This window comes from Tympanuchus pallidicinctus, unplaced genomic scaffold, assembly GCF_026119805.1.
Source record: "Tympanuchus pallidicinctus isolate F22 unplaced genomic scaffold, pur_lepc_1.0 scaffold5, whole genome shotgun sequence".
Lineage (NCBI taxonomy): Eukaryota > Metazoa > Chordata > Aves > Galliformes > Phasianidae > Tympanuchus > Tympanuchus pallidicinctus.
The window spans coordinates 45,038,828-45,110,916 of NW_026294769.1; the positions used below are offsets into that span (position 1 = coordinate 45,038,828).

Genomic DNA, 72,089 nt, shown 5'->3' on the forward strand with positions numbered 1-72,089 from the left:
CCTGCAGGCATGAATAGGCTTCAATAAGCACCGTGCTGCACAGATCCTTTGGGCCCCTCTCCTACTCAACAGGACACTGGAGGAAGCAGGCAGTCCTTAGCCATCATAACAGCTTCTAAGTGACTTCACCTTCTCCTACTGGCTAGAAGCAAACAGGAAAAGCAAACGGCGACACTTCTTTTTTTTTTTTTTTTTTTGCAGCAGTTGTTCTAGTCTGCAGCTGTGTTTAATTAATTACTTGGGGAACTGAGATGGATAGAAGAGCTTTGAAAGCTGTTGAGAACAGAGCTGTCTGCAAGCTAATTATACTGTTACAATAGTCCCATGGGATTCTTGGACTTTTCATCCTCTGACTGAAAAATACATAGCAAATCATCCAAGGATCCCCTATATTTTTGAACAAACAGCAGAGAAGAGTGCTAAAAAAAACCAGGATCCAATCAGGAAAGCTGATAGTTCTTTCAGCTTCTTAGCAGACAAATCATGAAAGATAAAGTCTCAAGAAAATATACAGAGAATCTTCAAAGGTTTTTTTTTCCTTCACCCAAATGTTTATTTAGGTTTGATTTTTGTGCTTTAGGTAGCTGACATGGTTCATTTTAACAAAAATACTTACTACTGATCAAAACCACTTGGGAAAGTTCTTTATAATGAACAGAGTTGCCAAGGAAGGAAAAACAACCAGAATGTCACTTAATACTTTTGCTCATTTGGGGATGAAGAATGTATATGTTAATACAGAAACATTACTGCCTCAGAGCCAAATGAAAGATTTTTTGAGGAGCTCACAGAGTGTACTTTTTTTGTCAGACCAAACTTTTACTGTAGGACATGCCAAGTTACACCTGAGAAACTACACTGAGAGGCAGAAGGGAAATGCTGTCTGAGTACCTGATGAATTGGGAGGACTGGTAACAACGCATAGTTCTTTCATAAAAAGCAGTGAGACAGGTCTCTTGCTTTGTGTGCAGAACTACATGCTGCAAGCTACTCATGCAGTCAAAACAATGCATGAATCACACTGAGAAAAGTAAAGATTAAAAATGAAAAATATCTTCCAGTCTATGCCCCCAAAGTGTTTTTTTTTTTCTTTTTTCTTTTTAATTCTATTTATCTCTGCATAAGCCTCAAAGATCTTTCAGCACTTAACTCATTCTTCAGTGCAGAGGATTTGCCATCTGCTAAGATACACACATCTGCAAATCTATCAGAAATTAAAAAGCACACACACAAGGTGAGTAAAACTGTGTTAGCCAGTGCCTAATGATAACCATCAGAGCCACTGGTGGTAAAGGTCTACTGAATTTCTATTCAAACAGAGAAGTGAGATAAGAGATGGCTACTTAATATCAAGCTATATCTCTGTTAAAGCACCATCACTTTCAATCTTAATATATAAAAAATGTGCCAGCTCAGCGTGTTCTCTGGAGCATAACTGGTCTAAATATTAATGGATGCATTAAATAAGACGTTGAGACTCAAACTATATTTGTTAAAACTAACACCTGATCTGTTTTGTCTTCAAGTCACCTTTTTAAACACAAAAGTTATTCCATATTAGCAACAAGAATGCAGTGATACAATGATAGTTTCAATGAACATATCTGAAGCTCCTTTATTTTTAGCTTTAATATGGTTAGCCCCACTAATGTAGATGCAATAGCCATTTCACTAGCCATTCACTAGCAACAAGTATTTTCAGAGCTGACTGTGAGGCAGCCACAATAGCAGCAGTTGCTGACACTGTGGGCAGACAGTGGAAATGAATTGTGGAATAAATCAGTTGTATGGGCAATAGAGGGGAGCAGGGGAGTAGTTAGTGTAATGTACTGGCTGCCATCACAGAGACAACCTATTTGGCTGATGTATGGAGAGACTTTTCTGCAGTATTTCAGGTATCTAGAAAAGACAACATTTTTTTAAGCTAAAGTTATGCCTGACACATTCATTTAGGTCATGTCATTAATAATTGGGCCAAGAGGAAATATCCCAACACACAGAGTCAACAGAAAGGTTCTTAAAGCAGCTGCTGCAATGCAATGACTTCAAAGTCCAGTTGGCAATTTTCTCATGTCTTGATAAAACCTTTGTGGGGGAGTGTGAACTTGGCAGTATTTCTCTTCCCTCTCCACCCCTCAGTTTTCTTGCAAAGGAGAAAGAGTGCTTTGAGTTTGGGATATATTGTGAAAGATACCATCAGCAGCTGAAGACTGGAGATGTCGCCCCCTGCCCTCGAATTTGCTCCAGGTATGATTCCATGATGTCCTCTGAAGGTGACTTTTTTCTGAAGTGCATAAATGGAGGTATTCCCTTTGCCTGGACAGATATGGACTTTCAGAGCTGCTTCCATCTCTTAATCCCTTTTGGGTGTTATGAAATGGGTTGGAAAAGGAGGTGAAATGTTGAATCTGTGCTCAGTGATGGCTTGTGTATTTTTCTGATATTTCCTCTGGCATTTTATTTCTCAGTTTATAGCTTTGTATCTCAATCTTCTCAAATGAAAAGACAATCAAGGAGGTCCTCACCTGGAATTAAGTATTTGTCACGAAAACAGACCTGTATCCTAGGTGGGACCAGTTCTCCATGGATGCATGACCAGCTCTCTTTAGTTTGTGTATCATGAGGAAAGCTGGCTGAGCTAAGTTTAGTAATTCAATAGTAACGATACAGCTTTAGTTTCTGTGTCATCTTCTTCAGAGTGATTCTTTCAGAGTTTGCAGTAGCCTCTATCTGTGCAATTCCCGGACAGGATAGCAGAGCAAACACAGAGACATGTACAAAATAGCATGGTTTAGTGGGCACTGCAGTGATGGTTTGATGGTTGGACTAGATGGCCTTTGTGATCTTTTCCAACCTTAATGATTCTAAGATTCAATGAAAATGAAAACTTTTCTTCTGTCTTCTGGCTAGGAATATTTGCTATTTTCACTCAGGGTACTGATTAGTCTTATTGAGCATTTGAATGATCAGTTTCCCACTTAAAGTCTTAAATTTCACTGGATCAACTGTCAATCTGCTTATTTCTACTGCTTTCTGTAGATTACTGAGTATAAGAAAGACAAAGTCACCATATCAGGTGCTGAGTACAATCACAGAAGTAACATGAGCAAAGACAAAGCACCCAACCTCATCTAAGGTTTAATAATGTGGAATTTCCTTTGGAGATTTCCACTGCTAGTTACAGCTGTATTAGCCAAGCACTATTTCTGAGAATTTTTTTTACAGGACATGTCAAGATACACACTGAAAAGTGGATTCCCCAGTGCTGCTGGGAATAAATATAAAAAGTGGTATCTGGTAGACTATCTCACATGGGATTTTCACACTGAGTGCATTTCAGAGTGCTCACACTAAAGGTGAGGAAAAAATAAGGCACAGTGAAAATCATACAAAAGGGAGACTGGAAAAGACAACACTAGCTATTTCTGTAGCTAAAGATGTATAGTACTTTATGATCTCCAAAAGATGTGGAATATTGTATTTTCTGTTGATTCTCTAAGATAAATCCTCTTTCAATGAAATATCCCAATGTTAGAGACATTTCTGCCACGTACTCTGTCATGGTGCTTCCATGGCTCTGGCACACAGTGCAGACGAACAAGAAATGGGTGAACCAGAAGGTAACACTGGTATCTCTGCCATTTGGTCTTGAGATATCTCCTTCAAAGATAAAGCTACAAAGCAATCACCAAAATGGATGATACAGCATGTATGAAAGTGGAAACTGCATTTCCCCTAATAGCTCTACCAGTGCTAATCATGCATGACATTTATTAATGAACTGTATATAATATAGTAAAACTCTTTTGGTTTGATATGTAACCAGGGGATTTCAGGTTTTCTGTCTTACCAGCATATTTCATGGATCACTTCCTTTTCCACTACTGATTGCACAGCATTCCTGGTGCAACAATGAGTGCTTACAGGGTAAGCTGATATTGGGGCAACATTTGTTTATATACATATATAAACATAGCTTTATAGAATAACATAGCTTTCTTTTAGCAGAAATATCAGATGGAAAAAAGGATAGGATTCAGCAGTGTGTGGCCAGCAAGCCCACTGCAGGTCAGGGTTGCCATTTGACAGCTCCTACCCTGTACTATCCACTATGTGGAGAATCTGCTGCATTGCGACGTCCACAGTCAGATAATTTGCCAGTCATTTTGATGTGTGGTGTTATTGAAATTACTCTGTGTTTGTTACTGAAATCTACTGGGGAAAAAAAATTGCAACAACAGTATAATGTTTATATCAATCTCAGGTAATTGAAATGTTTTTTAAAGGCAGTCACCTTATACTTCATATCTTACGTACTGGAATGATTTAATGTCAAAAAAGTGCAATTTATTCTAATCAAATTTTCTTTAGAAATGAAACTTAGGTTCTAATGGGACTTCATAGATTACACACATTTCAGAACTTGAATCATGGATTTTTTTAAGTTGGAACTGAGCAATGACAAATCCTACAGTGTTATTAGTTCAATTTCTCTATTTTTTGCCAAAATCAAACTACTTTTTGAAATGCTTTCCCAAGAGCTTCGTCTAATGTATTTTTAAGTGACTCATATGATACAACTTCTGGCATGCCCCTTCGGTGAATATTCCCAAATCTAATCAACTGATTAATATATTTTCTCTTCTATTTGAATTGCATTTGCTTCCAATAAATATTTTCTCTTAACTTTCATTTCAACATTTATATGTAATATCGTATAGAAATGAAAAATATTACTATTAATAAATATGATGTATTGGTATACACATAGCATTTTAAAAAGCCATTTGACTTTTCTTAATTTCATAGAATCACCAAGGTTGGAGAAGATCTACAAGATCATCCAATCCAATTTACATTCTAGTCCCTTTGTTGGTGATGCAGGTAACATTGCAGTAGCTGTGTCCAAGTTGAAGGAGCTGTGTCCAAGTTGAAGGAGGAAAGATTTAGGTTGGATGTTAGGGGGAAGTTCTTCACAAGGAGAGTAGTTAGGCCCTGGAACGGGCTGCCCAGGGAGGTTGTGGATGCCCCGTCCTTGGACGTGTTCAAGGCCAGGTTGGACGGGGTCCTGGGCAACCTGATCTGAATGTGTACGTTTGGTGGCCCTGATAGGCAGGGGGGTTGGAACTACATGATCCTTGAGGTCCCTTCCAACCCAGGTGATTCTGTGATTCTGTGATTCTGTGTCCTCCATTCAGAAGAATCTGATCCAATTTTCAATCACATCCTGGTGGACAATGGCACCTGTGTGGTATGACCACTGACAAGAAGGTTAGCATCCTGTCAAAGCCAGATCAATTCAGGGTGAAATGAGTAATGAGTGACAGGCCCTAACCACACTGCAGTGTATCTGATCGGCTGTGCAAGATCTCTTTATCTTCTAAGTCCTTCCAGTTTCCCCTACCCTGCAAGGTCAGGCACTCGGAGGAGCAATTTATAAACTCACAGCTCATATTCTGGTTGCAGTTCCAGAACTGACACAAAATTAAATCAGTCTTGAGTGCAGTAGGATACAAAAATTACCTTCCCAGCCTACTGAGCCCTTCAAGACTTCCAATAAATCTCTTGAAGGCAGCATTCCTGTGCTGGTTGCCTATCTTTCTTTCCTTACAAAAAGACCTTGAAATGGAAACAGAAGGGTTTTCTTTGAAGTCATATTTCATAGCACAAAAAGACATGCACAGAAGCAGCTGACTTAAGAGTTTTCCCCTCTTGTTCAAAGTATTTTATGAAAAGCTTAAAATGGGACTTATTACTTAATCCTCAGAATTCCTAATTGTTCCAGACACACTACATATGGAATCAGGATCTGATGTCAACAGAAGTTCTTCTTTGAAAAAAATAAAGACAAAGCTCTGTAAAAATATACTGGCTAGCAAAAACATTGTTGGGCTTCATCTAATAGCATTCCTTCTCTGAAAATTTTAGCTCTCTTCCCTGTAAGATATTAAGCTTAGAATTGGCACTTCATGTAGACGAAACATATCCCTACCTAATTATGAAATTGAGCAACACATAGTTGTCCCTAGTTGATTCTCTGGACTTCAATAGAGATGTAGTTAAGTTAAAATCTTCTCTGTCAGAGTAACTCATTTACAGCTTGGGAAGAAACAAGGCTCTGGCTTGGGTCAGCCCAGAGCCCATTTTGTTGGTGTGTGGCCTGACACAGGCTCACTGTGCTGCTTGTGTGTTGCATTCATCTGGGAGAGAAAAGACTCAGCTTAAAAGCTTGTTTCTTTCTCAAGGCCTTGAGGAGCTGGCCTCTCACCTACTCATCAACTCTGTCCCTCAAGGTGAGGGACCCAAGGGATGTATCCATACTGACAATTTCATGGAGGTGATTCCTGTAGGGTGAGGAAAAGTCCCCAGCACAGAGCAGGTGGCTGCAGAGCACAGATGATTCTGGACTCCTCTGTCAGAGGTCAACCTACCATTTCACAAAGGTTTACTTGGATTCTTTTTGTGTCTATTCAAGCTGAAGCAGCATGAATACTGTGCAAAGGACATGGACTTTCACCCTGACACCTCCCAAACTTTGATCCCAATGCTGATCTAAACTTTGGCCTAGCGCCCACCTCCATTTTATGTGCAGAGCCTCCTTAATCTGTTTGTCTTTGTAGAAGCGAGCTCCGAAGGGAACTCCCACGTGAAGGACTTGTGAAGACTTCATTTTGTTTTAGGCTGCCTAGAGTGTTATTGGAAAATTCTGTAAGGCAGCTCATGTGAGTGAAAATGATTTGCTTAGGATGAATGTAACCACCAGTGCATTACTTCACATAATCTAAACAGAGTTTCAGGCACACTTCATCTATCACTTCTTGAAAGAGAGCGGCTGAGTTAACGGTCTCTGACAAATATTATGTTTCTCAGGCAGCCCTGGTGCTGTCTTCTGCATTTCCTGGCCCACTTTGATTAGATATATAAACAGCACGAGTGAAACACGGGTTGAGTTTTGCTGTTAGAAATGCAAGATAAGGACTCCACAACGATTCATCAACACCCCAGCACACTCTGTGTGAGAGACGGCGCACTCAGGAGATCTGAGATTCCTTCTTGGTGCTGTAAGATGAGTCAGCTGGCTAATAACCATGATTTATAGCTGTGTTTTAATAGCTCCCTGGGCTCTCTAAGGGTAGGGTGTCACACTTCGGGGTGGCTGCCTCCAGAGTGGGAGGAAGGGGAAAGAGTAACCTTGCTCCAATCAGAGATGTGGTGCCCGTTGTTGTGCAGATGTGAGAAAGCATCAAGTGAAGTGGGAAGGAGGGCATCCAAAGGAAAGAGAGGAACATATGAAAAGCAGAACAACCAATGAGCTCCTAATGATGGGTTTGAATCACAGAATTGCAGTATGGCCTGAGTTGGAAGTGACCTTAAATATAATCTTATTTCAGCTCCCTGCTGCAGGCAAGGTTGCTGCCCACCAGACCAGGTTGCCCAGAGCACCATCCAAACTGGCCTTGAATGCCTCCAGGGACGGCACATCCAGAGCTTCTCTGGGCAGCTTTGTTTGTTTGTTGTTTTTTTGTTGTTGTTGTTTTATTATTTTATTTTTGCCTGATTTTTGCTAACACCAGCTTTTGCCTCTATGTCAAAAATCAGTGGCAGAGCAGATCTTGGACAAGGTGAAGAATAAGTAATGGTGCATCTCTTGTATATTGTCATTGCTACAAATGTGTGTGACCACTGATCCATTGTGTGACCATCACCACTATTTATGTAGTGAATGATAGGTTAAATTTGTCTTAAAAACACCCAAAGCCTTAAATGTATTTACTAATCAGCTACAAGTGGGCTCACAGCCACATCTCTGGGCAAGTGTACAAAAAAGCAATCGCAAGAAAATTGGAACATTTTTTTTTCCAAACATGAAAATCTCCCACATCCCTCAAATTACAATTCCCCAAAAGTCAGTCCTCGCTTTCCCAGAAAGCTGCATTATAGAGCATCTTACAAGTCAGCAAACAACATACAAAACATACATATCCACTGTATACCTAATCCAGAGGGCTTGGAAGTTAACTGGGAGCTGGCAGGAGGAATAAAAAGTTTACTCTCTAATTTCCCTGATACCGTTATGCTAAAACATTTGCTGGAGGCAAAAAGGCTTGAGACAGATCTCCAGAAAGTTGGGCTTGTGCCCTGTCTTCAGATCTTCTTGCATTGGTTTGAACAGGAGAATATAAACTGTGTTTCTCCACCTTCCCCAGGCTGCCCAGAGAGGCTGCTAGTGATGGGCAGTAATATCAGGGTTTTCAAATATTTGTGTCCTAGATGAGGCAGCACCCAGAAAAGTTCTCCAGTTAAAGCTGATTTACTCATTATGACACTCTGCAGGTTTAAAAACAAGATTTCACAGGCCAAATAAAGACAGCAAATTAAAAATCTCAAACAACAACAACAAAAAAAATCCAGAAATCTGATGGCTAATTTTAAAGAAAATAAAACAATGCTGTAATGAAGTCTGATCCCTACTTCCAATCATTGTGGTATATTTTCAATATTTTTCTTTTTATGTATACGGTAAACTCAGTTGTCAAAAGTAAGATCAGTAAAATTAGCAGCACCTTCTGACTGAAAAAATATCAAAAATAAGATGCTTTCAAAATTTATCTTTTTTTGAAACGTTTATTTTCTTGTGTGTGATCAATATTTTTATGAGGCAGTGTTTTCAGGTGAAAAAACATTTTGTAGAAAACATTTTTAAACAATACAACAAGTATGTGCTAATCTTTTCTTGCTTGTGTCAAGTTTTTAAAAGCAGTCACCACATGAAGATGCCATAAAGTGTTCATGAAGCCCCTTAGTCCCTTAGTTTCCTGGGTGGGAAAAAAAATCGAAGGAGAAGGAGAGAGAAGAAGGAGAGGAGAAAAGAAAAAGGGAAAAAAGAAAGGAAAAGGAAGGAAGAGGAAGAGAAAAGGGAGGGGAGGGGAGCAGCAGCCAGCACAGAGGAGGCCAATTAAAAGGGCCAGAATAGTAGAGGAAGAAATCAAAGCTGTCAGTACTAACATCTGAATTAATTTACGAGTTGTGAAGAGCAGCTACTGTTTTCCATCCTTTCTTCTTGATCAGGAGTGACTTTCCTTTAGTCTATACATCATGTTGACTATGCCTGAATCATCTTCAAGGTGTTGCATCTGTCAAGCCATGCTTGGAAGCTAAGCTCAAGCTCTCTGAAGTAAAATGAATCTTTGCTCTTAACAAGCTGTGAGCCTTGCACCCATGGTGGCTATGTTGCTGTGGTTTCTATGCAGTCATTAATCAGACTAACAGCAAAATATGAGGTGGGGATGAACACTGGTGGCTCTGAGGGCAGTCACACCACCCTTCCATCCCAAGACTGTGAGCTGTGCTGCTAATGTTGCAAAGTGCTAGCAGGAGACCTTACAGACAGGGCATCTGTGGAGCTCTGCAACTCCAGCCTGCCAGGAAACCTCATCTGGCTTCAATTTGTGAAAGACCACACACACTCTAGTGCTGTGCCACCTGTTACACATTTCTTGCCAGTCACTGCACTGCTGGTTCTAGTGTAGAAGGTGATCTTGAAAACCCTCCTATTTTGGTAACACCAACACAGTAAGACATATGCTTCTCCTTATAAGCATACTGAGGTTGTGTTGCTGGAAGAACACATGCCACTCAACCAGCAAATGTCAATGTTGACAAAAGCCCAGTTCCTGCAACTTCTGCTGGAAGTTTCCCAGCAGACTGGTGCAAGCACATGGACAAACACTGTTCTGGGAGGTTGTTTTTATCCTGGAATAAGAGCCCCCTGTTGCAGCACCTTCTGCTTTGTGCTCCTGGCTGCTGCACCCCTCCAGCAGGGTTAGTGAAGTCCTGGGGCCATCTCTAGAGGAGCAGAGGTTCTGGCAATGGCCAATGTAGCAAAAAACAAAAACAAAACAAAACAAAACAAAAAAACAAAACAAAAAAAAAACAAAAAAAAAACCAAAAAAACCCAAAAAAAAAAAACAAAAAAAACCAAACTTCTCCATAAAAACACCAACCCAAATTGAATTTTGAATAGTGACGAGATCCGTCTTTCTGTTCATGCACAGTCAGGTATGACATTTCACTCCTCCTTCATCTAACAAGGCGTTGAGCTCTGTCAAATGGAGCAAAATGTTGCTGGTGATTCTTCAGTGGATATTCTCAGACACCCTACATATTCTAAAAAGTGGCATAATTTTGGATTGTGTGAATTTTTCAGCTGTTCCCAAAATTTTTTCAGGCTAGGAATATGCATGACAGCAGCCAGGGACTAGGATTGCCACCTGCAGTCAGTAGGCACTTCAAGCATTTTCTAAACTCATAGACAATGTGAAGGGTGAATGTAACAGACAATTACAGAAGATTAACTGTAAAAACAGCCCTAATAACCCAGAAGTAAACTATTTGAAATAAATTTTCCCAAGGCTATTTCATTCCATTCAAATAAAACATCAGAACAGCAATATGTGCCCCTTGGTGGAGATACAATTGAACCTCTGGGCAAGGACAGGGGAGAGGACTCAGAGTAGGTTACCTGGTCTGGTTCAGGGCACAGGAAACCCATCACAGGGACATAACGTGCAGCTGTACAAGAACTGCCATCTGTAGGCAAGATTCTCAAAGGAATAATCACCTGAATTATGAAAATCAATAGTGGATTACCATAGGGGCCAGAATAACAAGGAACATTCATTCCCCATTTTGAAATGGCTGTTTTCCAATGCAGTACAATTCAAATACGTACACTAGGACAGACCAGGAGCTGTGATGGCACAAAATTATCAAGGTTTCTGAATCTAAAAATGACCAACCGCACTTTACATTTTCTTTATATTTTCTCACTGAAGAATTTTGCCTTTTGTGACCCTAACTATTTAGATACATCATAAAATAAACCAAATATCTAAGTTCAAGTGATGTTTATTTTTATTTTTCTTTCAACCTCTTATTCCTCCCTAGCTGGACACTTTAACTTTCTAAAGCCGAAGAGGAAAGAAATCCTCAAGCCCAGGAATGCATTATTACTTGACTTCCTAACTCGAGCAAGCTCTTTGCCAATCATTTGGTCTTTATTTTAAGGCTATATTGTGAAGTAGGATCATAGGCAGAAAATTAAAAAGCAGGCTCTTAAATCAAAAAACATGCATGCTGGAGATAGAATTCAATTGTTTATCTCTGGAATCATTAATGCATGTTTTATGAGTTCCTCGGGAAAAAATTGTGCATTGTTGTGTTTATTCAAGATAAGTGGATGATGCTTTTATGGCTCTGCTGCAAAACAAACAAAGCTCCTTGGTGACTCACAGTTCTTGCTTGTGGACTGTTGTGCTCCATCCTAAATTCTCTAGTACCCCTTGCCTTCACTTTCACCAGCCAAACCGAAGGAGTTTTCTGGCACTGAAAACTTTGCTGCCCAAGCCCAGATGTGATGAGTGCCCTCTAAGCTAGCTGCCACAGTGCTAGGGTAGGTCAATTAACCTTTATATTTGCATTGGACCCTTTGCTATTCAGCACCTCGTTTTCCTTGACTTAATGTTCACTAACACCATGTTGATCTTGATGCATCTGTAGGCCACACAGTTGAGAAAATAGTAAATTTAACAGTGCGTGTTCACTCGCCTATGCTATCCGTAGAAACCCATTTTACATACCCACAAGGAAGCCCCTGTGCCAGCCTATGCCTTATTGTTCCCTGTGGTGTTGTTGGTACCATGACTGCTCTCAGGTGAAGAAGACATCCCAAATCCACTTCACAGCTGCTGTGAAGGCAGATAAGATCTGTAGGAAAGAAACATTTGGGTTTGGAATAAGGTACAAATGAACACCAGGAGCTTAGGAGAGACTTCCCAACTTCAGGCCACAGCTATCAGTCACCTTCACTTTCTGAGATCCTCTTACAGCATTTAGAAACACAAATTCCCTCTTTACCTTCCTGTAACTGCTCTCTGTGGGAAACACTTTCTTCCATTCTCCAACCACTTATTACAGCCCAGCCTTCAAAATGCCTTCAGCCCTCCCACCTCAAGACCTATCCTACCTGGAGGGCAGGAGGTTGGGTTGCAGCCTCTCTCCGATTGTGGTCATTTCTTTCTTTTTCATCTGTCACAACTGTAGCATGTATTTTTACACCCCCAGTATTTCTTTCCTTTTTATTTTAAAAGAAAATAGGAAAGTATTTCTAGTTTAAAAAATAACAGAGAATATATCAAAACAAAATATCATTTATTTCTTTCATAGAAGAAGGAATGAAAAGTGGCTGAAATCCTTTGGCTAGTTTAATCTATTAATTAAGAAAAATGAAATACTGGAGATTTTTTTTAGGTGGACTTACAATATCTAGCTAGGGAACAGTCTGCCATGAAATGAAATCAGCCCATCTCTATTAATTAGCAGAGCTTCTTGGGTTGAACCTAAAGGCTGAGGTAATGCACAACTCCCTATTTTTTCCTTTGTGAAAATTCTTCACAAAGTAGTGCATGTTTTATAGGAATATCAACAGGCTTTCTCAAGGAAGAGAAAGTCGATGCCCTAACTTAGATCAGATTTCCAAGAAATATGGATTTGAAATGTCAGACTCCTCTCAAAACCAAACAAGGTACACCTGCCCAGAGCATTTCCTATGAACATTTGATGGAGAGGGCTGACATTCACACTCTCACCCATATATGATAGATAAATTACGGATATATTATATGTAATGCATGTAATTAAAAGATTGACATTATTTCATTATGTGTGCAAGGTGTTACTACCATCAGAAGTTCAGATATGCTTACAGTAACAAATCCTTTTGCTTATCTTGAAGAAGTATCCTCTGTTTCCTCCAGCAGTGAGCTAGTTTGCTTTTTGACTGAATGAAACAGAGGCATCTCATAGAGAGCTTGATTCTTGCACAGTGCCAGAGCAAGGATCCAACCCTTAGGCAATTCTATCAGGCCAAGATGTCTCTTCTGCTGAATATAACAGTATTGTCCTGAGGACATATCTTCTTCCAGGTACGCATTTTGTTAAAGAGCATTTCATTTGACAAGGACTGTTGGCCATGGGCTTACTTCACATATTCCATACTTACTCCAGTTGTCTATTTTAACTTTTCTCTAATTGTCAGTAATCAGCCTTTCCTTGCTTTGGAAAAACCAAGGTCTTGTGCTGAAGGACAGACAAAACTACCTTCTGAACAGACAACAGGCAGAACTACTAGACCAGTCCTTAACTTGACTGTAAACAAAGTGAAGTGAGGCCAACCTGTAAAAAAGAGCCTAATGAGCCCTTGAAGACTGGTCAGAGCACTCGAACCATGGTACATTTCTCTTTCTACACTAAAAGTTACATTCCCTATCAACAATTAGTAACGATATTTACAAGTTCATGTACTAGAGAGTAATGGCTGCAGTTTGTTAGTACTTGCCTTTTGGTAGAGGCTGATCACGATGGTAACCAAACATCTCTGAGCTGATTGAACGTTTAGAAGGCAATGATTTTATTCTTATCTTTTAGGATGAAGGAACAGTATCCACATATCTATCTTCTTCTCTAAGTAGTTTGCATCCCATATGTGTCATAATAAATGTGAGAAATGAGCTTGGATGGATAACAATAATGCGTTTGACTAGAACAAATATTTCTTCTTTGTTCCTCTTCATAATGCTCCCAGCAATACCTGTCTTAAACCTGCAAACTCTTAATTTATTTTTTATTTGTTTGTTTTGCAGAGGGAATCTTCTATTTAGATTCTATGTGTAACACCCTGGTGCAGTGATTCTGTAGTGGAATAGACCAGAGGGAACTCAGACATTCCGCAGAACCAAAGCTGCTTCTCATCCATTCCTGTTACTGCAGTGGAGTCATCATACTAAAGAGCTGAAATACTGTGTTTCTGTCATCACCAAGGCACATGAGAGCAAGATCCTATTGGAGTAAACTGAGGTTCTGGACGGTAAGATCTCTCGGCTTCCCAACTTTTACCCAAAATATAATACATATTAAACTGTTGCCTGCAGATACCTTGCTTTCAGGGTAAGGCTAGCAGTACCTTCACTGAGAACTCTATCCAACATGAAAACATTAATCTAGCTCTGCCTATTTTTTCTGATTTTGGAATTTGATTGTTTTGATGACTTCTTGGAATCTTGGGGATGCTTAAAAGCCCTACCCAATCTTGTTTACCACCTTTGCTCTCACAGCTTAGCACTGAGATGGGCACTGAGGATGGTTGGAGGCAGCATTCCGGCCATGAGTGCAGTGGGGAAAGAGGCTCAATATATGGCACTGGGCTCAGAGCAAGGAATGTTTCTGAGGGAGCACTGCCCTAGTGTCAGAAACTAGGCTGATCAGTGCTAATGGAAATTAATTTCTTTGTGTTCTTAAATGCCCAATACCTTTTTTTCACAAACTGTTTCAGTCTAGGAGAGAGCAGCTACCCTTTGCACTGAGAATCCCTTCACCACATTGAGGTGAATCCACCAGTTCTTCACGCACATGCATGGATGCTGCCTTCTGTCTGAAAAGAGCTGGATCAAACACTTCATAATACAGGCTCTTTTCTCCGTGACACAGCAACAGCTACAGTGGTAATTTTTACCGTGATTACTTACAGCCATTTAATACAACTGTAATTATCATGGGTATGGGGATAACATGCCAAGAAACATTAAAATCTGAATTGGAAGGAAATAAGTTGGCTCAAGCAAGAAGAAATCACCCCACAGTCCATGATGCCCATTTATCACATCATTGCTTCCTTGCTTCCTTTCTATATCACACCAGCAGGCAGTGCCAGCTCTTGGCATTGTCATTAAGACTGAACTGAGAAGCGTGCTTCATGGTTTAAAACTTTAAGTGATCTTAACTCTACCTGTCCTCGATGTCACACGGTGAAGTGCAGCTGATTTTGATGTTCCTTGAGCACTGCTATTGTGCTCAGTCTGGGCACGCAGCCTCTTGGAGCACTCAGTTCTTAGATTACCAAGGTCCATGCTGCTCCCACTTTCTCTCCTTTATTTCTTGCCCTCTTGTCAGTTCCCCAGTTTCCTTTTCATACTGCAGTCACCTTTACGGGTAAATAAATATTAACAATATTATTATTAATTTCTGAAATGAATGGCTTTAAGTTTTGTTCTGCTTTCTAAAGCAGAATACTCAGTTTTCATACAAAATGCATTATTTCTCATTCACTTCTATTGTTTCCCTCTTTCATCTTGATTATTAAACCAAGCATTACCATTACAATATAACTCCCCTTCTGAGCTACTTGTTTAAGTGTCCACAGCATTTTCTCTCTTGATTATCATGGCTTTGCCTTGGCTGCATTTCCAAGCTCTTTCCTTTCTAAACCAGAAAGATGTCAGCATCTTTATGGCCCTGCACAGACTAACCCCAAATGATGGTGGTCTGTCTTTGTCCCATTAGCAGTAGATCACACGAAGGACATGAGTATGCTCTCTGAACAGTTTGAAGGAGGTTGTTTTCTACCTTCTGGGTTTTCCTGTCCTAAAACAGTCTCTCTCTAATCCATTTTAAATCCTCTTGTCAGAGAATTCTCAGGTTCCCTTGTAAGGAAGGATTTCATTGCTCCAACAGATTTTATTCACATATGGTGTCGGGTGGGCCTGATGCTTTCATTATAAAACCAGGGCCCTGGACTTCTGGTTTCTGCCACTGATATTGCATGGGACTGCCGATTTGTTTCAGACTGCAAAATCATACATTAATGGCAAGGATTTCTTGTCCCAGTTGGTGACCTTTGGCACAAACCTATCCTCCCAGGAAGAACTCCTTAAAATATGCCCCAGACTGGTTTTGGTGGAAGCAGATGGTGCCATTGTCTGACCCGTGTTGTCATTCTCTTTGAGGAGAATACACTGCCAGTGCTGCTGAGCAGTGGGAAATGAACTGCACTATTTACCCTCACTATCAGAAACACTTGATATACAGCTATGAGAGAGAGAAATGGTACCTACTTATGCCTCCAGAGCCCTCTGTAATGGGCATGAACAGCAGGCAGCTTTTCTGTGTGGATTAACAATTCCAACACTGATTGCACATTGCCTGGTTTAACTTCCTCTTCAATTTGCCACAGTGCAATCATGGAAACCCTTCTGGTGTTTGGATATTTTAAGAAAGACTGCTAGGATTCTGAAGTGGTGAAAATGAAAAATAATTTGAAAGAAATCAGTGAAGTAAAAGATGAGTTACATACGTTCAAGTACATGCCGCAGATCTGTTAGCATCAAGCATTATTAATATTCATTAAATGGAAGCGGGTGATAAAGATCAGAGACACATCAACACCAGTCACAGTCTTCAGACACATTCACTTCTGCATATAAAATCTACTGGCCAAAATTGTTGTATGTTTACACATCTGTTAACGTACTGGTGATTAAACTGTTTTCTATCCTCTGTTGTATCTGCTGTGAACTGCTCCTTCATGAAACCTAAAGGCCAGGCCATAAATCTGCATCTGTAGCAAATACCTTTTTTAAATTCTGATGCTAATTTTGAGCTAATTTTGTTTCTCTGCAGGACAAAGAGAGCCCTGCTCTCCAGGAACCCAAGGATGGCTGAATTAGCAGGTGCTGTATGGATCCCAACCACTGTGAGATTTTGTACCGCCCTGGGTTTGCTTAGTCCTCTATCACCACAATGGAAAAGATTATTCCTCTGCCACACTATTCTGATGGCCATGTCAGTCTGAGAGTGCATACTAAAACCAAGAGAAACACCTAAAATAATACATCAATAGATCCCAATACCTATTCAAAAGGAGGCAAGCCTGCTATGGCTAAGTCACAGTAAATGAACTAAAATCACTCAGAGATGCATAGAACCTTAACTTCCAACATCAAATCGTCCTCTATGCAGACAAACTATGCAGTATTTTCAGGGTCAGCTTTGGACATGCACATGGGAAAGATGGATACGGTTATCCATATTTTCCACTGTAAGAGCTGCTAAATGAATGAAAGTAGCAAAGCCTGTTAAATTAAAAACAAAACCATTTCTCGAATTGTAAGCTGAAAGATAGAACAGATTAAAACCCTGCCCTGAGAGTCTGCTGAGTATAAACACATCAGAGTTCTGCTTAGAGGCTTGAAAGGCTCAAACCTCAAAACTATGAATGATGACTATTTTGCTTCTTTTGTAACCACACTGTTGACTCTTTTAACTTAAAACTAAGTACTTAGGCTCAATTTACTTATTCAAAAATCTTATCACTTACTGCCATCTAGTGTTAGCTTAATATTTTCCTAGTTGAGCTTTATCCTGAGGACCTGGACATTTCATACAATCTTATAACAGCCTGGATTGAAGAGGACCACAATGATCATCGAGTTTCAACCCCCTGCTATGTGCAGGGTCGCCAACCACCAGCCCAGGCTGCCCAGAGCCACATCCAGCCTGGCCTTGAATGCCTCCAGGGATGGGGCATCACAACTTCCTTGGGCAACCTGCTCCAGTGTGTCACCACCCTGTGCGAAAAACTTCATCCTAATATCTAAACCTCCCCTGTCTCAGTTTAAAGCCATTCCCCCTTCACCTGTCACTATCCACCCTTTTAAACAGCCATTCCCCCTCCTGTTTCCATGCTTCCTTCAAGTATTGGAAGGTCACAGTGAGGTCTCCCCGGAGCCTTCTTTTCTCCAAGCTAAACAAGCCCAGTTCCCTTAACCTTTCTTCATTGGAGAGGTGCTCTCCAGCTCTCCGGTTATCTTTTTGGCCCTCCTCTAGATTTGTTCCAGCAGCTCTGCAACTGTCAGAAAAAGCTGCAGATGCGCTATAGCTCACCTTAGTAACAGCAGAATAACAGGCAAAAACAGTCATAATCTCTCTCTATCACTGTTTTACCATGTAAGAATACAAAGTCTTAAAGATGGCATAAGGCAGTTGGATGAGAAATAATTTTTCCTTCTGAAAAGACTATCATCCATAGAAATTTGAAGGCTCAAGTTTTACTAATCAGCAGCACGTCTTCCCGGCGTTCTTAAGGAAGTTTTGTACGCTGTGAACCGATTTCTGGTAGCTGCCTTGCTTTAAAATAAACCAGAATCATAACTGTTCCTTAAATGGAGAATATATATTAAAACTGTTAAAGAAGTTGTCTGAATTCAAAAGCAAATCACAGAACACTGTTACCATATACAGACATAACCAGTTTATTACCACTGTTTTTGAAACAAATATATTCAGATACTTGAACAGAGTTTAATTCATGTTTATTTCCACATTTGGTCTGTTACTGTATATTACATAATGCACTGAACATCCAGCAAACAAACAACAAAACCAGAGTGCAGATTAAAGAAACAAAGTCAGTTCTTATGATATAAGGACAGTAAGTGGCAAATTACTAGTATACAGCATGTCATTCTACCACTGCTATATGCATGCAAGTTCAAATGATCCCTCTGAGAATTGCATGTAGGTATCCAGAAAACGAAATTATTCTTATCCTACACTGCATCTTCGTAATCTTATCTATTTTTTTTTATCTTTCAGGTCTGATCCTGCAGTTCTTACTCAGCAAAGTTTCCGAAGGATCAGTCAAGTTAGTCCTTTACCCCTGCTGTAGCCTACATAAAGCCCATTGGATCTCTTAAAACATCTGATGAATTGCAGTTTGAACTTGTGAAAGTTCTAAAAAATAATGGTAACAATTAAAAAAACCCACATTTTTAAGCAGATGACTAAGAGCATCAGGGCCAAATCCAGGAACTGACCTAGATAGAAGCCTCAAGAACTGCAAGGACAGCAAGGTTGGCATCTGGTGAGTTAGGCACTTTCCTGATTGGTCAGCCTCTTTTAGGATCACAGTTTTAGATGTAGGCATCTTAAATCTCCTTAAATACTGCTTTGAGCACCTACATTCTTTTTTGGATCTGGCCTTGTTTTCTTACTTGAATAAATACTGTATCACACTGATATTATGCACAGGCATAGAGAATTGACCCTAAAGAAAAACAAAATGTTAATATAACACGGTATCACAAGAAGTCTACAAGAAGGTGCTGTTCTTTTCTGCGCATGGGTTAGGCACATTTGATTTAACAGCTTTTAACACTGTATCCCATTTACTATTCCTATGTTCTAACTGCCTTTTCCTAAACTTGTGCTGAAATAAATCATTGCTGTCTTCATCCTCAGCCTCTGACACTATCTCCATTTTTTGTATAATCAGTTTAATGAGGTCGTGTTGCTTTTCCAACAGCGTCGATATATCTTTGAGCCTAAGAGGAAGAAAAAAGAAAAAGAAACAATTTGAAAATAGAATAAGCTTTGTCATTTGGTTTCAAAGGACAGATATTGACTGTGCTCAACTTCTCCTAACAAGGAATTTTGTTTGTAGTACATTTAATTTTTTCAACTGTGCTACTTCTCCAGGTTCTAAGAAATAAGATTAAAGAACAATTTCCTGGTTCTTGAGAAAAAAAACCTTATTACATATTTAACATAAGAGCAACCTACTCTCAAATAAGGTCAAGTTCTAAACATTTCCCTTCATAGTTTTGACTTAAGTTGTCTGGCAAGGAATAAGGACCAGATTTGCAACAACAATTTAGCATTCACAGTCATCTGGTGAACTTCACAACTACTTTAACAGCATACAGGACTAACTTACTGATTTCTTTAGAATCACAGAATGGCTTAGCTTGGAAGGGACTTAAAGACCATCGAGCTCCAACCCCCAGCTGTGAGCAGGGCTGCCACTCACTAGATCAGTCTGTCCAGGGCCCCATCCAACCTGGCCTTGAATTTCTCCAGTGCTACCCAAAGAACTGCTACCCAAAGTACAATTCATACAAAGAGCATCAGTTAGCAGGCATTTAAGAAAAAAAGGAAGAAATAGTAAATGTGTCCAGAAACCAGTCTTCATGAAATTACAAAGCAGGCTTTTTTGAAAATCTGCTCTTCAGAACGTCTAGACTTGCAAAACTGCAGCACAAAAACAGATACGCAGTGATTGAAAAGGGTCTCTATGAAAAGCAGTTTGGGACTTCCTTAAATACAGTTCTCTCTATGTGGTTATCAAGCAAGTATCATAAGCATTAAAACAGTGCAGCAATTAACTAGCATTAATTGAAACAAAACGAACAGAAGTACAAACTGAGTCAGTGCTGATTGTCTCTAGCTTCAGCATGAACTGAGTGCTGTTTTGAATGCTGACAATAAAAACATACTGGTAACACAGTAAAACAGTTTTCAGAGAAGAAAATTCAACTTTCTGTAATGAAATAGCCACAAGTTATTTCATTCAAAAATAATTTTAGAAAATGTTGGGGTTTTTTTCTGTGGAGGAGTGATAGAAAGGGGCAGGGCAGAGAATAGATTTTCCTAGCTGCATGTTCACAGAAGGCTTTTCTGAAAGTGCTCCTAGAGGTATATTGGCACATATACATTGGTATGTACACTACAGAGGATTTCTTCCTAGCCTCTAGAGAACAGATGATTTGTCTGGAGGAGAATCAGGACAGCAATCCATTTTTTGGGGAAACAATCTGAAGCAGATTTACCATCTGACCATTTCAGAGTCAGTTACTGATTGTGTGTATCTGCAAACCAATTGGAATTACAGTAATTGTGAGTTTAGAATAACTCTGGAAAACTTCCATACACAAACCTCTAATTTGGAAATGAGTGTGCTTTTTCATTATTAATATAGTTCACTCCAACGGGAAAACAAGCCCATCCTCTTTCTGCCATAGGAGAAGAATATTTCTTCAGCACTTTCTAAAGTAAATACATTACAGAATATAAATTAAGTTACCATACCGGTGAACTTTATTTAAGGACAACTGATACATTATGTTTTACTTTGCGGATTAAGCGTTGAGTTTTAGAATGCTATTTTAAAACGGCAATACCTTTGTGATACAGGGCTCTACTGACTGCTACAGTAATAAGACAACGTATACCTGTATTTTTGCTTCAGAACTTCCAATTCTAATGTTGTATCAGTGCTCTGTGCATCTGTGGTAGAGTCCTCACACCCAAAGCAATACTGGAATACACTCTAAATAAAACATGGTATCAAAATGAAATAAAGTACTGTAATCTGAAAACAGATATATAACCCTAAATGGGTAAACAGTACCAGCCCCAATACGTTCTTAAGGCTAAAAGTAGTTTCAGGTATAAAGTTAGTTTTAGAATACTAAACATTCCCATTGCCAAATATGCTTAATCAGAAAATTCAGTCTACCAACAACAGATGGAATTAAAAGTAGACAAATAGATATAAAGAAAACAGAAGCGAGTACTTACATTTTCAGTCTGAATAACTTCTGTACCTTCTCTTGACCAATAACATCACCTATCACTGAGAATTCAAAGCACTAATTATAGCTGAATAAATTAGGCTGCACTCAAACTGATCTGCCACTTTAACATCAGATAGTCATGCTATCATTGATATCAATTAACGATCCAATTAATGATCTAAGTTAATCATACCACATTTTAGTACAAAATCTAGAGTCAACTATTCACAACCTTACCATAAATCCACAGTATCGTGGTCTGTTAGGATAGACTGTGATTGATTCCTGGTCCACTCGACTTAGGAACCAAAATGGCAGCTTCTTCTCTAAGTTTGTGTGAAGATTAACCTAAACATTATTTTGCATTTAGAATAATATATATTCTTTTAAGATAGGGACACATTATAACATGAAAACGACCATTATGTTAGTATATTCAAATCACCAAGCATCACGTCTCAGAGGATATGTACACAGCACTCTATGGTATAATATTTGATCCACGTAGTCCAGACACTAGAATACCATGTAGTCAAAGCAGTATATAGTTTTTCGTAGAGTTGATTATTCCACACAGCTATGCACTCTTAAAACTGAAATAGTTTTAGATCTGAGTAAACTCTTGTGTAACTGAGTTTACTGTGACTGGAACATTTCATTACTCTGTGGCTTGCAGTATAGATTACGGAAAGGTTCAAAGCCTGAATACTTCATAGCCAAAGATTTTGAGACTAAACAATAATGAGGGTGATCTTTCCCTTTAACTGTCCTATTCCCTTTTCCTAGGTTATGACAGAGCAAGTCCAGATTAAGAAGGCAGAGGAATCATTGTAAGGAAAATACTCCTGCGAGCAGCGCAAGTGTGTTATATGAGTGTCTTCTCAGGAGATGCTAACTTTCCATTTATTCTCGCATTGCTACAGAAATACTAAGCATGTATGTCTATTAAAAATGCTACAGAAATACTGAACATAGACATTTATTAAAAAAAAAAAAAAAAAGGATATCCAGTATAAGCCTACTGCAGACTGTTACAGAAAAAAACACACAAAAGGTTACACGCTCAATAAAGATCTGAAGTTGCAAGATACCACTTTTCCCTCTTCTTCTCTCTTGGCAACAAAATACCTCAACAAGTGGAAAGCATTAATTGTCATAAGAACTGCCCTTATACTTCTACTTCACTTCTGTTAAGTCTTTAATATATATTAAGGTATCTAAATACATTTATAAATATTACTAAGTTCCTTAGTTATACCTGGCATTGCAAATTATCTTCTCAGTACACAAATGCAGACAACTGAAAATAAGGGTTAGGATAGAATGCCCGTATTCAACTTTGCTTTACAGAGATGCTAAATTGTTAGTTAATGATGAGGGTGATAAATTACTTAATTATTTGGATGGTTTTCTAGCAGCGATAATTCCTACAGTTGTGTTTCCATGTGTTTCTACTTACCTGCATTGCAATCCTTTTGAGGGCAGCATATTTTTGCACTTCAGCTATGTCCCCAACAGCCAAACCAATCTAAAAATACAGCACAGGATCAAAGATACAAGAAACATTTTTATTGTGGGTGTTTTTTTTTTTTTTCTTTTTTTTTTAAATAATCTGATCTGTGCTTTCAATTGTAATTGTTACATTTAAACACAATTTAAAGTTCAACTTGTTGCACTTGAATCTGGAAACATAACTCCTTTGTGCATACTATATCCCTAATCCCTAGCTCTTACGTTTCTTCCAGTGTCAGTGTAAAGTCAGAGTGTAGCAGAGACCAGAGGGACTATGCCTCAGCAAAGAAGAAAAACAGTTTCTTCTGATATTTATGCACTCTTCATATACGCAGAAGCTTTTTTGTTGTTTTTTTTGTTTGTTTGTTTGTTTTTTACTCCTTACAGAGAGAGAAGGCCATGCTCCTGCCTATTCTAGAGCCAAACACAAGAAATAGAGAAGACCTTCTTGCAGCTCAGCAAATTTCATCAGTTACTTAATCGTACATATCTGAAATTTTACAGGATAACCCTGCAACAATTAAGGGAAAGGCAACTTGATGTCACTAAAAATATTTATTTGTTACACCATGAATGAATGTTACACATGATTACTGAAGTAATTCTATATGTCAAAACTGTGTACAAGTGTGTATACACACACACACACTTAACCACTTCTGTATATCAAGAGGCAGTTTACTTACTAGCAAGTTCATAAGAAGGATTGGAATAAGCAAAGTAAATATAATCAGAACTGTGTAACTCAGGAACGGATATGGCAATTCATTGCTCAGTAATGGATCAAGGAATGCATCGTGATAATTTATGTCTCCCAGCATCATTGCAAATGTTTTCATTACAGAAAGCAGTGGCGTGCTGTATGTTTGCTGAAAAAGAAGAAATAGAGAAATTAATAAAAACCCACAAAACTATGAAATTTGTAAGTAATTTTGGAAATTCTTTATTCAAAGGCAACATCCAAAATGATAAAGAAATCATAATGGTACTCAACTAACCTGAGAACCCAAAAGGACAAAGAAACTCAGTCCAAAGGCCAATATCAGGAAAAAGAAAACGACCGCGATCCGAATCAAAGTCCTCAGAATTTCCCAGAACATCACAACGTAAATGCCATAATTTTCAAATCTAGGCAATAAGTGAACCAAAAATATAAGAAAAAATAAATACTGAAGTTAGAGCACTATTAAAAGTCATTGTGTTTTCAACAGCCTGTCCTCTGACAAGCTCACCCCATTCCAGGCCTACACAGCAACCAAATCTCAGAACACACGTTGTCACAAAGCAGACTAATCTAGTTTTTCCCCCAAACCTGAACTCAGGAATTTATGTTTTGTGCCAGACTCAGGGACCAGATGACTGTGTTACACTAAAACAGTAGCACAAGGTTTCCCCCCCCTAAAATATAAGCTGAAAGTAAAGTAAACCTAATCTTAATATAAATAAATTTGTTTTTATTTGCTACAGTTCTACTGAAACCAATAATCAATAGCCAACACTGCTTTGAGAACAGATGGCCTGACTCAGAAAAATTAAGCATACAGTAACTGTACAGTCTACAAACAAATGAATAATACACAGGGAAGGATAATATTTAATCTACCATAAGAAAAAAGGCTGAATACTCAAGGAATTTAATTTTTACTGCTTATGTTCAATATCATTTTGTGCATAGAACACAGCAAAGGACAGAGGACAAGCCCATTCGTTAGTTATCTAAGCTCAGACACGTGTACAACGTTTGTCAACAAATGCAATGTCATAGGGAGATAATATCTCTGACACTGCTTTTACTGACAAACCTTATCCTTAAAATGTTTCAGCTACAGTGAAATTCTATAGAAATTAATCAACAAATAGAGTCAATGTCAACTTACAACACGATTTCATCTGTTGTGATACTTTTATAGAGCATTATGATATAGACAACTGCTAAGAGAAATTATCTTCACTTAAGTTATGTAACTATAGTCTGTTCTCCTTCTGCCACCTGTGATTTACATCCTTTTGTAGCAGTATTTATTTGGGGAAGGGGAAGTCAATGACCTTTTGTTTGATTTTTTTTTTTTTCTTAAGTGAAATTCAAGACATTCTTTAAAAGAAATACACAATTACTTAACATCAAAATACTTCTTGTTATTTCTTTTCTATTCATCATAACACACTGTGATTCTTTACATATAAAACACCGAAAATTACAGTTTATCAGGTAAAAAGAAATACTCCTCATTAGATCCTAATCTAGACACTTGCATAGCTTAAATAAATATACAATAGGACTAACACAATCAATTATGTTCTCAGGTATGTAAACTACTAAACTATCTGGAAATATTGAAATTATTTATCACAAAGCAATTAAATAATTGTTACCGCTGAAGATAAAGCAAGAAGTTCATCCAAGACAAGTATACAGCAATTGCTCCACATTCCCACTGCAAATGAGCTGGTGTGTTAATAAATAAAGAAGACACGAAAATTATGCTTGTACTATAAATTGTCCAGTCCAATAGATTGGAGTAATCCAACAAATATTTCAATTTCTAGGATTTAAGAGAGACAGACACATATTTACAAGTCATTCATCATTAAGAGACTGAATTAAATAACATCTATTTAAGTATTCTTCTCATTTTTAATCTTATTTGCAGGAATAAATCATATTTCCCTTGTAATTAGAAAAAAGTCAGATGTATTTTAATATCATATAAAGTGCCATGCACACTGTAATTGATTTTATAAATTTATTTCTGTATATATTTACCTGCTGAATGAGCTGAAATATTTCTTTGCAAATTCCCAGTAAACTCATAATTAAAACTAAACACATACACACTCTTGTGAAGTATGAGTCCTGAAATGTAAAACAGAGCACAAGGAAAATCAGAAACTATTAAATGAACGATGTTTATTTTAGCTCTGCCTACCTTATATTACACATTATGCTAAGATAGCACTAAGTTTATTTGAAGCAAGCTAACAGACTAAAATTCTGTCTTACTAATGCTTTTGTTAAATTCGTGTCAATTACATTGTGGTTAAGTAATTCAAACCGAATACGAAAGTTTGAGTATTCTCATGCTAAACAGTTGCTGTTAACCAGTTAAACAGTTGTGAATGGAATTGCCGCATGCAGGCAACATTTTCAGTATGTTTTGCCTCTACATGAACATAAATTCTGCAGTCCATAACTTAACGATCACACTGCAGCATAAGGAATGACAACTGAAGTCTTTAGAATGTGCACAAATTGGTGACACCCTTGCGTGGCTGCTCCCTTTGACGTCTTTATTTACAATCAGCATAGGCAAAGAACTTTATAGCGAGATGCTTTATATTGGCACAGAAAACAACAGAGAATTTTGACTTTAATAAATAAATTGTAAAGCCAACTCCCTCACGAGAGTTTTCTGCAATATATACCTGGCACATTACGGCGTATATCTTTAACCTGAATTAAGAGCCATAGAATGGCCTAGGTTGAAAGGCACCTTAAAGATCATCTAGTTCCAACCTTCCCCGACTTGCTGTAGGCAGAGCTGCTACAAACTAGACCAGGCTGTCCAGAGCCCTATCCAACCTTGCCTTAAACACCTCCAAGGATGGGGCTTCCACAGCTTCTCTGGGCAGACTGTTCCAGTGCCTCATCGTCCTCTGAGTAAAGATTTCCTCCAAATTCCTAATCTAAATCTCCCCTTTTAACATTTATAACCATTTCCCCTTGTCCTATTGTTATTATTGTCTTGTAAAAAGTAGTTTCCCTCCTGTTTATAAGCTCCCTTTTAGTACTAGAAGGACATAAGGAGGCCTCCCCCAATGTAATACAAAATACTGGCAAATTAAGCTGTATTTGAATGGGCAAAAAGACTTAACAGTTGACAACTATTTCTATGCCAAAATTTTAAAAAAGCAACATCAGTTTATTTTGTCTGAAAAATAAAAATATATGAAAAGTTGATAAATTCACCGTTAGCTCTCTATTGTTAGACATACGTTATTCCTTTTTCTTCAGTGTTAAAGGAACACTCAATTCATGGAAGAAACTGAAATAGTCTTTTACCAGTTAAGTTTTTAGAAAATACACTGAAAACAAGAAATCATAATTAAAATTTATCATCAGACATCACTGCTGAATGTATAAAAATAAACACTTCAATTCTATTTAGAGTTGATAAATAATTAACAGTTCAAAATAATCGTAACTTCCTTCCACAACCACTCTATTGTGAAGAATAAGAAAACTCAGTACCTCATATTCTAATGGTCTAGCTTCATAGATTTCTGTCCCATTCAAAGATCTTCCTGGCTGTATGTGGGTGACCAGAAGAGTCAATGGTATCAAACCAAGAGAATAAATGCCTAAATTCATTAGATGCGCTCGAAAACCATAAGCCATCCTTGAAAGTAAAAAATACTCCATGTTACAACATTTGATAAATTTAGAAGAGCATGCATTTAAATTTAATAGGCAAAATGTTTTCATGGTAAGTATTATTCCAAACATTTTTTTGTGACCAGTGTTCACTAAGCTTTGTGTGAACTGTGGCAGACATTCTAAAGCATCATTTTTTTAGCTTTATACTATTAAATATTTTTTTAGAAAATATGTGGAAGGAAAGGCAGTGGCTGCTTCTTCCATACATACCAAAGAATCATTACTAAATTCTAAGTTACATTTTATATAAACATTAGCATATTCTGTGTACATTTATGAGTGTTGTATACAAAAGACATTGGTGTCATTAATGCCACAGTAATATGCATGTTCTACTAAACAACTCTAAGATACAATAATCTTCATCCTGATGTGTAATATTGCTTTTTGTATACATTAAAATACACGTACCACTTCATTAGCAAATATTCTTTGCACACGGGATGACTAAGTAGCTCCATGCGATTGTGCCGTACCATGGCCTACAAAACAAAAAAGTACCAAGGATCAAATCTGTCTCTTCTATCTTAGTAACATGCTTACTAAACAAGCTAACCTTCTTAACTTGATCACTAGTGTAATGGAAACTACAGTGTCTGTGTAAGATACTGCAAAGGTCTTTTGTACATTCAAAGCTATGATTCTGTCTTCTCCGCCTACTGAGTCCTCCACTTTCTCTTCTGCAGCTCTCATGCTAGAGAGGCAGACAAATCTGGAAGACTGATTAATTACCTAAGTTTTTAGGAGTAAACACTTTGCTAGCTACAGATGTGAAATGACCATGATTTTCTAGCTACATTTAACTAGAAAGTAATTTCTTTACTATTAAAAAGTACACCAAATCTAATTGCCAACAGTAAGCCCAAAAAACCAAACAAATCAGCAAGATCTCTCTGTAATGATGCTGGGAAGGAAAAAAAAAAGAAAAAAAAAAAAGAAAAAAGAAAAAAAGAGAAAAAAAAAGAAGTGAAAATAAACTAGCAATGTTTTAAAACAGCAAAGTTTGTTTTAGGAACAGAAATTTTTCCACAATCTATACATGGAAATAGTCAACTCTGTCAGCTTTTCCAATGCCTTTTCTTCCAGCTCATGGTCATTACAAGGACCGGAACATGGTTTTCTTTCACATACTACCTGCCTGCTTCAACACGTTGTCTTGAAACATTCATAGTTACTGAAATAAAGTAGTCCTGAAAGAACTGCTATGCATTACATAGGACCATAGGAACTTTAACCCATGCTTCATAAACGCACACAGGTAGAGTCTTTGGAGAAGAGATGTTATGATAAAATGTAACAAGCCCTTGATTTTATCACAAACAAGGCAGCATGGAATTACATCAGAGTAAAATAAAATACTTACATTTAAAATGGCAAGCGGTTCATAGAAAATATCTTCACCTTCCTTTAATTTCTTGTTAAGTGTCAGGGGACACTGAAGATATCTGAAGTTGTATTCAATCTGAACAATAAAAATTAGATAGTATGCTGAATTTTAAAAAGCTTATCCCGGGAGAAAAAAAGCAGTGTATCATATCATAGTGTTTGTAAAACTGATGTTTACTAACTGTTGGTCAGTCTGCCTGTGATCATGACATTGAAACAGAATGTGGTTGTAACGTAATTGTTTAAATATGTTATATTGCAATAGAAAAAAATACACCTATCTTCTTAAAATACTAAAAATATCATTAATGTAACTAGAATTTGCTTTAATGTTGACTTCAAAGAAAAGCTTGTACTCAGAAGTTATATGGCATTGATAATACAATATAAATAAAACGTGTAGTAACAGAAAATTTGCAAGTTTTCTGCTAATGATGTACACACAATCCAGTGTAGGAATTCATTAGGTGATTTCCGTTATGGCTTTAAAGATAATGCAACTGTAACACATTCATGCTTCCTCAGAATCTTCTATTTATGATTTTGGAGAAGAATTTACAAAAAAAAAAAACCCACACTGAACTCTGAATTATTTATAACAATTGTACTTCTTAGGACAAGCATGTATTTTATATGCACTATTATCTATCACTATTACTTTGTCATAACCACAGACCATCTGCAACTCTCTGATTGCAACAAACAACGTAACAAGATTAAAGTTGACAGATTGCTCAGGTTTGTTGTTATACTTGCTAAAATGTGTAAGCATGAAGATTACAAAAACTAGACTTCAAAGCCATTTGCAGCCCAAAGATCAGTCACTTGTCTTTTCTGGTAACATTTGATATTTATCTACAGACATGCCACGTCAGTAACGTGTCACACCATGTTTACAAACATTAAAATATACGTACTGCTTTCTTCCCAAGCTTTCAAGTGTACACACTTTCAAGTATTTCTTTCAGTGTCAAATAGTAAAGAGAATTAAATTACTGGCTTCGCAGAGAAGAACACAGACAAATGTTTGAAGACTGCTAGAAGCTGATGAAGTGACTTTAAGGTCTTCCAAGAACTGAGATGTTTGGTGTTGTGTTTTTTTTTTTTTTTTTTGTGAATATATTTTAAATGCTCAGTTACTGAAGAGTAACTATTGAATTCCTCATGACTTAAGTTAAAGCAATTTCAATTTATACCAGGATGCTTGTGCAGCTACAGAAAATACTGAACAGGTATTAAATTTAAATCTAGTACTAGTAGTTAAAAGTCAGGTTGATGGTTCCCTAACTTAATGCTTATCCAGATAACGTTCTGTTGCTAATACATTGCCAGGGACATTGTGACATATTTGACTTCAGATCATAAAATCTACTGACTTTATACATTTCTTCATCTACTTACATAGAAATCTCGACTTGTCTTTTCCTCTGAAGACTCAATTATGCAGTTGTCCAAAACAAGCTTTGAAGATGAACAGAAATGTGAACAAAAGTGATACAGATAACATTCATCAATAAGAACACAAAGTTTGTGCATGAAGAAAAAGGCATTCAAACACAGCAGTACTTTAACAGAAGAGATGATTCAGGCAGGTTTTATGGTTTATATTACACATACACAAAATTCCAGAATTTACATGTAGGAGTTAAGTAACAAAATTGTTCAGTTCACAAGGCTGTATGTTAGTTTAAAGGTATAAAATGAAAAACATTCTTGAATATATACCTAACAAGCAATTTTAATTTAAAAAAATAAAAACTTTTCTCTAGCTTGATTTAAGAATTAACTCAGAAGGTGAAATTACCTCAAATACCTTTGAAACCAATTCTCCTCTAACTTCCATCATTTTCATAATCCTTTTAAATATATATGCTATACATAATACACAGCTAGGCTACTTTCATCACTTCATTTTGCTCGGGAAGCCAAGATCTTTATCTATTTCTAAAGAAATTCAAGAGACCAGAAAGGCCTGAAACTATCACTACAGCACAGCTGAATTAACTTACAATTTTTTTTTTAATTATTATAATAATCCATGTTATTTAGGAGAGTATTAGAAAAACAATGGTGATTGATACAATGTAACTAAATTTGAGTTTTTTCATGCAGCTCTGTCTTTTAAGTGAGCAGTAAACTTACTTTAAATGAATCAGGAAGATACTCAATCATTTCCAGTAAAGGACATTTATTGGCACTAGAATAGTGAGAGAATGTCAGAACAGCTTCTTCCCATCTGCAAAAATAAGTTGAAATTTTTGAAGAGGGATTAGTCGCTTCTTTTTAAAATTAGAATCATCATAGAATGGCCTGGGTTGAAATGGACCACAATGATCATCTAGTTTCAACCCCCCTGCTATGTGCAGGGTCGCCAACCACCAGACCAGGCTGCCCACAGCCACATCCAGCCTGGCCTTGAATGCCTCCAGGATGGAGCATCCACAGCTTCCTTGGGCAACAGTAAAATAAAACTCAAATAATCCCAAATAAATTTAGATATTATCTTGCAAATCACAGTACGTAATAAGTTTACACACCACCAAGTAGAAAATCAGCTATAACTGAGTAACACTGTAGATACTTCTTTGAGAACAATTCATATTTAATTCTGTTATCAATTAAACAAACATGTCAACTATGCTAAGACCTTCTCAAGAATAGGTGTCTTTCTTTGTACTCCATAGGGAACTTCAAAATAAAGCTGGAATCTTGGATTGCAAGATGAGATGAATACTGGTCAGTACTACAAAATACTGGCAGTGTTCCCTCAGCACTTACCAAAAGATGTCTTCATCAGTCAACAGTGAAATGTTTTGGTCTTGAAATAGAGCTTGATTATATTGTAATATAAAATATTCTAAACTGTAGTTGAACTGCCACATTTTTAAATATTTGTAACACATTTGAAGCAACAACTTTGAACTAATTCTCTTGAATGGTATTAAGCTTATTAAGCTTTTGATTAAAAAATCTGCAGGTATAGAACATTACATGAAAGGGCTAAATTATACACGTATGAAGAGGGAAAACAAGGGAAGGATTACTTAATTCATATGGGGCCTACTTATGCTTTTTTATTTGGTTGCTTTCCTTCCCCAGAATCTGAATACTCAATCTAATATGTAAAGAACACCCCAAGTAACTTAATATAACAAGATTTAGTGACTCTCACTAGAGTATAAGGCAATACCTGAAATTTCAAAATAGGAACTCATTAAACAGCAGGTCTTCAATACTTAATCTCACTTAAGACAAAATCAAAAACAATAAAAAAGGAAAAATAAATTGAAAAAGTATTTTCTCTGTGTCTTACCTTTTATGCAAAATGACAGCTGACACTACATCTTTCCTTCTGTTGTGTATTGCTTCGTGGAAAAAAGAAGCTACTGCTTTGTTCAACAGAATTTTTGCACCATAGTCAAGAAGTAACCTTACTGCTTTTGCATGCCCTTCTTTTGCAGCTAGGTGCAAAGCTGTGTTCTGTGAAGAAAAGTGGGACAGCAATGCAACAGGAAGGCACATTTTTTAAAAATGTACATATTGCTGTCCTTTCCCATGCTGAAAAGCCACATAATATTCTGTTACAGTCCTGAATACCTTTAATGAGAAAACTAAACAACAACATAGTCATAGAGATTCTGACACAGACAAGTTCTTTATTCTAGGTTTATAGTCACAACAGCAGTACACTAAAAAAGGAAATCCAGCTGCATGTAGGAAAGGCCAATACAGTGATACCTTTAATTTTTGTAGCTAACAAACAGTGAGGAACAGATAAATAAACATGATGGCATCTGTTCAATATTAGTGTGCAGTATAGGTAAATTTCAAGCAGTATGTTAATGAGTTTGATTTGATGTTTGATTTCTTTTAATCTGTATAAGTTCTTTAAATTGAATTACCAATGCTTTTACTATATAATGAAAGTACTGCTGCACTGTAAAGGGAGCAAGAGGGACAAATCCAACGTATTTGGTATTTTATCTATTCTGTTAGTCTATTTATACCTTTCTTTTCATTGTTTCTCACAAATAAGAACTAGATAATAGCTTCATTAATAATAAGCTACTCTAAATGATAAACAGTGATGAAATATATACGGACTTTAAATAGAATATGTGTAATAGTGTATGTAATAAAATCTACCAATTGTATACCTCCAACATATGCTTGAGGAAATGACAAACAAATTAAATTATGTGAACACATACCCCTTCCTCATCCACTCTGTCAGTACACTTCACATTAGTATCCAATATTATCTGCATTGTGCGAGTGTATCCTCCGAAGGCAGCATGATGCAGGGCTGTCCAGCCTTTATAGTCACTTACATATAGAAGATATAAAAATAGTCATTATAAATGCAAAAGTCCTTCATTCTTTTCAAATAAATTTAATTGCCTTGTCTTTTGACTCACAGCAACTGTTCATTTTTGCCTGCCTTCTGTGACTATGAATGCATCAACATGCTGTAAAATGTTCAAGTCAATAAAAGTATGCAGGTCTTTTTATATACATGCATGCATTGTGCCCTTTATTTTATTTTTTATTTTTCTTAGAAAATGATTCAACCACAGCAACAGACATGACATATATCATGGCCATACCATGCAACCTTGCTTTTAAAGACAGTGAATATACATAACATTGCAAGCACACAAACCTATTCCAATTAGTATTAACTCAGCTTAGTATAAAATAATACATTTAGCCTTTTACCACTCAGAACTTACCAGCCCATCTCAACAAAATATGTCAGTTTTAATTCTAAATTAAGCCTATATATATATACATACAAAGTTGTATACACAAACACTTGCAATCACAGAATGGCCAGGGTTGGAAGGGACCTCAAGGATCATGAAGCTCCAACCTCCCTGCCACAGGCAGAGCCACCAACCTCCGCATTTAATACCAGACCAGGCTGTTCAAAGCCCCATCCAGTCTGGCCTTGCACACGTTCAGGGACGGGGCATCCACAATCTCTCTGGGCAGCCTGTTCCAGCACCTCATCACTCTTCTCTCTGTAAAGAACTTCCCCCTGACATCCAACCTAAATCTTCCCTCCCTCAACTTCAAACCATTTTCCCTTGTCCTGCAGTTATCAACCCTTTCAAAGAGTTGATTCCCCTCCTGTTTGTAGGCTCCCTTTATGTACTGGAAGACTGCCTGAGGTCAACCCGCAGGTTTTTATTTTTTCCAGGCTGAACAAGCCCAGATCCCTCAGCCTATCTTCATAGGGGAGGTGCTCCAGTCCCCTGATCATCTTTGTGGCTCTCCTCTGGACTTCCTCCAACAGCTCCGCCTCTTTCCTGCACTAGAGGCACAATCATCGTCTCTACTAGCTTTTCTATTCTAGCTAGGTGGACTAGTTCAGTTAAGGACACTGGAAATCATAAAGTCATATAATCATAGAATGGCTTGGGTTGAAAAGGACCATAATGATCATCTAGTTTCAATCCCCCCTGCTATGTGCAGGGTCAATAGGCACTAGAACAGGCTGCCCAGAGCCACATCCAGCCTGGCCTTGAATGCCTCCAGGTATGCAGCAGTTCAGTTAGTAGAATCTCCACAGTCATAAATACTGACAGTATGACAGGCCTGCTTGCCATACGATCTTTTCAGAACATATACAGCCCTAGTTCCAAGGTGCAGCTGCAGTGCAAATTATCATGGATTTGGAAGAAGAGGACATGACAGTTACAACTCTAGAATGTATCCTGGTAACAGGACTTCAAACTTCTGGTATCTTTTGATCCTGGCTTTACAGATTTGGGCATGGAAACTGGAAATCCTATCAGGACGGAGAGCTGCCAATGACCTGAGGATCTCTGACCTGAAATCGTACCTCGAGTGCAAGGTAAATTGCCTGTGAACCACCAGTTCTGAAAATTCTTACACAAACCCTTAAGTGAACATGAAGGAAACAACAGTGAAGCTGACACGATTATTTCCAAAACAATTTTTTTTCCATTAAAAATTCCAACATTCTCCCCTCAGCTGGATTTAGAGAAACCTGTTTTATCAGCACTCAAACCTCTGGCTAACAGCTGGCTGTGATTCTAAGTGTAAGATAGGGGGAGGTACAAGCACCTTAGTTTTACAACTATTGTATTTAAGTGTATTTTTACATATGCGTATTTATATCTGTAAATATTATTATCATATGCATAAAGTATTTATTTATATATATGTATTTTCATTTATATTGTATTAGTTTCCTAGCCAATGGACAAAAATATATAAGGTAATAGTTCTTTTTTACCTTAACGAATGGAAGCCTGAACACATACCAGAGAAAAAGGGCCCCTCTTTTCAGAAGAAACTGAACGACCTTCTCATGACCATTCTGGGCTGCCAAATGAAGGGGAGTCATTCCCTTCTTATCACCTTCATTTAAAAGCCTTGTGTCTTTCATATCCCTTATAAGTCGTTGGCATGTATTGATGCGGCCATAGCTTTGAAAGACAAACATAGAAGTTAATGCCAAAGAAATACTGATGGTAAATGGCGCTGATTCCATTGCCTAATACTAACCTGGCAGCAAAGTGTAATGGTGACTTCTTGTCTCTGCTCTTCGAATAAATGGAAACATTGAGGCTGAGTAAATTATTTACAGAGAGGGCCACACCTTGTCTGCATGCATAATGCAGTGGAGTGCATCCTTCGTTATCTTCATCCACCACGAGATTTTTAATATGCTCCATCTGTCACCCCCAGAAAAAAAAAACACAAAAGCACACCCTCATATCACTGATGTTCCACAGCTTCTAACAGTTTCTAACAATAGCATTAATATTTTTAAAGCAGTATCTAAAATCAAGAAACAAATATAGAAAAGATAAATGTAGTAACAATTAACATTTAATATCTGTTGATTAGTGGGCGATCATCTTTAAGCAGAATCAGTCTTCAGAAAGCACAGCAACTTGTCAACCTGTGCCTTACTGGGCCCAGAAAAAACATCATACAGGAGATTTTTATTTGCTGCCATTCGATCAGAATGACCATTGCTGTCAGCAGGCAGCTTGTACCGAAGCAAAGGTAGTCTATACACAGTCTGTATTCAGCAGCAAAACTTCTGGCTGTCTGGAATCATCAGTTCACTGTTCCACAATATAATTTTTCATTCCGATTTCTCTCTTATTTCCCTGTTTTATTCCATACCCTAACACTATCCTGTACATATTCCCTCTTAACGCAACTAAGAATCTCCTCTCAGTCTGCTCCGCTCTTTGATTTATTATTATGATCCAAAATTCAATTCAACAATTCAATGTAGACAAACCAAAGTTATCACTATTTTAAGGCTGATTCTCTACATCTGCTGGAAAGGGAAGTTGTATTTACTTCCACTACCAGAGTTGTTTACAAAGTCCCACAGAAGTCATAAGATCTGCTAGTCATGATTCACATACAAAAGATTGTAGCTCTGAAGGTTAACAAATGTAACTCTTTCAAGCAAGCTTGGGTTCTAGCAATACAAGTTCACTTCAACATAGCCAAATTTATAATTGAAATTCTCTTTAGAATTAAATCCAAGACTTCACTACAGTCCAGCGGTCCACAGAAAACTCCTGAAGAATGTTCTGTAAGCAGTTTAAGTCCTAGAACTTGACTGAATATGAGTATGCCCCCTAGTTTCACTGCATGCAAACTGGGAAAGCAGAAATGAAAAGTTCTGTATTTCATTGCCTACCTCTTGAGCTATTCAATCCCCCAACAGCAAAATAATTTATGGGATTATGTTATTCCTCTGCCTGGCAATAAGAAAACTGTATTATTGGCTTTGAAATATTTTCCATGAGAGATACGTACCTGCTCATACTATTTTCTGTGACACTTGGCAACTTAACAAACACCAGAAGCTAACATTTGAAAACAAAAAAGCAGCTGTTTTCTTCTTTACATTTCTTAGTGAAGTTACTGAAAGACATAAATCAATGCTTACTGTACCTGCAGAAATTTCTCATTCAGATGTTGTAATCCTCCAGGCTGTAATACCGTCAAGTGCAAGAAATTCCGACCAAGATGATCTTTTAATGATACATTTGCTCCTAGATAAATATGGAAATAAATACCAGCAACTTCAAAACTGCTGGCTCCTGGCACTAACTGATGATGCTTAAGACAAAGGAACAAATGTTGAAAATAAATCTATAAAATAACGAACATTATTTCAAGTTAACATCTTAAGATATCACTTCACTTGCAAAAAAAAAAAAAAAAAAAAAAATCTCAGCACAACCCAACTACTCATGTTTACATGCCATTGTACATAAGCATGTTGTATTTCATTGCAGCAGTAAGATTTATGTGGGGCACTTAAATTCAGATACACTGAGAATCTGCAGATCAGGAGGCATTTTAATGATGATTACTTCTAGCGTTGAGCTTACAGTCAACTCCCACTGTAATTAAACAGTCTCAACGATGATTTACTATTTCCAAAGTCACAATAACTTCATCTGGCAAAACTATTTGAGTAAGCCACAAAAACATTATATAATGCAAGTGTCAGGAAATGGGATTTTTTGCCAGTTTTGAAAACATAAAACAAAACAAAACAAAACCTTATTAAAAACTTTAACCTTGTTATAATCTTAAAACCTTTATTACAAGATTTATTAACAAAATCAATTATGTTACTGTTTACAAGAGGAAATACACTAACAGTAAATAGCCTGCACAAAAGGCATAGCAACTGATAAAATTTAAATCTGATTGTGATTATTTAAAATTACAGTAATAATTGAAATATGGGCTTTAACACTTAAAGACTGATTTCTGGTATGAAACATGATCCCATGTAAGTCATGCACTTGTTCCACAGTTCTGCTTTGTGAACTGCTAAGTAATGAAAGGATATGGTTAGGTTGAGGTTGGACTTCATGATCTTGAAGGTCTTTTCCAACCTGAGCAATTCTATGATTCTATGATGGACTGCCAGTGCTACTTTTACTTTGAGAGACATGAAAAATAGCCTGAATGCTTTTCTACAACCTGCTTGCTCTATATGAAAAAGGGTGAAATCACTTCCCTAATTCCTCCTTTATCTCCAGCCAGTTGTTAAATGCAGTTACTCCTGGACTGTATGCTGAAGTACTGAATTAAAATTGAGAGAAACTCTGGATGTAGATTTTTGACACATACAAACCCTGTTCAAAAGATGTATATCAGAAGTGCACATTCTCTTGTACCTTTTGAGAGCAGTAAATTCACAATTTTCCATGATGCACAAGAAGTGGCCAACAGAAGTGGAGATCGACCTTCTGTGTCAACACTATCAATATTTGCTCCCTGTAAAAAAGAATTTCAAGATTATCGTGAATATTGAATAAATACAATTAAAAAATGGTGCAGCCCTGTACATCATCACAGTATTAGTCATTCCTAGTAACTCCAGATTAGTAAATTCAAAAAACATGTTATATCTTTATATGAAAACAGTGTTTTCAAAGTAACAGCCACAGCCTAGTACTCTGTCTGCCTACATATATTTAGATGCCAAAATAAGAGCAGCCTGCTTCTAGGTATACTGCACTTACAACTCATGATCTTTTATAAGAATATTTGTTCATGCATTTGAATACTCAAAAACATATGACTTGAACTTGAAAACACTGGGGTTAACACTGGGGTTAAAGCTCTGGGAAAATACAAAAATTACAGCCTTTTGGAATGACATCTTACTATGTATTGAGCAATTACCGGAACACAACCCTTCTGAACCACTGTACATGAATTCTCTTCAAGAAACAATGCATCTTGACACGTAGACTTTGATCCGTATAGCTTGGTATATCTTTATTTTTTATTATTTACCATAAATTATATAAACCCAGTTAATTTTGAACCCTAATCATCTGTATCAGCAGCAGACACATTTCTGTTCCCTGAAATTAAGATTTTTGATTTCACAGAAAGACGGAATTGCAGGGGTTGGAAAGAATCTCAAGAGATCCTTGAGTTCAACCCCCTGCTAAAGCAGGTACCCTACAATAGGTCTCACAGATAGGTGTACAGATGAGTCTTGAATATTTCCACAGAATAAGACTCCACAACCTCTCACAACCTCACAATTTGTTCCAGTGCTCTGTCAACCTTACTGTGAAGAAGTTCTGCACGCTAGTGTGGAACTTCCTGTGTTCAACTTTCAGGCCATTACTCTTTGTCCTACTGCTATGCACCACTGAGAAGAGCCTGAACTCATCCATTTGCTTTCCACCTCCCTTCAGATATTTATAAACATTTATCAGATCTGCTCTCAGTCTTCTTTTACACAGACTGAACAGATCCAAGTTACTCAGCTTTTCCTCTTAAGGGAGATGCTTCAGACCCTTCATCATCTTTGTGACTCTCTGCTGCACTCCTTCTAGCAGATCCCTGTTTTTCTTGAACTGGGGAGCCCAGAACTGGACACAGTAAAATCTGATCTTTTTCCTATGGAAGGACTGGAGTGAGATAATGCAGTAAAGCCCAGTTTTTGTGGTTTTCTTCTACTGTTACATGAAGCTCATAATGGCAGGATATTGCGGTCACTATGGTCACAGTATCACTATGGTCACATCAATAAAATATTATGAGCATAAAAGAATCTATCTTAAAAATCCTGTCAACAAGGGAGCGTGATGATGCAAGTAAATGAAATAATGAGATATATATTTTATGATGTGGTAGATACTAGATATTGAGTTGCAAGTCAAATTGAATGAGGTGAACTGAGTACACCAAAAAAAATTTCTATTTCAGATTCTACCCATTGAAAAAAAATCAATTGGAGTTTTAATATTAACTGAAATAATCTTTGGGTCCATTCCTAATTTGAAAGAGAATTAATAATAATCATGATCAATATTTACTTTCTAGGATAATAAAACCTGTAATATAGTAGTAAGAAGCATGTAATAAATGCACAATGCTTAACCAACCAACAGTGAACAGGAAGCTTTCAATGTATGCTGATGAAATGTTTGAGGGTAACACATGGTTACCCTCAAACCCTTTTTGCAAGTCACCTTACTACAAGGTCAGACAAACTGAAAAACATTCTTATTTATCAAAGGAACAAACAGAGATCTGTTTATGCAAGTGACTCATTGATTTCAGTGAATACAGTGGCACCAAATTCCAGCTAATAACATAATCTTATTAACACAGTCCCTGCACCTAACACCTTCCCTCAGCAGAATTCATACTATGTAACACAGTAGGGAGTAACTCCCATGTTGACACATACGTTTACAATGTTTACAATACAGCTGAATCAACAATTCGTAAATTTAGTTTCTGAATTCCTTTTAATTTTGCATGTATAAATTAACACTTACTAGTTAAATATAAATGAAAGTACATATAAGTATTACAAAAGAATTCTAAGTATCAGCATTTATTATCAATTTAATATTCAGGGGTTTTATTGGAGTAAAGTAAGACAAAAGAAAAGGGAAGAAGAGAACTTAAAGTACAACATTTTTAACAGTACTGCTTATTTTGCTTAATTACTTTGACTAAGGGTGTTTTCAGTAGTTTACAAAGAAAAACCCCTTAAAGGAAGTAATCTCAGGAAGCACCTCATCACTCGGTCATCCAGCACCCAGCAGCCCAGATGCAGGCAAAACATTCAATGATATAAATGATGAGAACTTTCCAATTGTCATGTTTTGGTTCTTTTTTTGTAATTGTGTAAATAGCTTCCTACTATAACCATGACATATGCATGCACAAACCAGACACTAGTTGTTAAGTGTGAAAATGACCATTTTGACGGTACTAATGAAGCCACCATGATTAAAATGCTTACATTGCAAATCAATCTATACACTTTTTTTTTTTTTTTCTGAAAGCCATAAAGTTTTGTAATATTCAGCTGTTAGGGATACTAACATAGGTTTCCTTTCTTTAAGGCTTCAGTTAGCCTTCAGTTATCTCAAACAACCTCAGTGAAACAAAGCTATTTACTTATTGCCATGCTTTGCTGAAGCCCAATGCAAAATAGTGAAAGTCTGCACAAGAAATACAGTTGGATTCTCTGATTTTTGTGCAGCACACTGGCCTACAACTTACAAAATAGAATTGGTGTAATTTAAAAGAAAAGATGTATGAAAAGAGCATACAATGCATGCCTGGACAATTTTCTTCTTCTTAGGTTTTTTATCCAGAGGAGCTACACATAACACTGTATATGTTTACAATGATTTTTATTTTAAAATATAAAAAGTACCAGAAATATCATGAAGTCAATCAATACACTGTGTTCTGTGCCAAAGCCAAAAGCCATTCTGAACTGCATTTTGCTATCCTTTCCGAGCAGTAAAAATCACTATCTTTTCTTTTTTTCCCCTCATACATATACAGCATAAGAGGTACCTAGTTATCTTGCCAGGAGCCCAGGAAGCACAAGTTGCATGTGCTGCACCACATTAACACTGACTCATATATTTTGATCCATTCTCATACAGGGCAAATGAAAACAGCCTTAAAGCCTCAAAACCCTCATCACGGACTATAAGAAAAGAGGCCAAAATAGTCAAAGTGACACTCAAAGCATTTAACTTTGTTCTCAAGAAAAAAATATGTGTTCTTATGTGGGAAAGACATTCCCTTTTCATACTTAGTCACACAAACCAACACACACAAGAAATACAGGCGCAAGCTGTCAAGTAATAACTTCTGTAGACAGGTTGTTTTGTCAGCCAAGCTTAAGCAGTCAAATCTCACCATTTCACATCTGGAATAAAAATAAGCACCACATCTATTTTTGACTAAGCCAAATCCCTGCAAGAGAATCCTGGAAAGTGCAAAACTCTGCATAGAATTGTTTTTAATGTAATTCTCAAGAAATTAAGAAAAAAAAAAAAGTATTAGCTGACTTAAAATGGAAAAGTCTGCTGACTTCTGAAAGTTTCCTCAACAAAAACAGCAATGCCTATAGTGGTTACATGAGCCTTAGTTTAATTGGTGTTAATGGACACTTGGAACACGGCCAGAAGCATCCCAATTCTTTTCTTTTTCTCCCCCATAGTTACTTAGTGCAGAAATATAACCAGACTACACAGAGTAAGACATATTTCTGGATCATCCATAAACTTCATTATATGGTTTTGTGATCCCAGAACAATTATATATATGTACATTAGACAAAGGATTTCTTGAGAAAGCAGATTAAATTCACTACAAATTCAGATTTATTTCATATTTAAAACCACGAAAGTGAGGGTGCCTGAACCAGTCTGTCATATCTGCTAAGAAATGTTTACGAAAATTTTCTGAGTGAGTAAAATGGAAATAAAAATGCAACCTTTCATCTTCTGTAACTTTCAGATGCTATTATGGAGCCTTAACATTGCTGTACTGTAGCTGTCACTTACGTATTATGAAATATGGATACAAATAAATTAAGTATGCCTGAGAAAACATTCTCCTTTATGAATTTCTCTATGCAGACCTATAGTAATACATTCCAATAATCCGTATAAACATATCACTTAATTAAATATTTACCATTGAAATCAAGTAGTCTGCCAGTTCATAATGATCAAACAAGGCCGTCCTGTGAAGAAAAAATTGCAAAGTTACAGTAATATTAGACAACAAATTTTCAAACCAAAGGGTAGAATTTTTCTCTATTTGATAGCATTTTATATATATAAATAATATATATATATTAAAGAGACAGAGAAATACCTGTTGCTGCACAATTCATTTTAATAAGTTATCTCTATTTTTATCAGTTTCATTTTTAAACTAAGTTCAGTTCAATCAATACACTGATTTTTAATCCAACCAGACATTTTGTATGTCAGATTTTTGTCTGCACCACACACATTCACTAAAGAATTCCATAAACTTCAGACTTGAATCATTTCATCCAGAACTTGAGCATTGTATCCATTTCACTGATAGTTTAAGAATATGAGAACAAGAGTTAAAGTAGTAAAGACTCAGCTAAAACTCCATTCTGATTGTAGCAGACAAGCCTACTTGAGAATTAAGAAAAATTGTAATATACCACCTGACGGAAATGGTGGTGACATTTATTAATTTACAAAAAAAAAAAGTTTAAGCTAATTGTATGCATGAAAACAATCTCAGGCTTTATTCTTCAACAAGATACTCAATTATGTGTTGTCGTTTTTTTAAAAGAAAGATTAAAGGAGGAAATGCAGCACAGTTAATTCACACATTCTAAAGTCAAATCTCTATTAAGTATTTCTACTTAATGAGTAAGAGAGGATAGTTCCAATGCTGTAGTATAACTCAAGGATAACAGTTCCTTTAGTATTAAGGGAAGTAGTAACACAGAACATACTATAGTTACAATTGATTATTAAAAGACATATTTGAAAAGCTTTTTCAATATTCCAAATAAGTAGATATGCTTCTATTATCTATTTTGTAATTCTATGATTCTACTGCTTCCAAATTTCTCGTCCTTAATGTCAATAAACTCCTTGTAGAAAAACATTGTAAAGTTATGATGATTTACTTAAACAGAGTGCAACTACATCAATTTGTAAATGGAGAAAAATAGTATCTTCCATACAGCTGGTAGCCAGCACATCTAAAGAAGTTTCTTGCTGAAGGCAACTGAGGATATTTCTCCATGATTTCACGCTCTGACTGCAAATGAACTGAGGAAGACTAGATGTCTAGAGGTTTATTCTATACAGGAACACCAACTCTAACTTTGCAGTCATAGAGAAGTTTATCTACTTGTACCTGAACAGGTATAAAATATTGTTTTCTTTCTCCCAAAAAACGTAAGTTTAGTTTTTGTTTTTGTTTTTTTTCTTTTTAAACAGTTTATATTCTTTTTCTCTTACTTCCTGGAGAACACAAGCCTCACTAAGTGAGGACATTTGTTACACAACTTTGGAAGCAGTTAACAAATCCATACATTTATCACTTTCTTATTCTTTACTGGAGTGAATTTTCAGTACAAACTGTTAGTGGCCATTCTTGGGCATGATTCCACGGTAACCAGACTTGTTGTTTTAATTTTTCTATCAGAACCAGAATCTTCAACATTCTGATCAAATTGCAGACAGTTTCATAGTGTACAATAATTATCTCCCATCCCGTGGAGAAGTTTACACGTGGAAGAATACACGTGGAAGGGTGTATCCAAGTATACTTTATAAATTGTCATTGGATGCTGTAGAAGACTAACCAAAAATACTGTGCCTCTGAAGTCTAGTAGAGCAGCCTCCTACCTGTGAAGCAGTGTTTCCTTATTCCCATCTACAGCATCAATAATGGATTCATCACCAGCATAGGATGACATCATTAACTTTACAATTTCAGTTGCTCCTTGAGTGGCAGCAAAATGAAGTGCAGTGCATTTTTCATTCTGTAAATAGGAAAATAAAGTAACATCCCAAGTCAGCTTAGTCTACAACCAACTAAATATGCTAGCAATCTAGCCCAGGATTCATGCATAGGAATTTAGGAGATACATGATAAAACTTCAGTCTTTAACTAAAATAGCAAAACTCTAAAGATACTTAAGACCAAAAGAAAAAAAAAAAAAAAAAAAAAAAAAAAGTAAAGAGATTGTTTAAAGGATTACTACAAAGCTTGTTACTATCCTACACCAAGCTTCTGGGATACGTGACCCTGAACCTCAACAATGTTTTGTACCTGATTAATCAAGAAACAAGCACAGCATCCTTAAATGGAAGAGATGAAGCAAAGGAAAACCACAGAAAAACAACAGGCTGACCAGTACAAATGAATAAGCAAACAAAACCGACTCTGTAATGTGTAATAAAGAAAATGCATTGTTCTTTATGGTCTTGACTTCCTTATCTTCTTTGGAAGAGTTTCATAAATGCAATTTTCTGCAGGGTTCATTAAAAATGACTGGGGCTAGTAAGCTATTAAACTATTATAATCTGAACCGCCATAAAAATTATTAAACGTTAAGTAAATGGTTGGAACGAGATTTGCCAAAACATGATTTCTTTCAGTTAAATAGGACAAACTAGCTTTGATACATGCCTGAAGATCTTGCCTTTGCTCTTTTGAGAACTGGAAATTTCAGCCACAACATTGGAATGGGCTTTTTCACAACTCCAATATTCTTAAAATGGTTCTCACCTATTGCAAAACGGTCAGCATGAACTGTAACACTCAAAAGTTGTGTGTTCAAAGAAACAAATACATAAATGTTATACTGTGGTACTTCTGCTCTCATGAAGCTTGGAGCAGGTCTTTACACCAACAGCATCACAGTACAACAGCAGTACTACAGATTTGTCTAAGAATGCAAGTACAAAACCATAAAGGCCAGGGCAAGGCTGAGAATAAACAAAAATGATGAGAATGGGTCAAACCAGAGACTCAGTATCTGGCAAGGGATGACAGAAGGTACAGAATTTGTGAAGACGGCTGTACCACTGTGACAGTTTTCAAGAGTGCTCTCCCAGATTCCACCTATTTATGACTCAAGGACTTCCTGAGTCAGACAGAATGTAGGATGAGAGAATGCATTCAGTAGTTACGAGCAGATCTTTTCTTCTGCGGACTTGTTCAAGTGCATTTTGAATTCACGTAAAGTTTTCCCATTATTCTATGTAACTTATGTAAAGAAACTAGCCATTTTATCTGCCTTGAACTAGAGACCTTTTCTCATTTGCTGCTCCCTAGGCATTACATTGGAAAATACAACAGGCTATGATTATCTTATTCTTTAAATCATACTATTCTGAGTTTCAGAGACATCTAACTTCTATCAAAAATATATCCCACTCTATTGCAAAGTTTACCTGTTTTAGATCAATTTGGGCTCCAAATTCAATGCACATTTTTATCATTTCCAAGTCTCCACTTTGAACTGCCAAATGAAGTGGACTGCACTTCCCATTATTGGTAAAATTAATGTGAGTTTTAGCAGAGTGACCCAATTCTTCACCTGAGAGATGAAAATAAATTTTAATTTTCACAGCAAGGATGGAATAACAGAAGCAATGATTTTTTTATTATTTATTTATTTATTTATTTAATGACAAGCAACTTAACAATTAAGTGTGAGACATTCTCCCACTCAGAACACGTACCCCTTCAAACCTTTCATTAAACAACAGATGGTCACACGTTTAGGAACACAGCCACAGTTCTACAAAAGTTACTAGCATGTACTGCCCATGGGAATAACAGCATTAAGTTGCTTTAAGTTCAATCATATTTTCAGTTCTTGTTCACAGTTCTTTGAAATGTAAAGCAGAAAATTAGTCTAAATAATGAATCATACTGGCCACTGTCGAACAAAAGTATTTACCTTTTTTTAAAAGGATTTCCATACATGTTTTTGCTCCTGAAAATGCAGCAGCATGGATAGGCATGCACCCCGTTTTGTTTGGTTTACATATTTTTCCTCCATTTTCAATCTGAAAATTAATACCTACATACAGTTTAATGACATAAAGAAAATTCTCAATAACGAACACATTGCTGCAGATGCAGCATTTGCAGTAGCTGTCTCCTTTTTTGCACCTCATTCGCATTATGAAGTTAATATATAGGCATATGTTATATCTTACCTCCATGCATGTAAGCATGGATGTGCTTCTTTTTGTTTAGTTTTCTTTTTTATTATCTTCCAGATATCTTTTTCCTGTTTTACACTCAGTTACGCTTATGTATGGTCTAAAAAGACTAAAGTTCATTTGTAGCCTTACCGATTACGACTTGAATCATAAACATCATCTTTTTTTTCCCCCCCCACAAAACAGGTAATACTTTTTCCACATATGTCTCACACGTTTATACGTTTCACATATAAACAAGTAAAGGAAGTTAAGTGGGCCTAACATTTTTTCTAGTTTTCTAAACTGCAAAATATGACATCTCATATTTTCCAAAGCATATACAGCTTAGGGATTGCAGAACATACTTAAGAATTACTCCCATCGTCTTTCAAAGAGCTCTCAAGTATTTCATGAACAGTTTTATTCATGCTCCAAAAGCACATAAGTGAAAACTGTAAAAAATAATGACACGGGGATAGATAAAACACTTGGCATCTCAGAAGAAAAAAAAAAAAAAAAAAAAAAGTTCTTTTTAAATTCTGAATTCCAATTTTCTTACCAGCTGATAGTGCCTTTACTGAATGGATAAGAATGACATGAGGCTATCCCATTAAAGAAGCACACATATGCATGCAAAATAACCTGAGTGTTGAGTCCATGATCACCCTTCCCTCCATCATACAAAGAACAACGGATTAGAGCAACGCTGTATCAAGACAAACTGAATCACATCTAAAGCTGTGATAATTATACGTACCAGGAGTATTAGTGCTTCAGGATTGTCCTTATGACATGCTACCATTATAGGTGTGTTTCCTGCTTCACCTTCCAAATTAACATCTGTACTGCTATGCTGGACCAAAATCTAGACATTTAAGAAAACATGAAATCAACTATTAGCAAAACCCAACAACAAAGGCCTATTCCATTACTTGAGTTGTTTACTTGTGACTTGTTCTTTTTGCATGGAAACAGCTAAAAATGCAAAAGCAGAGGAAATCAAAAGTGAGAATGGATGTGAAAATATGCAGGTGAAAAATGCTGTTGAAAACAAAATTGTTTATGGTAGACAGCTGACTAGCCAAGATAAATGTTGCAAATAACTCCAGAGTGCCTTAAAAGTTTTATGTGTGTTTTACAGCTGTATTCATCTAGTAAATTCAGTAACTTTACAAATTCTAAGCTCTTAGCCAAATACCACATATGGAATGAAACCATTCTCACTATAGATAGTAAAATGACCAAAAAAAGTTTGAAAGAACCTTTTTCGAAAAAGTTCTTGTGTTCAGAAAAATTTAAGACTTCTCTGTGAAACTGCTACAGTGACACAAATATCAGTATTATGAATTTTTTTTTTTTTTTTAATTCACTGTAATTTTTTTTTTATTCACTGTCCTGAGAACACCCAAACCTTTTTACAAGCACTGTATGTTACATATGTTTGCCTAACAAAGCATACGAGGAACTAGGTCCAGGATACAGCATATATAAACAAGGTCTTAGTGTTCTACACACAGGTGCTGCTGAGCTGCTTATCAAGTCTGCATATTTATGTGGACTTTAAACTTACCTTGACAATTTCATTATGCAGAGACTGTATAGCCATATGCAAAGGTGCCATCATATTGGAGTTGAGAATGTTTGGGTTGGCTCCTCTACTGAGAAGTAAACTAACACTTTCAACCTGGTTTTTCCTTGTAGCCCAGTGCAGTGGGGTATTTCCAGAAGCATCCATCACATTTAACACTAGATCAAAGGAGAGAAAACAAAACAAAAGATAGCAAAATCATCAAATGCTACAATCATGCTGTGGAAATAAAGTATTCTCAGCAAAGGTTTAGATCAGTGCTAGGAGACTTCTTTAAAGAAAAGAGAAATATAACATTTCACATACTGTGATAGGTTAAATTAAACACTGTGCTGAAAATAGTGTATCGGTGAGAGAAAATGGTCTATTAAAAATATTAGTGTACTCCAATAGCACAGAGAAAGCTTAATAACATTAGGGAACAGCAGTGCATTTTTTTTTTAGATCTTCTGTAATCATAATAGCTGAAGGATAGGAAGAAGGAAACACCTATCTATTTCTTGCCCAGTATTATATGCCATCTTTTTTACACCCAGAGTTCTTGGTTTACTTCTTCCCTTGCCTTTTTCCTATTTTCTATGATGTTGCAGCCACTGCTTCAGAGGCTGCACAGAACAAGTGAGTACAAATAATTAAAATATGAGATAATAAAAAACTGCCTGCAAATTTAGGAGATGATTCGAGTATCTACTGAGATGTAAAACAGTTCATGTCAATTACAAAACTGGTCTTTATATATAGATAGATTTCATTTGGAAACAAACTACAAAAAAATACTCCATGGCAAAAAATTATATACTGAAAAGAAGAACATTTTTTCAGACCAAATAATCTACAATCATATTGGTCATCATTTAGAGAAAAATAAAAAACTTTTCTGTACCATTTGGTTTGCTCAGTAGCCCTCAGCCTAGCACTGGAAGTTCTAGGCAGTTTCATAATGCTAACTAATGACTGAGTTGAAGAACTTCATTTCACAGAAAGTGTTTTTTTTTTCCACTGTTGAAGGCCTGTGATATTCCACTTCTCACTTCTTCCCCACATTTCTTCAGATGACCTAGCTCATTAAATGGTTTTCTTTCCCCACTGTTAAGTAAACAAGAATGAAATTATAACAACGAAACAAACTAGCACCTCCTTCAGGGTACCTCTGCACTTAGCCTTACTTCTGCATCTGCGCTTCCTCAGGGCTAGTAACATCCACGTGTCTGCTGTTTAACCAATGTAACTGCACTCTAAGATGACTGTTTTATTAAAAGATACAAGAATTCCACTAAAACAGGTCTAAATGACTTCCATTCAATCAGAAAATATTCAACTATGTGTTAAATTGACTTGGAAGTATTAACAACTTCAACAACAAGAATGAGAAACAAAATTACTTTGAAGCTTCCAGTGTTTTAGATATAAAAAGAAAGACAAGATACTCAGGCTTATTGTAGGTGCATTACAGTTTTTCTATATCCGAAGACTGTAAATCTGAGTCCCAAACAAAGTAAGATGCATCAAATCACAGCAATAGAGATCAAATACTAACAAGACAATAAGGGTGACCCAAATCATATCCAATATACCGTGAAATATGATAGCTTGAACTCTTTCTGAATGTAGAAACATAACACATACCAAGTCAGATTTAGCTGGATAGCAAACACTTTGAATTTTTAAATTGTGCTGAATAAAATAATTTGTAAGATGTGCATTACCTTCAGAGGAAGAATCTTCTATAATCAACTGCATTAATTCTATTTGGCCTCCTTCAGCAGCATGATGCAGTGGGGTTGCATTTAATTCATCCACTTTGGTGAGACCGGAACGGTTCTTCTTAATGAAGCTTCGCAGCCTACAGGCACTTCCATCCGAAATCACCTATTTTGGATGCAAATTTTCTCTATTATTTTCATAAAGAAATACACAAATCCTGATCAGATCAAGTAATCTGAAAAATTCAGATTGACTTAACTGATAGCAAATCACACCAGATGAGAAACAGAACAAAAAATGAAAATGTAAGTAATTTAGAATACCTTATTTCATCTTCTGCAGTGAAAATGATCCTTCTACCACAGGAAAACTAACAACAACAAAAAAGTCATCACTTTCTCCTACACCTCTCTGCAGCTGTGGCCAAATGAGTGAATTTAAGAGAGAGTTAAAAATAATAATCTCTTCAGGACATTTCTGTGAAGACTGACTTTATGTGCTGGGTTTTCAAGCTTAGCCCTTGGGTTTCTATGTTTTTTTCTATGTCAGAGCAATCAACAAAATCTTCAGTTTACAGCACGACCCTAAAAGCATCCATTGGGATGCTCTTCAGACTGAAACAATCCAGTGTCTTCACACTGGATTACAACAAAAACCCTCTGACAGATCAGCTATCTAGCAGCATTACCCAACACTTGTGCTACTTTGCACCCAAAGCCCGCTATGCAAAACGTACTGATTCTCACTCAAGAAAGTTAAGATTGTTTCAAAAACTATACTTGTATATAAGGAAAAGTGATAGTAAAATATTACAAGATATTAAAAAGACTAAAAAGGAATTTTAAGAAATGGGAGAATAAAGAAAAAAAATGTGTACCAAAATAATGCAACCTTCCTCAAAAAGAGTGAGCAAACAAACCAGGAAAATAAAGAATGACTGTTGCCTCCTGAACTGAAAAAACCAAACAAACAAGAAAAAAACAACAACAACAACAACAACAAAAAAAAAAACCCACAGAAACAAAGTAAAACTTTTTCTACAAGATCCCTCAAGCCACAACAACTGAACAATTTTTTGCTGCCTTTGATTGAATACACCTCATAGGACTGCTCATTCAAACACTTAAGCACATGTTTAACTTCCTTCAACTTAATAGTCCCATTGACCTCATTAAGGTTAGTCATGCAAATGATGCTACAAATGCATTTAAAGATATAGGAGATTGGGGCCAAATGCAGGGGTAGCGTTTGCTTCAAAAGTGCAATTAGAAAAAGCTAATAGAAAGCAGGTGATACCAATATGAAAGAATTGTTTAGAATGACTCAACAGTCATAAAAATCAGAGGTCAATTGCATACACAAATATCTACACATTATACACTCTAAAAATCTATTTAAGAAAACTTTTTTATAGAGTCATTTATACAGGCAACCAGGAAACAATCTTATAATCCTCCTTATTTTATAATGCAATTTTAGTTGTAATGAATTTTAAATCTTTCCCCTAACTTAGATCACATTTCATGGCTTTTTAAGTTGGGACTTCTTGCGAATGTAGGACAAAATAGGGCTGAAATACTGCGCATCGAGAATTTCTAATACCAAAAATAAGACTGCAGAGCTTCGTGAACAAAATAAGAAAGGAAGAAGAAAGGTAGATTTGCCATGTAGTTAAAAAAACAATCAAACAAAAAAAGCAGAGCAAGGCTTTTACCCAACAGCGGCTCTTTCTGCTCCTCATGACCAGCTCCAGAGGGACAGACGACCCTCAGAGCAGCACCATCCCACCTCATGCAGTGGTCCAGCTGCCCCAGACAACAGCCAGCACACAAAATACAGTTGGAAACGATCTCTTGAGGTCACGAAACCCTTCTATGCTCTTTGGCATACATGTTTAGGGAACTTTGGAGATTTTTATGAATGGGTTATCATTTGCATCATAACCAACCTCTTCACTGACTTAATTATTCCTACTATTAAAAGATGCTCAGCCTAGCTCTCCCTCACAGCACAGGAGTACATCACTTCTGGTTCTGTTCTCTATGGAAGAGGGCACTGACCGCATCCTGCCCAGAAGCAATTTCATGCTTCAAGGCTGTGATGTTTCCCTTTCCCTTTATACGAGTTCATCTCAACTTTCTTTTTGGGACACTTTTACAAGACAGACAATGTACTTATGCCACATCAACCTCCAGTCAACACAGCACAGCTCTTCAGATGAGCAAGGGGAGAGCGCAGCCCTCAACAGGACCACGAAAAGGATCGCTTGGAGGAATGTTTGTTAGGAATATAACCATCAGCAGCCCCCTTACAGCTGCCCCAGAGCCCCACTTGACCACCTCACAGCCCTCCAGCACCGCCAGCCCATCTCGCCCGAGTCCCGCACACACAGCCCAGCCCTGGGTGCCAGCTTTTCTCCCTCCCCAAGGGACCGCCGTCCCCACGCACCTTGAAGACATCCTGCGAGGCGACGGAAGCGGCATCTGCCTCGCAGACGACGCCCTGGTAGGCGCTGGACGCGGCCGCCTTCTCCCGCGACTGGCACAGCCGCCACAGAGAGCGCTTCATGGCTCCGAGCAGCGCCAGCCCCGCCCGCTCCGGATACCTGCGAGGCGAGAGACAGACTGAGGGACGGCTCGGAGGCAGCGATAAAGGAGGCGGGGAAAGCAGACGGGAGCTCCGGCCGCTGCCCCGGGAGTAGTGCCGCTCCCACAGCGGGGCGGGCAGCTGCCGGCGGGGCGAAGGAGAAGGCGGCTGCGGGCACTTGTGCGCGGACGTAGTGCCTCCGCTAGGGCTGGTGCGGGACGGGGCCGAGGGGTTGCGGCTTTTTGTTTCATCTGCCTCAACTTCTGTCGGCGAGGCAGCCCTAGGGGTCTGCCTTGGGGTGTAAGCGTGGCTGTCGATGCAAAACCTGCAGCGATGTGCAGAAAGAAGGGGCGCCAGAAAGTTCAGCAGCCGAGTGGGAGCCTTCCTGGGCACACGGTGCGATCTTACGAGGAGAAAATCTCCTCACCGTGGGCTGGGTAAGGAGGGCCGTCGGTCAGCAGCCCTCGGTCCCACCAGGCTGAGCTGTCCCGAGCTGCCGCATCTTTCTGCCTTGACGTCTCAACCTCTGCTTGGTCCTCCTGCGAAGCGTTTGTTTTTAGCAGTAAATCTAGACCAGCTTGTGCAAAGAGTAAAAAGAAGCATTGCAAAATATTTCAAAGGGTTAATTACTAAAGAAACATTAACGGAATCATCCTAAGCATTTAATGGAATCACTGTAGCTCAGAGGAACTGATGGTTTACTCACTGTGATAAGGACAGCTAAGCCAAAGGTCAGCCCTGCAGTCCCAGCTCAAGGCAGTGGCTGGGCAGATGCTTGGAAAACAATAGGAATCATGTGGAATTGCTTTTTGGCAATGTACTGTGTTTACAGTATACAGCAGCTAACAAGCTTCCTGAACCAGGTGTTGTATCCAGCTCAGCCATCACTTTGCAGTTCTCCATTACTTCACTCAATCCTTTTGGCAGCCCTTTTTATTTTGTTTGCTCCACAATGCCCTGTGGCATTAAGTGCCATAATTTCATTATGTATTTGTGAAAAAAAGAAGCTTTCTTTTATCACTAATTTCACTTAGTATTTTTTAACATTCTTTTTTTGAGAAATAGAATTGTTTGCCATTTTTAGCCCTGATAGTGTTCATAATTTCAAAACTTTTTTCCATCTCTGCTTGCTGATGAGGTATCTTAGGGAATCATAGAATCATTAACATTTGAAAAAACCACTGAGATCATGAAGACCAACACTCAACCCATCACCACCATACCATGCCTGCTAACTCTTGTCACTCCATGCCACATCTGTTCTTTTCTTAAACACTTCCAGGGACAGTGACTCCACCATCTCCCTGAGCAGCTCATTCCTATGGGAAGCCTTCCTTTTTGTATCACTAACACCCTCATTCTGCTGCTCTGCATCATTCCTATCTTCCTTTTGAAATAGGATGACAAGACCTAGGTACAGAAGTCACAGTAGATTCACACAATACTTTTTGTTAGTTGTTCATTTTTTTTTCTTCATTCTTCTGAATGTTCACAATGATATTTGGTTTTTGGAATGCCGCTGAGCTAAGACTCCAGGGAATTTTTGCCACTCCACCACAAACCCTTTTCTGAGTGATGGTAGTATAAACAACATTAATTGTAGTGTAAGGGCACTTATTGTTATGTTTCCCCTGTGTGCCCACTTAGCATTTATCAGTGTTAAATTTTATCTGCTATTGCATTACTGTGTCACCAAATCTTGTGGGAATCCCAACAATTATCTTCATCTTTTGGTCATTCTGAAAAATTCTACAATACCTTCCAGATCACCAGAGTGTCTTTACACTCTTATAGGGTCCTAAGGAACCTTGCTACTTAGTAAACACTGTCCATGTATTGCTATTCCATGTTTTATAATAGGATTCAGGAGATCCTTCTTACTTGTCCTGTGACAATTTGACTTTGCTAAGAGATTATAAGGGGGTGTCCTGAAGAATTTTCTCAAATGCACCTACTATTGATGTCATATGTACCTTTACAATTGCTAGTGCCTTCAAATAATTCCAAAGCTGCATTTAATGCCAGGCTTCTCTCTATGAATGCTGAGTTCACTGCTTTGATCCTACAGCCTCTAACTCCAGAGTAATGTGCAGCAAGTTGCTTTGAATCACACAGCATTAACTAAATAGCCTTAGGATCATAAGGTTATACAGTACGAAAACTAACTCAGCTGTTTTAAAAGCTTGTGGTGTAGAGCCTCAATCATATTAATTTTCAGGCAACAGGCAACATTAAAAATGAAAAAAAAAAAAAAAGATTTATTCACCCCACATTTTTGTACTGCATGCATTCAACACTAGCATGTTTAACGTACATCTTTATTGTTACGTCACCATTAACTCTGATCAAAATAGGATAATGTGTGCTATAGTAAGCAAGCAAAACTCAAGAAAGCTGTCCATTATTGCCTTCATATGTCTTGGAACTAAGTCACTAGAGAAGCCCTTTGTACATCTATCCCCTTTCCTGATACTTCCATTAACAGCAGCTTCAGTTGGAGAGATTGCTCACCTTTTCACAGTGAAGCTCCCTTTAATTCCCTGTCTAGACTTGAGTTTTCTCTTGCCCACAGACATCTTGAAGTCTTGAAAAATTCAACTCAACAAGTAAGATTCTAAACACCATATAAAGAAAACAAATTCTATTTTCTGCAAGAATCATTGGAAATAAAAGGAGAGATCACTGAAAATACAGTAAGCATTGTTAAGTTCTTATCTATCATCAATTTTTTCTTAATGAACTCCTATACTGCAGTCAGAATAACACTGTGAAAAAACAGAGGTCATGATCCTCAAACAACCAATCTTTTACTTATTTTCTGAGAATGCTGTCCTCTTCTTCAAGAATTATTGTTAGCTTTCAGTCTTCTAGTAAATGCTCAGAAGATCATTCAGACTGTGAAAACTAATAGAAACACTTTTCCCAGGAGGAGTCAAATGGAATTGTAAGTAGGCTGACCACAGCTTTTATTTCTACATAATGATTTGACATAAGGAACTAATTCACCTAAGTAGTCAGAGAGTAACCTTTCTTAAGTCTGTTTTTTTCCCAAGAGCAGATTAAAATGCATTTATACCATTTTATTTCAAACATGATCTTGCTAATGGCTGAATAGCAGATCCATTAGCATAAGCAAAATTCACTGAAGGTGACTACAGAATAACATTTCATTAAAAATATGATTGTTTAATAATTAAATTGTATATACAGGAAATATCCGCTATTCCAGTTCTGTAGCTTTAGTAATAGTGCACTGCAATTTTGTTAAATCTATAGGCATAGGAGCTGCAAATTTAAGCAAATAACAGTAATGAAAAGGATGTACTGTTCGCTTTTTACTTTGGAAGTGCTTTATTTGGTAACAGTGTTATCCAAATTATCATAGAATCACAAGGTTGGAAACGACCTTAAAGACCCAGATGGCTTTTGACTGTCAGACTGCTGATGTCTGGATCCCAAGCCCACTGGATAACTTACCTTCTTTTTCTGCCTCCAGGAGTTTTTGCAATCTTACCTGCCTTATTCACCTGCCTATGGCTAAACCCAGCAATCATCTTTGAAGCAGAAACCTCAATCTTGGTCATCCCATACCAGTCAAATTGAGGAAAAGACAAACTATCAGCCTTCAGAAACTTTCTGGTCCATAATGTCCAGTCAGATTTAAGTGCGGTTTTTTGGACTAATTGATTCCCATTCTGGACATTGCAAAGGTATGCTTCTAGTTGTACGAGCTCTAAATAATGGGATAAAATCAGTCATGAAATACAGGTTCCTCAAGATATTCATGCATGAAATGCTTAGGCAAAGATTTGTCTTAGGCAAGACACACTTAGATTTAAAAAAAACTAAATTCTACCTGCAGTCTAACTTATGAGCTTTCTTTCTGATAGTTGGTACATTCACAAAGAATTGTTTGTGCTATTTGGTCTTTCCTTATCAGCTGTGTATTTTACATTGCCATTGCGGTCCTAGTAGTTCCTCATCCTAACTGAAGATTTGTCTTACACAGCTTATATGTTGCTGGGCTGTAAAAGATCAGCACATTCATGTAAAAGTATTTATCATTTATCATCAGATTATCTATGATGATATCTACTTAGGAGCCTTTTTCTCTTCTGGATATCCTATGCAGGAAAATTTGTCTTCTATAAGAACATCTTAATCACATAACTCCTACTTTTCCATGTCAGAGAAGCTGGAAGGTACTTTTTGATTTTTTTTCTTCCAGAGATATAGCCTGTTCTCATTGGCAGGAGGGATGTTGTTGATAAATATATCTAAGATGACTGTCTCAAGGAAAACCTGTCAGAATGTGTCCCAGGAATTCATAACATGCTTTAGGAATTAAATAGTTGAATTTAACATATTCAGTATCAGAAAAGCAAAATAAATAGGAATAATTCCATATTACAACTGTATTAAATGCTGTATTTATTGTTGTGTCGAATATATAATAACAGTACATGTTGTTTCCAGCAGTCTTGAATGTTGTCATTCCAAAGTTATTGTTTTGACTGTATTTCTAGCCTTACCCCCATGTCTCTTGCAAATTCTTGTTTATATTTATTTCATACCTTTATATTTTGCTTAATCTTCCTTCTTTTCTTTACCTGACATTATTTTCTTTCTTTATGTATGTTCTGTAGTTAAAGATTATCTTCCCCCTAGTTTCTGCTAACTATATTTTATTTTTCATACTAAGAGGATTCACTTCTCTAACCTCCTTATGTACAAAGGTTCTAAAAAAAGCTTGTGCCTTACTGTACCAGCATTTCTAAGCTCTAAAAGAAACAGTTCCTACCTTTTCAGTGGTTAACCTGAACATTCTGTGTAAGTATTAATGAATAAAAAATAGAATCTATATTGACAAAGAAGCTAACACTGAAGGTTTTCAATATATGCTCTTTATGGATATCACAGACTGGTACAACACCAGTTTTTTCAAGTAGCATGCAGGTCTGATTATCTGCGTTAGATTACATTTTGATTTCACTTCTTTCAAATATGAGTAAATTATTTTCCAAAATGTCTACATGAATTTCGTTTCTTCTCAAAGAAATGCTGAAATGCCCATGCAATTACACTGGAATTCTGAAGCAGATCTTTTGGTGTACTAAACTATGGTTTTTATTAAAATTCACTAAGATTTGTACCACGCAGTCCTCCAATTATATGAATTTATGCCAAATTTACATTTAAATATGAATTCCAAATATTCCATCCTGTATTTCTAACACATCTCCCTAATCAAAATAAGAATAAGCCCAACAAAATTCTGAAGGACAGAATTTGAGCTACAGGAAAACTATAATCTGCTTACCATTCAAGAAGTTTGCAGGTGATTTCTCTCGGAAGCAACACATATATAAAGAAAAAAAAGATATGACTGTTTGATTCCTTATCTGATGCTTATATCAGTAAATTCTTGTGACGTGTGAAGCCACCAGGTATGTCATCCAGTGGTTTGTTCCGTGCAGACAGAGTGTTATTTAAAAGATATGGAATGCATTGCTCAGCATGGGAGGAGCATCAGTATTCATCAAGTGATACTTGAAGCATTCTTTTTTTAATATTCTGATCAAAGCCCAACCGTTTTTGTTCCTGGCTGCAAATGTACCTTCTGTACCAGAAGTTTTTTCTAATGCAATATCTTTGAGTAGTTTCAGTTTTGTTAGGTAGTCACTGGAGGGTACTTGTTTACCTATTTGCAGTGTACTAATTGCTTATAATGGAAAATCTAAATATCACTGAAGAGGAATACTGTCTACTTATGAAGATTCACTTTACTAATAAATGTTTCAAAAATCAGAGTTGGCACATAAAAGTAGCAGACTGTGATCAATGCCTAATGCAGTATGGAGCAACATAAGAGTTACATGTGCTTTATTTTTGAAATATACGTAATGCTTTCCTTCCTGCACTTTTATTTTGAAAGTACCAAAATTTCTTTATTCGTTTGTACTGATTTTCAAGTGACTCCTTGGCCCCATCTACATCGTACTGAAAGTAGAGCTATACAGTTCTCTGATGCTAGAACAGAGCACTGAATGCCACCGTGGCCAGAGTTTTAATTTAGAACAATGTTTATTTGTGCTGGCTTTCTTGGAAAAGTAGTTTACATATTGTGAGCAGATTTAAGGCCTGTGCAATTTCTTCTTTGTGCTTCAGAATCTATGAATCTTACTGATTTTCAAACAAGGGATTTGATTTGTGGTTCAGAGAGGCGCAGTTTCAAACTTTTCTATCACATCAAAATTTTGATCTCCCTGAATCTTGACAACATCAAAATATTTAGAATGAGGATTTTATATTTAATTGATTCTCTTAAATTGCCCTTTGGCAAGGATGGAACCACTAATTCAGCATCTCATTCTTCCTCAGCCTGCCAAAATGTACCAAGCCTTGCAACTCAGCATGCCAACTCCTTGTTCATGCCCAGGAAAGCTGAGTGATTCAAGAAGACAGATGAAAAACAACGTTCTAACATACCAACAACCAAGCAACTTCAGAATCTCTCTTTAAATCTTGCCTGTCATCATTACATAATTCTATTGTATGTTTAGGGATATTTAAGTTCCTATCTCCTAAATAGCCACTGTTAAAAAAAAAAAAAAAAAAAAAAAAAGCCAGACACTTTGTTATATGATGAAGGAAAATCTCCAGGATGCAACAATGCTAGGCAGAATTGTCCCAGGGTCCTAAAGGAACCATCTGATGTAGTCACCAAGCCACTGTTCGTCATAAAGTCAAGCATGTCTGCTGAACTCAGCAACTGAAAAAAGGTAAATATCACTCCCATTTTTAAGAATGGTAGAAAGGAAGATCCAGTGAACTTATAGGATGTCAAGCTTCATGTCTGTGCCTGGGAAGATCAAAAAGCTGATCATTCTGGAAGCTATGTGAAGGCACATGCTAGACAAAGGGGTCATCTGGGACAGCAGCATGGCATCATCAAGGGCCGATCATGCCTGACCAGTCTGGGGCCTTCTGTGATGAAGTGATGGAATTGGTGAACAAACCAAGTATCAGATTGGGAGAACTCCTTGAAAGCAGCTCAGCAGGAAAAGGAATTGGGATTCTGGTGGACAAAAAGCTGAACATGAGCTGGCTGAACATGAGCTGAGAAGCTAGTAAAATACTATTAAAGTGTTTTCTTTCCTGACAGCGTGTTGTACTTTAATGAAAATCTTTATAAAATGAATTTGATAAAACGCACTCACAAGTTATGCATAATGTTAAAATGCATCTGGTATTCAGTGCTGTAAAATGTGAAAAATTTTGACAGGTCCACAATTAGAAAATAATTGGGAAAAAAAAAAAAAAAAAAAAGAAAACAAAGTCCAAATATATTCACTTGAAGTTACCCAATGTTCTTCAACGTTTTCTGTACCTAATGACTCAATTTCTGTTCTCTGGAACAGAAGTAACTGCAGTATATTTTAAAGAAAAAGGCAAGAATAATATTGCTCAAATCATGTAGAATATATTCTACGGATTCAACTACTATTGAGTTCAAGTGTTTTTCAGCTTTGCCCACTGTGTTAGATTTTGCAATGGCCATAGTGATTCAGTGCTTAAGTAGAGCAGCGCATACAATGGACACTCATATACCAATCAATTACGTTGCATAGGAAGTCACAAGATAGCAGCATGCTTACTTACGGTGGTGACCAAGACCACATCTGTTAATATGACTCATTCTGTTTATTGAGAGTCATAAACCATTAAGAAAATATATATTTTTTTCTAAAAGCGTTGTTAAATTACACAAAGGTACTCAGTAGGTGTATTTGAAAAATGTAACTATTTCCATGAAATATGAAAATAAAAATGAGAGCTGCTGTAAAATAGGAATACGTTAGAAAGATTTGTAAGATGTTTGTGTCTAAGAAAGTCCTGAATGCACAAGCTAGAAGTCTAAAAATGTTGCAGGCCTTAGGATTGGCTCATAGAAACTGAGGCATAAGGTCACAGAAAAATGGGGTATAAGACTTATGAATCAGAGCTATGTTCTATGCCTTGCTTTCATCATAACACAGCTAAAAAGACTGTCTTCCTCTGCCATCTGCATATACCCTAGCCATAACCTATTTAAATATGTATTTTAAATATTTACACTGGATCCCTTTTTTGTGTTTATAACAGTAGTAGAAACTTTATAATGTGGATTTAGTTAGAACTGTAAATACTAGCTTGGATATTAATAGCGTTCCTGCAAACACAGTAAATTGTGTTTTTATTTACTTCCCATATCTGTCTAAATTAAAAAATATATATGAATTGTTGGAAACAACACAATAAGCAGAACACAGCCAATGAAGCATTCCGTAGATACAGTTTGTTCCTGCACTTCTTTAATCCTATTCAGCTACACAGTCATCAGTCTGGCTGCTTGTGCCACTTATACTGGACTGATCTGAACCAATTATCAACTTTGAAGTAATAAAGCTGGCGAACCTGAGTTCAGTGGAATGCTTTAATAGTGAAAGCAGCACAGTTGCTGTAGATGGTGCTTCTGGGTTTGACAAACTGAGAAGAAAAAACAAATAGAACGGGTAAATAGAAAGAAGCACGAGGAGTATACAACAAAGTAACAACAATAAATGTAGCCTAATTTCAAGAATAAAACCTTGGTTGCTGTAACATAATCACTTTGAAAAAAATATATAGCATGAAGGTCTCCTTATAGGATTCCAGATGAATTTATTAAACTCTGAGTACTCTTTATCAAATGAGCTCAGCCTTTCCACTTTTCCTCTGTTTAAATCCCACATGTTTCTACAATATATGTATTTTATGGTTTTTACTTGGTCAAAATGAGAACAAAGACAGATCTCATAGAATCAGTGACTGGAATTCATCCAGAATGCTGAGAATTATATTCACTATAATTAACAATAAATGCAAAATGCAGAATTAAAAAAGCAAATGTGTGCTTACCAGAGATTAAAATGGCTTAAGATTTAACATCTCAACCAAGGTTGTTATATTAAAACATTTGCAAATTGCAATTAGTACATGCTGTTGCTTATAAAAAGATGGACTTAATATGTATAGTGTCTTCTACAACTGCATATATAAGACAGAGCTCAGACACAAACAGAATGATCAAATAATCATCACCATAATAGGGGTATTAGACTCCATGATCTCTAGAGGTCAGTCCCTACAATTCTGTGGCACAGTGATGATAAAATAGAAAGAGCTGTTCTTAAACTTCTCTGGAAAAACATAAGAAAATCTCAAAAAGGGAAGTGTTACAATACAAAAAATGTACAATCCGGATGGAATAATTTTTAGTTTTGTAAGAGGAAAGAAGCAGAAAACTGTAGCTTAAACATGCTATGATTTCAGAGCTCAACAGCTAATCAACAATTTTTATTTTCAAACTAGAAACCGTAATACATTTTTCTACAGTGTATTACATTTCCATGGCTTTCTTAGTTTCATACAAGGATATCAATGAAACTGGAAGTCATGTGCAAATTTACAGTTTTTCCATGGGCTCACAATGCTAGTCTGTCCTGCACATGACATTGAAACTTGATCTCTTCTAAATATCAGAACTTTAAGCAAGGGACTAAGCAGAGCAAAGCTGATCTGGTTTGAACACATGCCTGTTTTTAATGGGATTGGAGTTTAATAGTCTAGGCCATGAACACCAGCCTTTCAGAGCCTCCAGACTCTAGAGGCTTTTAAAATTGTCAGTTTTCACTTGCTAATATGACAGTGACATCGCAATGACATAACACAAAATCTCCAAGAATTCTGGACCACAAATATTTAACCCCACAGGAGTTTTAAGCATCCTGTACCCACGATGATAAGCCCAGCCTGCTAATATTTCTGTGTAGGCCTTTGGCGTGCACGTGATGATACTTAGTTTCACAGTGATTTTGGTAGGTAGCTTTCAAGATCAGCACTATTGTCTGCCTTATCTACATAAGTCCATCAGATAGATGGAGATCTGGTTTTGCTAGAAAAAGTTCTTTTTTGGTTTCTTTCTTCTTTCCAGAAGGTTCTGTAAATACTTCCTTTCCCACTCTTTTAACTATGCTATGTTAGCCTGAAACCCAACTACTCTTGCCTACATGAGAAACTGTTTGAGATCCATTAAAATCCGTGGCATCTCCTGAGAGACTTGCTCAGTTGCTGAATGTTCTCATTTTCTACCTCAAGCACATAGCGGTCTGTGCTTGTTATAACCTCAGAGCTGTGTTTTTGTCAGTTAATGCAATACAAATCATAGCTAAGTGTAGAAGTAGCATCACTTCAGCCACTCCAAAATGACACACACTTTGTCATGGACTCCACTGCTGAGGCTGCTGACATCATTGCTGATGCCTGCTTCTGCCACTGCAGGCAGTGATGCCCAGCAAAAATGGTAAGGAAACCTCGGTGTAACTGAGCCTGAGGGCAGAAAGGACGCTTGTAGGCATTACATGTTTGTCTGCATGAAGAATACAATGTTACCATCTGGTAACATTCTGCATTACGGTCATTCTGCCCTTGAGAGTGGAGAACAGAATTACCCAGCAGGAGCAAGGTACAATACAGATACGATAAGGTGCAAATCGGGTGATGGAATCAATTCTCTGAAATAGTATCATAGTGCATACATATGGTATTGTCATAAGTACCTACCTCTTTTTATCCTTCTCCAGAGACCCCTTGTGCCTTTTTACATATGAATTATTTTTTTCTATCACAAATGTAAAGAATAATTTAGTCGTGATAGGTTGAAACATAACATAAATATATTCTTAGTCTTTCCTTAACAAAGGAATAAAATGATTCCTACCCAAAATATGAAAGATGCTTAAACTAGATAGATAGAAAGATAATAATGAAAATCAGGGTGTTTGTGTTAAAAATTGCACAGGAAAATGGTTTTACCTGATAATTGAAAGTTGCTTTTGTCTTGATGTTGGTACTTTAAAGTCATTCGAATGAATTGGTAATGAAAGATCCCAAAAATTTCTGGAGACAAGCAATTGGCCTTATGGGGACAAAAAAAAAAAAAAAAAAAAAAAAAAAAAAAAAAAGACAGCAGCCTATTGATTCTTTACAAAAACATTTTGCTTCCAGGTAACTGTATAATAACTGAGGAGGGAGTGAACAAGGAGAAAGTTAAGGCACACTTCTCACAGTGACTTCTAAGGCAAGTGTAGCTTTTTAGAAACCCTTGTGGAGAGGATCTCCATCTTTGCATGACTTTTTTTTTTTTTTTTTTTTTTTTTTTTTGTGCTGTTGAAGTCCCTCCTCATCAATTTTTCTTTTGCTATCTCTTTCCTGCTTTCAAGTGGAAGTTAGTTCCTTCCCTGTTCCAGATAGGCCCAGAAATGGCCACAAAGCAATGAACCACTTGAATCATTACTGAGCTCCTGTCCCATCCCCCTTTGCCATTTTGCTTCTCATGGATTTCTTCAAAGTTTCAGATCTAAATGCAATTTGGACTAAATAGGACTACTTGTGGCATCCATATGGCTGCAAGTGTGGAAATGAAAGTCCTCAGAAGAGGAGGAACAGAGAAGATAACAATATACTTAAATTACACACAGATCACCGTCCTTCAGTTCAAATATTGCCCAAGTTGTCACATTGTTGAGATTGTAACAGATTTAAATGCACCAAATGATGAAGCATGAGATCAAGTCCATTTTTCAACTCCAGCCTTTTCCTTTCTTCTCTTAGTATGTAATAGCATCTCACCCGGCACTGATATAAACAGCATAAACAGTTTGGGTTTGTGGTGAACTCTAGAAATAACACAGCATGCTTCAATTTCTTCACAGATGTACTATGTATTCTGAGTAAACACAGAAAGGAAGTGATCAAATAAGAAATTTCCAAAAGTAATTAATTTTTTGTCTATTATTCTTTAACCTGGGCTGCATCAAAAGAGGGAGGGCCAGTAGGGAGAGGAAGGGGATTGTCCACCTCTACACTGCTCTTGTGAGCCCCCTAAGGCATCCAGGCCTGGGGCCCACATCACAAGATGTGAAACTGTTGGTTCCACAGGAGGGCCAGGAAGATGAATCAGAGGGCTGGAGCACCTTTCCTATGAAATGAGGCTGAGGGCATTGGGCTTGCTCAGCCTGGAGAAGGCTCCAGGGAGACATCATTACAGCCTTCCAGTACTTAAAGAGACTTCTAAACAGGAAGGAGACTGACTTTTTATGAAATCTGATAGTGATGGGGGTAATTATTTTTAACTAAAAGAGTTGAGATTTATATTAGATACTAGATGGAATTTTTTCACTGAGAGGTGTGGTGAGGCAATGGCACAGACTGCCCAGAGAAGTTGTGGATGCCTCATCCCTGCAGGCATTAAGACCAGGTTGGATGGGGCCCTGATCTAGTGGGTGGCAACCCTGCCTGTGGCAGGCAGTTGGAAATAGCTGACCTTTAAGGTCCTTTGTAAACCAAACCATTCTATGATTCTATGACTGATTCTATCATTCCTTGATTCTCTGATTCCATGATAAGCAGTGCTTGGCCAGACTGGACTAAGTGGCTGATGTGAAGGATATGCCAAGGGAAAAAAACTTGTACTTCTCTACACGTATGAGCACGCTGCTTGAGCATCTCAAGGCCTTGGATGTTCTGAACAGCAGAACTCCTCCACATGTTTCCTTCTTTTCTTCCACGTAGAACCTATATGCAAGTTTTCCTTCATTTGATGTATACACTTTTTCTGAATGGACCGATTTTTCCTACTTAGGTGTTATAACTTGATACTCAAAATGAATGTAATCAGTAATTTCCTCTTAAAGTTTCCTTCACAGTGTAGGTAAATGAAGTTTATCTTGTGTTAAGGGATGTAGATAAGAACTAAAGGGCACTCTCACTATTACACATCTAGATTTTTCCTCATCCAGGTTTGTGGCAGATAGTTTGTTTCTTGCCCGCACAGAAGGTTTCAATCTCCTGACTCAAAAAGGACAAAAATTTCTTCATCACTGCAGCCCAAATCTATGAAGACACCTAGCATGTAGTTCTGCACTGTCTTCATAGTGATTTATCTGGAGTTTAGGAATGGACTTAGATTCCTAATACATTGTAGAGCTGGGTTTTTGTCTCATATATTATTCAGTCAGCATAATAAAGAATAAACCACAGAAACTGAGCTATTAACTTTTTAATGACTTTTATGTCATTAAAAATGTATTTTTTGGAAAAAAAAATAACACCAGTCTTTGAGCATTCAGCATTAGTATGTTCAAAATATATTCCTAGGAATATATTTTGGTTGCCTTTGCTTCCAGGTTTTCCATTTTACATTTCCAAGTAGCTGATAATTTTGTTTTAAAATGTTTTCCCACTAGTTATTCTGAGCAATTTTAGCATTTAAAATGCTGATTCTGAGGTATTTGGACATTTTACTTTCTGCAGTAACTTGAAAGTAGCTCTGTCCATTAAATCCTGTTTAATTGAACATTTGATTACAACATAGGACACCATGGATTGTCGTCATTTATACAAGTACTGTCATTTAGAAGAAAATGTCCTGCTCCAACACCATCAATACTGGCATTACTCAGACAGAGCTCATGAAGACTTTGAAAGGAAAAATACTATGCATTGTTTGTAATTATGATGAACATGTATTTGGTTAATGGTCATGAAAAATTGACCATTAACGCTACTGAATATTGTTCAGCTGAAGTCACTTTGAAATCACGAAACTCCCCACTATCTCCAATGATTCACTCATCCACCATCACACAACTATAACGTCTCGTGATTTGAATAGAAAATGCATGCATTTATCACAGTATCATATGAAAAATATCATATACGTTCTGTATGGGCTGCTTTTTTCCTCCATATTCTCTCATGCTCTGAAAACATTTTTCTTCCCTCATTTTGACTTTCTAATGTGAAACAAATAAACAAACAAACAAATAATAAATCTATTAAAGAATCCTTTGATGTTGAAAATTAAGACTCAGTTCCAAGGAAGTACAAAACTAAACACAGAGCTAAAATAGTGAAAAAATATATGTCTTGGGCTAAAAATATGTCAGTGCTCAATGTATGGTACCAGCAATATAAAAATCTATTTATAATGCAGTGAATATGAAATAGCATGCCACTGGTACAAGCTCTTGCCAGTTCTTTTAGAATTTCTTGGAGAGTTGGTCTGATTATGGTACAGATGGTTCATTCCTTTGGCCAGAACCTCTGGAGATGCTGACATGCCATCCTTTGCATTTCAAGATATGATGTACCTGGCTAACAGATGAGATTCCTGGTTTTGATACTCATTACTGTGTCTACTGGCCAGATAGTTCCCTATAATTTGCTCTCTGCAACACTATTAGTAGCACAGAAATCTTGTCAAGGAGACAACCAAACACGTTGTGACTTCTGTATGACAAACTCTAAACCATTGTACCCCAACCTACATCTCTCCAGTGGGAGAGGCATTATGTTATTGGAGTTACAGGTACTTATGCAACCTGCATACAACTTACGGTTACTGGCTTTCTAACAACTTCCTGCCAAAGATAAGATCCAGTCTGGCACAAATGCTTCTTCTGTGGTCATAATTATTTGTGTATTCAAAAATCTTCCAGAAAATGAAATTTTGCAGTTAAAAGATCTATTTTCTGAACTTCTTAAAAAAAAAAAAAAAAAAAAAAAAAAAAAAAGACATTAAAAAAAACTAATGTAGAGGAAAAAACTGGAAAAAAAAACTTCCAAAACAACTGTCATAAAATTAAAACTGGGTTTTAATTACCTATTCACAAAAATAGTTGTTACCACTTCTCTCAATCTGAAATTGGAAAAAGAAACCCATTACTGAAATACTTATTACTGAACAGGACAATCATGTCTCACAGGACTAAAATCATCATTATGTTGTAGAATTTGGCAAAAATCTCTGTTGCCAAACCAAAGAGACTTGGAGCACCCAGATGAAAAGAGTTAATGATTACTCTATTATAAACAAGAGTGAAAGCAGGACAAAGACTCAACCCAGAAATTATGGCAGTGGAAGTTGGTTATCTCTTGTTTTGATGGGAAATTATGTTAACGATTGACTGATTTCTAATTCAAAGTGATCTGCACACATGGAGTAATACTGTATTGAAGTAGGAAGTGCTATTTTTTCTACCTTCAGGCTTTACAAATTGCTTATCAGAGGTGAAACTTCCATGATGCCATGGAAGGAAGAAAACTGTTTCACATCAGTATCAGCTCTCAGTCCAGTTCTCAGACAACCAAGCTATTTTTTATTGATTTCATTTACTTTTTCTTTAATGTAACTGTGAAAAACAAACAAGAGAAAACGTCTGTTGTTTGAGAGTTCACCTTTCAAAGAGAGAAAAATGCATCACTGTTCTATACATTTGTTTGCCAATTTTCTTTCCCTTTTTTGTACTTTTAAAATTCTGATTCATTTACAGCAAAATTCTAATATTCATGTTAGTGATTAAGGCTATGTACGATAGGTTATGGAGAAAGGCACTAAATGTTCCTGTGCTCCTTTTACTGTAAGTTGTTTTGACGCAGTACATCTGCAGGAGACCAACCATTTCATACACATTTCAGTGAAACAGAGGCAGAGAATACGTGAGTAGCAGTAGTAACATAGTGAAAAGATACCACACTTTAGTCTGTCTTTCTATTTAGTTATTAAATCTCTTTCCTTGTTTTCATTTCTGTAGGCTTTCCTTCACTACTGTAAATGTAATGGACACATTCCAGCTGAAATTTATAGACTTTCCAGAGCAACACTTCAGTCCACTTAGTGATGAACACATGACATCATCTTCAGCAGTTATTTCAGAAAGAAGCAGAGAATAAAAAAGAAGTAAAATGGGAATGAAATTCAGAAAAGACCTGGGGACAGGGCAGTGAATTGTAAAGATCATGAAGGCCAAAGAACTTCATGATATGAAAAGCCTTGTGTTTACTTGTCCTTGTAGGAAGATGAGATCAGATGTATTATACAAAGTATAACTAAATATATGCATGAGGATCTCTTTGCCTTTTTTGCTAATCTACATATTCATTCTAGCACAGAAAAATTCGTATCTATGTTAAGTTCACAGAAGTGCAAGTGTAGAAAGTTTTTGTTAACAAGGAACTTCCATACCAATTTAAAATATATTATTCTTCGCAAGTTTTAGACGCAACTTAACACAAATGTATGGGAAGACATAAAGGAAGTACATCTCCTGTGGTTCCTTTATTGTACTATCTGAAGAAAAGAGCTGATACATTCACCATAAATCTTAGTTCACAGTTTTCATACATCCCTTTCTCTGCTCATCCCTATTGTAGAAACAAAGACCAAACAGTATGGAAAAACAGAATGGCAAGAAAGATACCGTAAACTATTACAGTAGAGAAAATTTGTGAGGTCACAGAAGCTATACATATAAAATCTGTTTCATTGATTTATATGATTTGTGGAGGTGGAAGTCAGTAAGTTAAATCACTCCCTCTGAATTTGCATGAAAGAGGATCAGTCTCTTTTTCCAGGTAACTAGATACAAGATGAGCAGTAATGGCAGTAAGTTGCACTGAGGGAAGTTCAGATTGGATACTAGGAAGAATTTTTTTCCTCAGAAAGCATGGTGAGGCATTGGAAAAGACTGCACAGGGAGTGGAATCATTGTCCCCACAGGTGTTCAAAAAATGTGGAGATGTGGCACTGAGGAGCATGGTTTGCTGGGCATGGTGGTGATAAGCTGACAGTTGAACTGTGTGGTCTTAGTGGCTTTTTCCAACTTTATTAATTTTATAATTGTGTGAATGGGATGTAGTGCCCCAAGTGAGAAAATCCACCAAAGGACAGATATGCCTGTGTGGATCTGGATGAGTGCTTCAGTTGCTGATCCTCACTGTAAAAATAAGCCCTAAGATATTGGGCTTTCTTCCTTCCCCCTGGATAATATTTCTCAAAAATGCTTATCAAACCTCAGGACTTATATGCATATTCATATCTGCACTTAATTCCACAGACTCTGCAAATCTGCAGTGCTTGCAATGACCAACAAAAAGATTTTATGAAATGTGGTGAGAAAGAATATACTTACGGAATGACCAATTCAGTCTATAGTTGTGTTTAGATAAAAACAGTTATTATCTCAAACTTAAAGCACTTCAGTATTTTCAGTGTTTTAGCTTTGCCAGTTTCAAAATGCTTAAGCAGGCTGATCTTCTGTAATATGATGTCAATGAATTACCATAACAGTCTATTGTGATTATTATGCTTACAGTACACCAAATCCACAAATTAAGGGAACACCAAAACTAAAGACAAAATGAGGTTACCAAGTGAATATACATTATCTGATAGGAAGACTTTCTTAAAACATTAGAGGGGAATTTAATTTGAATTAAACATAGCATGTTTATTACATTTTCTATTTCAAAACATATATTTTATTATAGAATCACTCAGGTTGGAAAAGACCTTAAAGATCATCGAGTCCAACCACAACCTAACCATACTACCTAACTTGAACAACCCTCCACTAAATCATTTCCCTGTGCACCGCATACAAATGGATGTTAAACGCATCCAGGGATGGTGACTCAACCACCTCCCTGAGGAGCCTATTCCAGTGCTTAACAACCCTGTCTGTAAAGAACCCTTCCTGATATCCAACCTAAACTTACCCTGGTGCAACTTGAGGCCATTTCCCCTCATCTTGTCACCTGTCACCAGTGAGAAGAGACCAACCCTGCTCTCGCTGTAAGCACATTTCAGATATTGGAAGAGAGCAGTAAGGTCTCCCCTCAGCCTCCTTTTCCCCACACTGAACAGCCCCAGTTCCTTCAGTCTCTCCTCATAGGCCATATTCTCCAAGCCTTCACAAGCCTTGCTGCCCTTCTTTGGACCTGCTCCAGCACCTCAATGTCCTTTCTGTACTGAGGTGCCCAAAACTGAACACAGTACTCGAGGTGAGGCCTCACCAGTGCTGAGTACAGGGGCAGGAGGACTTCCCTAGTCCTGCTCACCACACCATTCCTGATGAAAGCCAGGATGCCGTGGCCTTCTTGGCCACCTGGGCACACTGCTGCCTCATATTCAGCTGACTGTCCATCAGTACACCAAGGTCCCTTTCCGTCAGGCAGCTTTCCAGCCTGGGGCTGTTTTGACCAAAATGCAGGACCCAACACTTGGCCCTGTTGAAACTCATACAGTTTACCTTGGCCCATCAATTCAGCCTATCCAGATCCCTCTATAGCACCCATCTTACCTCGGGCAGATCAGCATTCCCTCCCAACTTGGTGTCCTCTGCAAATTCACTGAGGGTGCACTCAATCCCATCATCAAGATCATTAATAAAGCTGTTAAATAGAAGCTGCCCCAGTACCGCTTCATCAACACTAATTTAAATTCAAATGCATCATCAACACCAACTTCTTGTGAAACCTTTCTATTCAGAAAGTGTTCAGGATTTAAACAGTAGCACAACACAGGTAGAAGTTGCCCTCATATTCTCATTCTCATTCTCATATACTCATTCATGATCTCAGTGAGTTCTATGTTTGTTCTGCTCTACTTTTAAATGGGAAAAATGTAAACACAGCTTTATAAGGAGTCTGTTTTCAATATCTGATAAAGATTTCACAACTGAACTATCATGCCTTTTTTTATAACAGGCCCTGGTTTAAAATCACCAGAAGGACTTAAGATGAGTTCTCTTAGTAAGTACCCTAAAATTTCCTGGTACTGTGGAAATATAACCCCAATCTCAGCTTGTTCTTGTGGCTGGGACAGAGCCGCCTGCCTTGAAACTCGCTTCAGCCATGCACTCATGTCTGCAAATGTGGCCAGGCTCACTCTTTTCATAATTACTTGTATCTTTCTTTGTCATAAAATGGGATGTGACATTAACATTTGGTAGAAAACCCAAGGCAGCAAGCACTGAGAATCCCCCAGCTCACCTCCTAGACTGGGTAACTTCAGCTGACAAGCAGACAGGTGGTTAAACAGAGTTATTCTGAGGAGGACTGTGTGAGAGACAAGGCTGAGCACTTCCAAGCACTACAACAGGACAGCTGTTTGGGTTATATGAATAAACAAACATCCAGTTGCCTGCAGAAGTATGGACTGTGCCTGTCTTTACAGACTGCCAGGCAGGCATTTTGACAAAAATGTCAAATGCCTATAAAACCTTAGGTTTATTGATTCATTTTGCCAACAGACAATGTTTTGTGGATTCTGTAGTACGTTTCTTCCTAAAAATTTTTCCTTGCCCACTCAAAAAGGCATTATTTCCTAAAGTAGTTTACAATTGTCATGACAGTCAGGAAAATGCTTCTAATTGTGGCTGAAACCGTTAACCCATGCTATTAAACAAAACCTCAGCTCTCTGAGGCAATGCTGAGATTAGTTGCTTTTAGTGTGCAAGTTTGAAATGTCTCCTTAAAGCTTTTAATGCCAGTAAACTCCTTATAAAGCAGAATACTTGCTGTATTACAGAACTTTGCTTCAATTTTGAAGTGCTTTAAAATGAAATATATTGAAAATGTTCAGCCTGCTACTCAACAGAAAGAAGCAACATTATCGACCATTTAGAAATGTAATTCTTACCACAAGCAACAACAACATCCTTATGGAAAAAGTATGATTTTTAGAGGACAGTTATGAGTAGAAAGGGGTGTTCTTTCTCTACAATATAAAGTGTAAGTAATGTCTGAACTTTTAACTACAGAAGAGAAAAATTACAAACTTCTAGGTATTATCCCTGCTTTGCAAATGATAAAAAAAACTATACTGATTCTGCAAATTGAAATCATGATGAGGGCTGACTTTCAGAATCACAGACATTTATATTCTGTCTAATTGTGTTCTATCAGGTCTAAATGACAGTTGACAATACTATCCTTTAAAAGTTTCTCTAGTAATTAAAGACATGATAGGCAGGTCCTGTGTTTAATTTACTATTCCTGTTCATTACTGCATAGTGTTTTATGGCAGTCATCATTATAACAAAAAAGTAACATAAAAAGGTTAAATATGTTTGATTACAATAGATATCTTGAGAGAAATTTTTGCCTTTTAGTGTACTGGGATTTTCAAATTGTTGATCTCCACTTGATGTTTGTCTGAGGCATGTTGAGCAAAGCAC

The 72,089-nt window shown here is 37.1% G+C and overlaps 1 protein-coding gene across 2 annotated transcripts; it reads right to left on the minus strand.

Moving 5' to 3' along the window:
* Positions 1-18,145: 18,145 nt before the first annotated feature.
* TRPA1 (transient receptor potential cation channel subfamily A member 1) lies at positions 18,146-52,034 on the minus strand. Of its 2 annotated transcripts, XM_052704893.1 has the most exons (27): positions 51,850-52,034; positions 49,404-49,566; positions 47,680-47,855; positions 46,867-46,974; positions 45,860-45,968; positions 45,348-45,493; positions 43,794-43,930; positions 42,082-42,130; positions 37,779-37,878; positions 36,535-36,635; positions 35,116-35,285; positions 34,872-35,036; positions 32,790-32,904; positions 31,892-32,058; positions 30,721-30,814; positions 29,980-30,039; positions 28,556-28,654; positions 27,604-27,674; positions 27,007-27,154; positions 25,522-25,611; positions 25,131-25,300; positions 23,756-23,885; positions 23,444-23,626; positions 22,705-22,773; positions 21,483-21,593; positions 20,901-20,998; positions 18,146-19,214 (listed from the first exon to the last, which is right to left on the minus strand). In XM_052704893.1, exons 1-27 carry the CDS (start codon positions 51,967-51,969, stop codon positions 18,983-18,985), a joined length of 3,381 nt encoding a protein of 1,126 aa, XP_052560853.1. In that variant the 5' UTR covers positions 51,970-52,034; the 3' UTR covers positions 18,146-18,982. The 2 variants fall into 2 exon arrangements, 1 of the variants encoding a protein (XP_052560853.1); XR_008211475.1 differs by lacking the exon at positions 18,146-19,214 and having other exon boundaries at positions 21,250-21,593.
* Positions 52,035-72,089: the final 20,055 nt, after the last annotated feature.

Bases quoted from the DNA above. Each gene is read 5' to 3' on its own strand.
- TRPA1 (XM_052704893.1), bottom strand. From the start codon at position 51,969: ATGAAGCGCTCTCTGTGGCGGCTGTGCCAGTCGCGGGAGAAGGCGGCC. The intron at 27,155-27,603 runs GTACGTGTATTT...TTTACTTTCAAG, and splicing joins GAATATTTGCTAATGAAGTG to GATGGCTTATGGTTTTCGAG. The intron at 21,594-22,704 runs GTAAGTAGAAAC...AATAATGTTTAG, and splicing joins TCAAAAGGATTGCAATGCAG to GTTAATCTTCACACAAACTT.